Genomic DNA, 60,948 nt, shown 5'->3' on the forward strand with positions numbered 1-60,948 from the left:
ACAAGAACTGAGAATTTCCTCTTTTTGCAAGTAACGGTATCAAGTTCTCCACTCTACAATTCATGATGGCACAACGAAGACAAGTCTGAGACAGTTGGATCTGGAAATTTAAAGGTAAAACACTATTTTATATACCAGGACTTGTCCTACTTTATACAGTACATGTTATAAAGAATGACCAAATGCTTGAAATAGCTCCCTGGTGAATCACAGTTTGCAAAAGCAATTCAGAGATGACCAGTCTCTAAATTTGGCTGTGCCAGTTCATCGTTGCATTGTGCACCCGCCCACCTCTTACAGTCACCCACTACTTCCAAAGAGAAAGACTAGATTTTGGTAGCTTAGACTTAATACTTTCTGCCTCGACTTCTCATGCATTGTCTTTACTTCATGCTGGAGAACCCTCCTTTAAAAAGCTGCAATGGCCTTGTGCTTTTGGGACTTGAAACTCAGTAAGGGACACCACTTCTTACAGAAATGCCTTATCACCATGCCCAGATTAGAAGTCTCGGGGGGGGGGGGGGGGGAATTAAACCCCCCAAAATCCTCATCTGCTATAAGCTAAGAGACTTGCCAAATTCAGGAGCTAAAATACCAGAGGAGTTCATCCTTACAAATTTCCTGCAAGCTCTTTATACACAACCTGGGAGCAACTAAATTGGATCGAACTATAGCAACAAATCCCAAATTTCTCCATAATCAACGTGCCGAGTGCAACCAGGGACTGCAGTAGGATGCAGCTCCCTCTCAGGCAGCCTCACCAGCTCCAGCTACCACAGGAGGATGGAGAAAGACCTTCATTCAAATATTAACAACAGCAATTGGACACACCTTCCCCCTGCAGAAGAATAACAATTGTTATCAGTCACCAAGTTAGTTACATTAAGGAACAAAGACCTGAGCAATGATTCTGCTAGTTCTGCTGCTGCATTACATGAAGAAGACAATTTACTTTATATGCTTGGAAGAATATGCTTTAATTTAAAAATGAAAATTACTACTCTAAAAACAAAGTGGAAAACAGTAAGGTTGCAAACCTCCTTTTCACACACCACCAGTGGATGAATGTACATCGTGAGAGATTAGCAACCCAAGTCTGAGAAAGCTTACAGCCTGAAGTATTAGTCAAGCCCACTTTGAAGAGTAGGTCCTGATGTCTTAAGGTATTAAATATAGTAAGCCATATCACAGGCTTAAAGTATTGCTCACATTAACTGCCATTCGAAGTGAAGCTGTGAAAATGCAGTGTTTTCATACCCCATCTGTACCACAGTCGTCGTAGTAAGGAAGAATTTTATACTAAACATGCCCTTTTACCTTCCTCCTCTCTCTGCTCCCCATTCCCAAAAAAGGGCAGAAACAAGATGGTGCAAAGCCATTAGTAATTCAGCAACTCCTTTCACAGCTAAGCAAAATTCTTGGAAATAGAATAATTCCAGTTTCAAGCCAAAAGACTAGATCCTGAATAAATCTGTTACTGTGTGACTCTGCATCTCCCTTGCCAACTTCAGCCACTCTGAGACATTCAACAACTGTAAACCAGTAGCAAATAGAAGAAGACAGTGCAGAGGGAACAATATTCAGGACCCAAAACACAAGCGAGCCTTTTGAAGAAAATACTGTTTTCTCCACTACCTAGGTGGCATTGCATCACTTCGTAGCGCTGCCTGCGACATGGCCAATATCCTCCACGCTGGTCAGGTTCTCAGCTTTGCTACTTCTAACTTGCATTGACACCAATAAAGGCTGTAACCATGCTAAGCGAAATCCTACTTTTGAACTGTTGCCTTACTCTATTAAATACTTTAAGACAAATATGCATTTATCAGATAGCGACTCTCACATTTGATTCCTGTGGAAAATAATCCTGAGTAGCATTGCTTTAAATGCAGCCAAAACAGCTTTTCTGAAGTGAAGCTCAACCATAAAACTAACTTTCCAAAAGCAATAAATTACCAAGAGAAAAACGACTATCATCTCTATGTTTAGCAGCCTTAGCATCACATCAGGATATCAACTGCTTTCCAGACCTTCTCCTGTTAGTTTAGGATTGAGGTGCTGTAGGAACACACTGCACAGCTCTGTGCCAAGAGCTGCAGAAGGAAGCAATTCCCTGTGGTGAATTTTGAGATTTCCTGAGCTTTGACCTACACCTTCCCCATTTCAATCTACCCCCCTCACCCTGAAATGCACTAAAAGACAGCCATCATCCCATTAGTGGGTTGTATTTATACAGATCTTAAAAGCCATGTCAAATGGGAAGATAATTACAGAAAAAAAAGGGAAAAAATACAACTAGCAAATAAAATGCTTCATTGAAGATGATAAAAGCATCTCATTCCAATTCTGTTTAATGTTTAATTTGTATACAAGAACAAGGTTCTTCAGTACTTCTGAGCAGGACTATCTGCTTCATTAGATCCAGAGTAACTTGTTAAGATACAGGAAGACTCCGGGAAACCATGTTGGAAAGCCATCTGAAGTGACACTTTGACCTTTTGGGTACAACAAAATCCTGCATCATCAATTCTCTTTTCAGTTTTAGTGTTGGCTGGAAACTAACGTTCTGTCAGAGACCATCTTTCTTGGCAGCAGCTAGAGGGAAGAAACAGAACAACTGGGACTTCCTGGCAGTCATAAATTAATTACTTATTCCTGCAACTCTACAGCTAACTCTACTAGTGCAAATCTCAGCTCTAAGAACTGCCAATATCAATTCTACAAATGCATTTTATAAAGGCTCTGCCCTCTAATTCACACTCTGCTACGGAATCAAAAAATCCCATAATTAACAAAAATAATCATCAAGTAATTTATCTGACACCTCAGTCACAGGGGGCTGCTGAGACAGGTATTGTGTTCCCTTTCACTCAGAAAAGCAGCAGAGCAGTCTACTCTGCCATGCAAGAAAGTGAGAATTCAGGGAAGTGAAGATTCAAAAAATACTTCTTTCAGAATTGAATCCACTGAAGACCATATCAGAAATAAATCAAAGGAAACTGAAATGCATATATTCTTTAAAAAGCTCATTGCAGTAGCTGAAAAGAAAAATCTGAACAAATTCTTTCAAGCAGAAGAACAAAAACAGAACTAGTATGTGCATGTGGGAGGAAGGAATGATAAGGGTCTTTTCCAGACTTTTGCATCTCTTTAAATGTCTTTGTCTCCTTATTTCTTACATGCTGCAAAAGAGAATCTGTTGTGGAAGCCCTGCATTGAATTAACATTTGTTCCATGAATACAGTAGATGTGGGGGAAAAGCCATTATGAAAGAAAAAGGCACAAGTACATTTCATTAGTATTGCTTCACTGAAAATCTGTCGTCTTTTTGGGGTTGTCATAGTCTCATTCCTATCAGCTCACAGTAAGAGTGGAAGAGTAATCCTTTGCGGAAAAAATGAAGTGATAAATACGTATTGGAATTACTTGTTGCACAGCTATGTTAAAGAAGATTAAATGTGTAAAATACTACTGAATGCCCTGAATATTTTTTAGGAGTATCGGAGTCAGAATAGTTCATGAATATGAAACAAAACCAAGCTATACTCAGTCTCCTTTTGGTTAAAAATATTAAGAAATTCTTTGCTCTCCTACCCCTTACCCACACCACAGTTTCTTCAAGTACTTCACAGTGAAAAATAGAGCTAGATGAAAGCAGAACAAATCAAATACTTCACAAATGTCTCATCTGTTGCAGAGCACCTTTAGGTCCCTGTACTCCCGAGGTTTCTCATACACTGCTGGAATTAAAGGTTGCTGCTTTCCTCCTGATGCATATGTATCTTCTATGTCCCAAAACAAACTTTGTTAGGAGATACAAGATTCTTTAAGTGCTTTTAAAAGTAAAAATTAAAGTAAAAGTAAAAAACTAAAAATATTTTCCTAATAGCGATAATTCTGTTTAGCCTGTGAGAGCTCATATACTTACATGCTAACAGTACAGCAAAGCTTTCAGGACTAATTCAGGTGAACTGTTAATAATAAACTTTTTTCTGGTATCTGTCAGTTCCTAAGAAATTAATAAGGATGCTTCCATACATGTTGCAGTCCACCTGAAAGGTAGGTGTTAGCCTTTGCAAATACTTCATCAAAAGAAAAAAAAAAAAGAGAATTTTAGCAATGTGAGCATGGTAAACACATTTTCCCCTTCCAACAAAAGTGCAGCACAGTAAACGTAACATTGCGTGTCACTATGTGAGAGAATAAATTAATAGTGGCAAACACAGAAATTTAACAGTAAGTAAAGCCTTCATATATATGTTGAGGGGAAAAAATACAGATTAAAAAAATTCAAATGTGACTGAGAACTGAAAAATACATAATTAAAATAGAAGTTATGCCACAAAAAAAAAAAAAAAAAAAAAAAAAAACTTCCCCTGTGTGTTACAGGATTGTATTTTAGTGGGGTTTTTCCAAGAAGGCTCCTCATAACAGTAAACCGTCTGTAACTGATCTGGTGGTAAAAATATTATTCTGTTCTGAGTTAGCCTAAGAGACCACAGGCAAATGCTCAGGAAAAGGTGATTACAAAGACTACTTTCATTCTGAAGGCCTGAAGATTTTCTCATCTGTAAAGCTTGCCTAAGCACAGACTACATACATAGAGACGCTCACTAAAGCAGAAGTGTTCCACATCTGGAAACAAAGTCAGGGGATATCAACCTCCAAACTTTAGCCTGAAATGGAGAAAACTTGACAGTGTAAAGAGAAATGAAAAGAAAGCAAAGAACTTCCTGTGAAAAGCCATTCCTGTTCAAGCCAGCCCACTTTAGTACATTATTGAAATTGCCCCTTTTTGATGTATTTGCTTCAGTGTAAATTTAAGTACAGTTACAACCCACTCCTCAAAACAGAACAGGAAAATAAGCAGACATGCTTATTTTCAGTAACAGAATAATCTTTGAACTCCTCTACCAATCCTTTCAGCTTCAAGTAAAGCTTCTGTTCAGGAAATGTGATATAAAGTTTCTTTAAATATTAGCAGGTAAAAAGTGAACTACTGTTTAGATCCTCAGAATGCCGCTATGTCAAAAAGGAAGGTTGTAACAGAAAACAAGAAACATCCACCCTGCTGGGGTGATTCTGAAAGTGTAATGCACTTCCTGTAACATACACAGGGACCAGCTCACATGAGAAATAATTTCAATAGTAACACTGGAAATAAGCCAAACCCTGACACTTAGAGAAACCTCCAATCTAAATATATCTACAATTCCTTTACAAATATTCATCAATAAATATACTGTCTGTAAGAACAATGGCAACATGCAAAGAAACTACCTAATACAGTCAAGTAAAAGCTGTTACATTAATTTAACATTACCCTTTATTTTTCACAAGTTTTTCCAACATGTGCATTTTGGCACGGTAGACTTTGAGATAGTTTGCTTCAAGTTTCTTTAAATTACAAACAGTAGATACAGTAGGAATATTTTAAATCGATTTCCTTAAAATAAATGGCAAGTTAAGGCCCTTCGCTTTAAAAGAGAGACTGCCACAATTTCATTTTCCTGATACAAAATTCAAGTAATTTTAAGTAAGAGTAGAAAATTGTCTTTATAAAACATCCTATTATGAAAATTTACCAGCACTCTGAAAATAAACATCAAATTTCCAGTATCAATTGGGTGCAATTACACATTTAGAAAAATAACTCATTTTAAATGAAGGTCACTTGGTGAAGAAAAGTAAATTTTCAACAGGATGCATTTTTAAAACAAATGATAAACCATTTTTTCTTAGCTAAACTACTTAATCTTTGCTCCATCTCCACAAATTATTTTTTTCTTCTAAAGGTGTATATTTCACTATTGAAAATGAATTAAGAAAACAGGCTACCGAGATGTTTTCCCTTCAGTATGTACCAGCATATGGAATTATTGCTTATCCTCAACAACTGTATACAAGATTCACTTGATTTTGGTTTTATGCTTTGGTTTTTAATTGGTTGGTACCAAATATACACACCACAAAAAACTTTAGCTGTGTCACTTTACTGAATGAAAACCACAATAATTTTTGCAGATAATTTTGCATCTAGGCTTGTTTGGTTTGGGGTTTTTTTTCAACAAGAAAATAGATTCATTATAAAATGCTTTTCCATTTTCCCTTCTTACCTACTTTTTTAAGACAGCAGAATGGAAAAATAAGCAGGACATGTTTACTTTGTGACTCAAGGCTCAGAGCAGATATTGAGAAATCTTCAACAATTTTAGAACATTTTCTTTTTTTCATTCTTTTAGCCCAAAGTAACTTTGCTGTCTAGGAACAGTAACTTAAAGTTTCTTTTATCACCATCTTCAAGAAATCTATAAATAAATGTTTATGTAAGGAATCAAACACTGCTGAAGAGGGAAAAAAATAAAATTAAGGATCAATAAATGATACTGCAATGTATCTTGTGCCATTCAAGATAGGAAGTCCTTCATGTAAATGAGTAAGTCTTCCTGGGTGCATGAAACTCCATCCTTTCCTGGGAGACTCAATGGAGCAGTTGTACCTAAGAAATTTACATCCACCTCCCTGTAGCAAAAATAAAAACAAAACAAAATCCCAAACATTTACCTTGTGTTTAAATTGAGTAAGTTCCTTTTTATTTATCCAGAACTTAAAATATTTTGTTATTATTAATAGGCTGTTGACAGTAAATTTTTTTCACTATCTCTACTAACAAGGTTGTTTAAATGACACCATCTTCAGAGCAATACATAACAGATATGCATTTGCAAACAAAGATTTCCCCTTGCTTTGCTTTAGCATTCCCTGGATAACAACTCAGTCAAGCAGCAACTCTGACAAACAGACCTTCAATAACTTTACTGTAGATGACACCAGGGAGAAGCAAATCTTATTCACAGGCCTTGTTCCAGGGCCGCATCCCTATCCAGGACAGCATTTAAAAAAATCTTAAATAAATTAATCTGGCTGTTGCTTTCAAACTGAAGGTGTATTTCCTAAAGTACTAAGTTTGAGAAACACACTTAGGGGTGTTAAGTAGGACTGTGAGTAATACAGGTTTATACAGAAAACAAGTTAAGTTTCTCTACTAGTCAAAGCTGAATATTACTGCCACAGCCCTGCCTATCTCCATACTCTGGGGACTGGTTTATTTGAACCAATATCAAAGTAGAAAGTAATTTATCTCAGAAAAAAATAATCCAGGAACAACAGTTGAAAATTTTCATTCTGTGGCTTATCTAAAAAAGAATCATTTAAAAGAAGCCATTTGAGACAACTTGGGACTATTTAAAGTATTTTGAAAAATTGATTTTCACTGTACAGAAATGAAGCATTTCAGAAATGTTAAAAATGAAATGGTTAACACCTCCGAAGTTTTTCTTTAAACCCCTTATCCCCCACCATCTGAAACCATTTTGACCAGTTCTGCATCCCACAATCGAGGAAATTTAGTACTTGTCAAAAAACACCAAGGAATAACATATCTCAATTTGTGACGCACATCTTTTCCTTTTCAACATCATCTTTAAGAATATCCATTCGGGCTCTAGTTTGGAAACAATATTAGGAACTCAAAGAACAACAATTTTTAAGTCATTAAATTGTCAACTTACTTGAAAGTCCTCTCCTACTTTGTTGAGAGCAATGTTAATTGTGAATGTAGAGGAGTCATGATGGGGTCTAAGCGACCGTTGTCTGTCCGGGCTGTATTTTACAACAAAATTCAATAAAGCATAGCCCTGAAACAAAATATACAGTCAGACATCAACAAGTGAACTTATGAACAAGTCACACATGGGGTTCTTGGAGGGGTTTTTTGTTTAAAGCTGAGTTAACAACTCAACAACATTCCTCTATAACTACTGCTACATCATGTATAAACTCCCCAATCAGAATAACTAGGGTATATTCAATAAAATACTTAGAATTACTCATGCCACACAGTAATTATCTGCAAAAATTTTAAACACATACCTTGGTATAATAGCCAGCAAACACTTTTAGCGTTACTGGAGCAATGAACTCTCTTATGAAATGCAGCCATTCGTTATCCAGTCCAATTTGCTTCATATGAATATCATCAGTTGGGACATTTTCATAACCTCCAGAAATACGGCTGTCCTAATGAAAACACCATAAATAGCCTTGAAATATGGACACGGAATGCTTCTGGCACTTCTAAAAATACTTATTTGAAATCTGCAGAATCACAAAACTGCAACAAAGCAATGCTTTAGTGGGCATATGTGAGCTTGCTGTACAGTAATTTCACAGCTAACTGCTGTAAAAAAAAAAAAAAAAGCTGAGCTCTCAATGAGCAAAAATTAGAAAATTTTTAAAAAGGTGAGTCAATATTTGGATGTGTTGCCTGCAGTTAAGGGTTTCCTGGGGTAATGATTTTATTTATTGAGATGTAGATGCAACTGAAGTTATATCAGATCAAGAGAATACTGGCCTCAACTTGACAAGGTAATAAATGTTGAAATAATTTGGAGTTAAAAGTATGTTTCTGGAGGCTTCTCCCTGCAGTAAAATAATGACTGTAATTTATCGTGTTTCCAAGGTACCACATTTGTGAATATGACAAACATTCCTCCTATTTTAGCAGTAGTTAATGAATACCTTCAACTTTCTGCCGACACAAACACAAACACAACAGCTCATAACATTTGTGGGTAACTGCTTAAGGGGACAAATCTGACAAATTAGTACTTAAGAGGTAAACAAGTAGAACTTTGAACAGTTACCAACATCTATCCAAGATCAGGCTTGGATAACTGTTGGATAACTACTACAGCAACTGCGCCACTGCTACTCTCCGAATTTGCTAGTTCGAGGTTAATTGAGGAATATCTCTAAATCTACTGAACAAGCTTCATGATAGACTAAACTAAACATTTTATACCATGAAACAGATATCTTGGGTTATTGGCAATTGTTGGAATGTTTGTTTGTTGTAGTACGATGTGACTTCTGCTTATAAAGGTATTGACTCATTAAGGTCATGTTTATATTAGCTGCACTTACTTGGTGTTTTCCACCAGACCATTGTCCAAAATGTTCCATTTCTTCTACCAATTCATCACAGGCAGTGTCAGAAAATATGGGAAACCAAAACACATCGGGACATGGCTACAAAAGCAAATAAATAAAAAAATTAAACTACATTCATCTCTTCCAGTGGAGTTAAGCTTTAACAGCTATCTTTTATTTTTCAACTGCTAAAAAAGGACATCTTCACTTTTCTTAGACACTAAAGAATATCAGCTGTTCTCATCTGAGCCATAATTCAGATACATTTAAATAATTAAGTTTTGTCTTGATCCACAAGCATATTCTCACAGAACAAAGCAAAAACTACAAGCTACCTTGTAAGCCATGAGCCAGCATTAACAGCTGTCTCAGCATACCCATGTATTCTGTGCCTTGGTTGCTCTAAATAACAACCCTGATCTTCTAAATTACAAGCTATTAAGAAAAGCAGGTTAAAACTTAACATTGTTTTAAACACAAAACCAACGTATCCTGGCTTCTTAAGGAAACACAGTTCATTAAATCACTGTCCCTAATTGTCACAGGACTGATCATCCAACACTGGTACAACAATTACCTTAGAAGCGCTCTGTCTAGATCAGTTGCATGAAAGCAAGCAGCCAGGCAGATTTTGAAGGAAAAAAAATAAAAGGAAAAAAGAAAAAAAAGAAAAAAGAAAAGGAAAAAAAAAGAAAAAAGAAAAAAAGAAGCCTCTTCAGATCCAGCAAAAGGCTTTAACTTTTGTCAGACCTTCTGCTAGTGGTACTAGTTCATAAATATATCTGTATTTTGGAGACAGCAATTACTTGGACAACTACATTATTCTGAGAACTCTAGCAATTATTTTTTGGACTCCCCTCATCTAGTTTTCAGAATGGCAAAAATTCAGTTCTGATCCAAAACATCAAAAAGCTTTTCAGCTGTGGACCAAAACAGCATTTGCATGGAAATAGTTACTGTATACCAAATGATTATCAGTCAACCCCACAAATTTTAAGAAAATTACTTATACGCACCTGTTCTACTATATTATCAGTGAAGATCTTTGAGTAGTTTGGATTTATATAGGTTTCCTTCCAGTCCTAAAGTCATGATTTTAAAACATTAAAAGAGAATAAATGAATTCATAAGTTACAAAAATAATTTCTATTCATTTGCCCTACTGAAAGCTTTGGAAAGAATTAAACAATTTCTTATACCCATAAACAAACTGGCTCTCATCATGTCAAATCATGAAACCTGTAACATCAGGGCCATATATCCAACTCCTTACTCTCGTCATCATTTGGCTTGTTGATATGATACATTATCATTTGCTTAAATGAGTGGCAGAGAACACCTTTTAGTACACAACCAATTTTTAGTGTATAATAAACAAATGTTCTCCACGTAAAGTCTTTAAATCCCAAGTCCTTTACAATAAAGAAACCTTTAGAATTTTTTCAAATAAAATAACTGTTTCATCAATAATTAGATGCATACCACAGGATTTTCAAATATCTGCCAGAGGTCATTGTTGTAGTGGGAGGTATTATAATTGGCTGTAGAAATAAGTCTTCCAAATTCATGTCTGTTGGTAATGTACATGAAAACACCCTATACCAAGTAGAGAAAATGTCATTAGCAAAACTGTCCATCTTTGCAAAAATGATGTTTCAAAAAAGTCCGTTTGTTTATGCCTGCTCTTTCATAAAATATATCACACAGTTGTACATACATATTACACACATGCTGTTCATTTAGCATCTTTAATTTTCAAATGGTTGATTCTAATCAGCAACTAGTGTTCATAATTTCTTCTTTACAAGCATTTGGTTGAATTTGTTTTCTAAACACGTTATACCAAAACATATATTGTTCATAACATAAACACACATACACTTATAGAAAGGAAAAAAACAGAGAAGTGGTTGGTTGATTTGTTTTCCAGAAAACCTAAGCAGACACGCTGGAAGCACCTGTTCTCAAACTGAAAATACTCCTACAAGAAAACCATCATCTGGGGTTTAGTTTCTGATTAAAAACTGAAAGATTAAGCTAAGAATAAAAAGGCTACTGGAAGTCAGAACAAGAAACTTATTTCAGAGTATTCACTACATGATCCTCTGGTGAATTGGCCTGAAATAAAAAGATATTGGCAAATACAGCATAAAAGAATATTCAGATCAGGGTACAAAACAGCTGAGCACTGTGAAGTATGTTTGCTTAAGCAAACACTGCAAAATATGTGCAAGATATCAAGTGTGGTAAGATACAGCTTTATTATCAAGTTATTAACAGAAGATATTAACAAAACTCTCTTGATTAGAAATAGTAGCAGAAAATAGTTCTTCTTAAAGAAATGTAGGGTTTGTGGGGTTTTTTTTTCTCAGTTTACTGTTTTTCAGACTAAAACCACATTTCAAAAGTGTTTGTGGCCTTTAGATATGCAGCAGATGAAGACATTCTTATTTAGATATTTTGGTGTTTCTGTCTATGTTTCTGTCTGAAAAAGAGTTAAACTGTTAGAAAGATAATTATTATGTTAAACATGTGCCCGGTTTTGGGCACTTACCAAATCATAAAATAGCTGCAGCAGGGAGAATAAGGAGGGTCTGGGTCAACAAAAACAGCTTAAAATGACACCAATTTCACAAATGCCCTGTGTGGTCATCAAGGGGGCCTGGCTGACCCACTAGTGATTTGAACTTTCCTCCCTAGGACTGCGGAAACAATTTTGGCTACAGAAGCACAGCTTCAGCACACCTTGACATCAGAAGCATTGAGAAACCTCCCTGAGGAAACAATGAGCCCCTCTAAGATGTTTTGAGCTGGTCATGAAGAACCTGTCCCTGGCAACAACTTGAACCTTAGAAGACTAAAGAGAAAGCTAGAGCAGTATTTCATTAGAGTAAGTAGACAGAGGAGAAGTATCTTCCTGTGGTAGAATAATACTGCATGTAATAATAACTAATGAATAAAAAAAATAAAGCAACACCTTTGGGGGTCTGAGCATATGGAATGTTTCCGAAGAAGGGGAGTCTTTTTCCCTTTGTAAAGTCTAAAATGAAGGAGAATCATCACATCAGTTTTCTGATACATAATCTCTTTCTCTTTTTCCGACTACTACTAGGTTTCCACAGTTACATTAGGGAAATAGCAGCCTTTGATCTGAAGCTGATATGCCTTTACAGACAACATGCATCTCCAAGCAAAGCTCATAATACACATGTCAAAGCTGTTTCACCAGCCCCTTCTTATCTGCTGCAATACAAAACCAAGCATGTACCAGGCCATCTTACAGCCCAGACTGAGAAAGAGGAGAAGAGAAAGCAATTTTATGATGAGCCAGTCCGATTAGTTTAATGAGCACAGGGGAAGCATGAGGATGCAATAACTGATGCTGAGAAGGTTTGAATACAACAGAATTGGATGGGGATGTTCTGAAGAATCAGTACAAACAAAGGAGATCATGCCTTGTTATGAGGAAATAAAAAAATTAATACTTGCCAACTTTTCTTGTTCAATTCAGCAAAATTATTTTTCAATGCTATAGTGTCTGGAAATAGGTCTGGTTTAGGTCTTATTTGTTTCTGTGCTGAAACTAGTGTAAATATCAGTAGAAATGTGGATTTACATATTCATATTTTTACAGTACAAATAACTTTTCTCTCATTACTTACAGCTTAATGCAAGTAACAAATTTCTGACACAGTTTTAATCTATCTGGAAAAATTAGTAATTAATTCATGCTCCCTGAGAAGATTTGTACAATTTCATAAATCACTTAGGCTTTTTATATCAACACTTCCTGTCACTAGTTCAAATATGTATCTATTTAAATATAAAATTGAAAAATATTCCAACTTAGTCTGCTAGAAGTTTCACACTGTGTAAAAACATGCGTAATAGGGGTGTTTTAAATGCAGTGGTAAGTTTGAAGTCAAACACAGCAGAGGAGTTGAGCCCTCTTTGATCCTGTTGAGGTTGTGCCAACAAGAGAGGTATTTTAACCTCAATAGGAATTTTCGTGCATTTAAATAAAAACCATCATGCAGTCAGTGCACCAGTGCACTGGCCTGGCAAAAACATCTGTTCTCAACAGTTTAAAGAAATACACCTAAAATGTTCTATGTCACAAAAATTGGCCAGTACTTTGAATTAGAAGTAAAAATATAATATCCAAGATCAATCAAGTGAAGCAGTCAAGTGTAGCAGGACAAAGAAGTCTGTGTGTATTTAAAAGCAAGCTGTTATAGATACACCTTACCATTTCCCTGGCATTCCTGCAGAGAGCCATATCAGGATCCAATTTATCACGCATAAAGTAATTCTTTTCTTTCATCTCCAGTCTGAGAGTTTGTCCCTTAATTAAGTATATGTTAGCCATATAAGGAATATTCCATACTCCTCTGTTAAAAAAACAAAAAACAAACAAACAAAAAAAATAGCACAAAATGCAAATAGTTTAAAGCCTTGAAAACTAATCTGTTGCCTAGTCTGTCAAATCAGCATCTCCGTATTTGCTGAAAAGACTAAGCAAGTTTCAAGGAAATGAAGCTGAAAGGTTCCCAAGACATTTGAAAAACTACAGCTGGACAATGTGGACATCTCAAACATAGGCAGTAATTCAACTTTGATGAAGTATTATTATAAAAAAAAAAAAAAGAAAGGTCAAATTCTCTAAAGAGTTTTAACTACAAATGTACTTCATGTTTCCATAGTTAAGGCAATCAGTCAAACTCTTACAATATTATTCTACACTACCAGATGGAGAAAGTAATTCTAAAACAGATTTTTAAGTGAGTTTACAGACTTCACTGAGGCTTCACACAGCTGGTCTGACCTCCTCACACAAATACCCGCAGACCACAGCAGGCCACGTATTTATGTCAGTTGGGCCAATATCAACAAAAAAGCATTGCTGTCACAACGCTCGCTCTGCAGATTTCCTCCCTCCCAGTGCCACGAGCACATCTTTCTGTGAGACTGAAAATGAGCCAGTCCTATTCAAGCAGTCAATCTGGTTTAGACCTTTTTGTTCTTCCAGGGCAATGAAAAGGTATCACCACATGGGAAAGTCAAGCTTAGAAAAACTTAGATCACGTTCATTAAGGGGAAGGATAAACCCAAAAGGCTAAGTGACAGAACTATTTCTCAAGAGCTCCTTAGGATATACCTGACATAATATACAGGAAGAAACACATGAAGAATTATAGTTGTTCAGTTGATTAAACATTTGCCCCAAAGAGATGACGAAGTTATTTGATGAATGCAACAATCATTTCTTTTGACTGAGGTTCCTGGCATACAGTTTAGGGTTTGCTATTTGTTTGTCTTGCCATTTTTGTATTATGCACTGCTAGAGGAACCAGACACAATCAGACAGGTACTAGTAATGACTATGTCCATTACTAATACCAGCTCATCGTGTTAAACACTTTGCTTTTTTATTCAAGCTGTAAATGGGAAAACATTTCTATTCCTATGAAATAGAAAAAAACTAAACAATAAAACTAACCAAAGCTATTCAGGAATACCAGATTGCATGAAAATGTAAGAATATGTTGCTAATAAGCATACTGGGTGCCTTGACTTTAAAAATTAGCTTACAATTACTTACACTCTGTTTCCTTGGACAATATCAACATAATCTTCTGATCGAGCATAATAGCCATCTGGGCTCAAAGCACCCCAGAAATTGGACCAAAGCTTCCCATGACGAGTTACAAGCGGAGCAATTATCTTTCTGTGAAGTGACATATTGAATAGGAAAATGTGAACTGTTATACATAGACTATATGTCAAAATATACCAGCTTTCCTCAGTTTGGAGTATAGTGTAGTTACAAGACCAGTGACTGTCAAATCATGACCTATTCTGAACTTAAGCTTGAAGAACAGCAGCCAAGTACCCACTGCCCAGAAACAATATCAGTGTAACAGAAGCAAAGATTCCTATAAATCAGAGGTGGCTTGATTTTCAGTCAAGCAAAAAAATACTGCCCGTAGCATAATGACAAAAAGTATCACAAAGTCAAAGACCAAAAAAAAAAAAAAAAAAAAAAAAAAAACCAACCAAAAAAAACCCACACCACACCACAGTGGGACTTAGCTTACCCAAAACTTAACAGAGTCAAAAGGGGAAGACTAAGTTGACCAGAATAAAATTAAAATGGTACTTTGTTTCAGAGGATGCCTACTGGTAGACATATTTTGCAAAGCTTATGTTTCTTCCACCTAGTGTACCTGACTTTTAGCCTCTTTCTACAACAGCAAATATTACAAGGAATATAATGCAAAGGACCGACAGCCATATCTTTACTTAAGCTCCAACCCTTCTCACTAGTAGGTCAAAACAGACGTTGATAATTTATGTTTCTGATACACTTGAGATTCCCTGATTTATGACGAGGCAACCACCATCTACATACCTACCGTAGGAAGTTACAAATTGGCAGGAGTGAAGCACATAGCCTGCTGAAAGCTGCTGCTGCTGCTGCTAAGGTCACAGCTTTGTATAACTTAAGAGAACATACTAATACAAGGAGAGACTGGGCATTACAGCTGCTTCATCTCCAATACCTTTCCACTGTTTTATTGCATCTATGATTTAAAAAGAAAGTAATAATACTGAAATACTACAGTAATAAACTCTAGGGAGTTTTTGTTAGTTTTGTTTTGGGGGGAATGTTGGGTTTTGGGGTTGGTTTTTCATAAGATTTTGTGTGTCACCAACTTTGAAATCATTAGTCAGTGAAATCTTAATTCATTTAATAAAACCTGCTTACACCATACCATTCTCTTCAGAGGAACTTTGAAGCATTTGAAATTCACACCAGGAATTGTTGCTTGACAGGAACAAAATGCTTTGTGAATTGTTGGCCTCTGAGCCTGTTATGAGCTATGACAACCAAATACCACAGGTAAACAGAGAGGATCTAACTCTGCAAGGATGGGATCTTATTTTCTCTGGATGGGCCCCAGAGAATCCTTTCAAGTTGGAGAAAATTCTGTAAAATCAAGAGATATACCACACCTGTTCTGTTCCATCAGTATTCTTAAAGTTTTTGGGTTTGTCAGCACGACATCTGCATCTATGCTGAAGTAATATTCACATGCTTTATCCTGGCGACAAAGGTCCCTAAAAAGATGAAAAACAATGGTTAACTCACACACGTCCAGAAAAGATCCACAAACAGCAAAACAAAAAAAATGCAAAAACCCAAACCACAACGAAGTGCTCTACTTATACATTGCATTAAAAGCCCTCTGCAGTGTGGTATAGTAAAAGAAAGGTGTCTTTAGATTACAGTAGTGTGATAAAGTAAAAGAAGATTTAAAAATATGGATCAGATGCCTTATTTTTTTCTTTTAATAAACTAAGTGATGTCTAACCTTTACCAAGTTCAGTAAGAGCTACCATGCACTGTCCTAATGGAAGACGGGGCTGGGGGGAATCAAGCTACTAATTTATATAGCTGGATATCAGTACAGTCGCTTAATAGTGAAGTATGAGCTTATTAAATAAGCTTCCCTAGTAAGTAACTGCATGTGGCTGTAACACTGTCTTTGGGGAAAGATGCGGCAGATGAGATCTGCTGATCTGAACAGTAATTGAAACCTTATGGTGAGATGGAGAGTGTCAGACAAAAAGTATAAAGAAATATATATTTAAAGATCTTTTCTTAGTCTTCTTGTGACCTACAAGAATAACACAGTTGGTAAACAGAAATATAAAACAATTGCACAGACGGTGAATGGAAATTAGAAAAAGGAATTTAATTTGTCCCATACACTATTTCTATCAGAATAAATTATTTGCATAGATTTCCACACCTTCAAAACAAAGCTTCAGCCAAGCAGAAGACACATTCTACTCTAAATATGAATACAAGATACACAAACTACATTTGTATGTTTCTGGCAGGGTACACAAGCTAGATTAAGATCCCCATAGAGTGAATCCAGCTTTCCTATGCCAAGAGAATAGCAGGCAATTATAGTAAATCAAATATACTTTTAGAAGTGGAACAAGCAGTAGCTTTCTATCATGCAGGTGTTTTATTGATTTTGTCTATTTTCCCCACTATTATTGACAGAACTTGCATTAATTCCATCGTAACTGCTTGAAACATTAGAATTATTTTACTTTCTTGCTTTAAAGCATCTATAAACACTGTTTTAGTTTAAGTTCCATGCAATTTGATTCTTTGTGACTGTTTTTGCAAAGGAAAAGATCTCTGTCACTTCAGAAGATCTGATAAACGGTGGATGTGGCAGGCTACATACAAGTCAAGGCAACCGCTGGCATCGCTTCCTGCCCTCCTCCTCTGTCACCCTCCACTATCTAACACAGCACTTCACTCAGCATTTGTCTGGCTCCTGTAAGGATCACTACTTATCAACGCCTTTTGGGTCTTTTTGTTCAAACTTTCTTCTGCTCAAAGAACTTTAGAAGTTGGAATCACAGTAGAAGGTAGAGCTTTTTTATTCCATAAATTTAAGCAAACGTTCCTCTTCAAACTTGACCACTAAAGGTGTAGTAGTGATTTGAGCCACATTTTTAAAATACCAAAACAGTCTTCCCACTACTGCCACCGCGTTTGGACACACACCCATAGTTTAAATCTTTGGTCAGTCTCTGGTTTTGCTTTAACTGACATCTCCTTCACTGACAGTTTTCTATCTTATGTATACATGGGTTTATGACAGCAATTCCTTAATCAGCACTTTCTTTCATAATTACCCCTGTTGAAACCAGCAGGCTTTATTTCGGCCATAACACAGCCCAGTAATGAGATCTTTATGGCATTTTCCATTACTAGCCTGTTCTGTTCAAAGCTTCACAAATACTGAGCACAATTCACATGTAGCTTTATCATTAGAATAATTACAATTATTAATAGTAACCTTTTACATTGCTCTTGACATTAGATATTATTTTTTTTCCAAAAATATTCAGCTCCTTTATCCTCATTCTACTAATGAGGAAACTAAACCTGAGAGACCAACAGACTCGATGCCTGTCCAGGATTCCAGCCACAACACTAGCCAGCACCTCCCCAAAAGCAGCTAAACCTTTTGCTGCTAACAAAAATATGAATGGAATTGATGTTTCTAATTATGAAATGTGAAAAAACAAATGGAATAGATTTATATTTAGTTGTAGGCAAACATGACTGGAAAATTGATTACATAATTTCAAAATGTATGGTTCTGCAACTTTTGCCTTTCCCCCCCCCCCCCCCCCTTTAAATCCAGGGCCAAAGAATTCTATTAAAACTGGTCCAATGTGTTTACTGTTAAAAATCCTTCTGTTCTTCATTCGCATAGTAATCCAAAACACAAAATAATACATTATAAGTTTTGGTCTAAGTCACACTTAGTCATTCAATAATCTATTGAGAACTCTTTGAAAGCATTACTCCTTAAATAGTCTGGAAATTCAGCTGCAGCACAAATCACCCACAACGTGACACCTCTAACTTCAACCTCTGTAGCCAAGAACATGAAACATATGTATTTATATTATATATATTTTTATATGTGTGTATAGATATATATAAAAAGGCAAAAAATCAAGGCTCCTATTTGACTTTGACTCATTTTCCCCCCTGTCTTTCTATACAGCATTGAAGACTGGATCACCAAATGGCAAAACTTGATGTTTAAATCATAATTCTCCTTGCATTTCCAGATACAAGTCACCATGTCAAATGTGAAGTATAAGTTTTGCCTTTGTACCTTAAGGTCACTAACAAAATCTCCATGAAACACTTCCACTTTCAGATATACAGAAAAAGAGTTGGAAAAGTTTCTGTCAAAATTAATAAAACAAGCCTACTCTTAAGAAATTCACTTCTCTTCAGGCTTTCAGTGTTGCCAAGTAGCTTTCCCAAGGAAATAAAAGTAATCCTGGATATTCTCATGTGTTAAGGTATTATCTTCTTACAGTGTATGCTAACCTCTCCAGATGTAGAAATCCTAGATTATATGTGAAACTATTTATTACGTATATCCAGGTTACAGGAAGGAACAAGTAGAAAGTGCTATTTAGCAGTACTCATATGTATATTACTATACTACCTAATCCAAATTCAATGGCTGAAACATTTAATCGACTTACTGTATATTCCACATGCTCCTAAACTAAGACCAAATATTGAAAAGAAAGTTATATTTATGTACATAACTTAAAGCCATTTCAGTGTAACAATTAATAAAAATGTAGTAGAAGGCCAAGATTTTTGTTGGAAGTGTGAAATGAAGCTCAGCAGATCAGTTTACAGTATTTTGCAATCACAGCGATGTTTAACTTTGCTTACGAACCGCAAGTCCATCTGGAACAGTGACCTCATCTGAAAAGGGAAAGTGTCACTGCTCTTCTCTTCATCAAACTTTCCACTGAGATATTCCAAGGGGCTAGTTGTTTATAGCAGCAAGACATATATAGTCTACTCAATTTCTTTACCATTGAGTTACTTTTTTTTTTTAGACACAGTTTCTATTTGCAAATAATCAATTTGTCATTTTTATACCTCTCACAGTTTGGAAATACAATTCCAGATGTGGACTGTGAGCCTGAAGGGAGAGCACCAACACTGTTTGACAGACCACTGAAAGAGAAGATGCCCCGGATACAAGCCTGCAGCACTCACTGACAGATTGGGTGACACTGCTTGCCATTTAGGACTACATTTTGCATTTCTCCAGATAGCCACAACAGTGTAAAGAAACTCTTATTACCCATCACTAGACCCAAACAAAAGGTAGCCACAAGTAAAGCACTAGCGTTTAGTTTTGCACCTCGGGCTTAAGTATTGTTATCACAGTTATCACACCTGGAAGCTACTGAAATCAGATATGGGTGGTAAAATTGTTTTTGTTCTGCAACACTCAAAGTTCAAAATGTTCCTCCTCCATCAGAAGCTGAAACCCAAAATTGCTCAAGTGTTCAGTTCCAGAAAATCCAAGTCTCCAAAAGAAATCACTTGACATCTGGAAGACACAGATTTAATCCCTGCTCTTCCTTCAACTACAGCCAAGGTACTTGCCCTACTCACAGGACTTGAAAGGGAGTCCTCCTGCATCCATGTCATTATTTATCAATACCAATGGGAGCTCAGAGACAGACTTAATATCTTCTGACTTTCAAGAAGCACACAGGAAACCCCAAATTTAGCTCAAAATTCAACAGTGAGGTCAAACTCTCTAACTGATACTGATCTCCCTACTAGTCTTACTGAAACTTTTGAAAGCTTTCAATGTAAGCCTTCATTAAAATGTGCACATTCCCACTAAAAGTTGAGGTAAATCACATTTTTTAAAAAGTTCCGGAAAAATCCTAGCTAGTTCTATTACTAATATTATTGAGGGAGGGAAAAAAACAATCCCCCAAAAAAAGAAGCCCTAAGGTCCCTGGGGGAAAAAAAAGATTATGGAAAATAAGCTTTTTATAAATAAAACCTCAGCGAAGCAAATGAGATAAATTCCTGTATTTCCTCACTTTCTGTTATTGCTTGAACATACTTTACATTTTCTGTCATAACAAATTCTGTTACAGCTGGTTGAAATCTTATCTCCAAACAAGGCAAACCCACAAATGAGTTCTTTCTTAAAGAAAAAAGAATGAACTGTAAGAATGCTAATACATTCCCTGTAGACAAAGGCTAAAAAAAAAAAAAAAAGACATGAAAATGCTATTTTAGGGTGTCAAGGGATGTACGTGCAGAGAAAACAGACAACATGCAGCTAAACTTTCCTTCTCTTTATTCTGCTTTCTTCTCCTCCCTTCTTATTCTATTTCAACCCACAATAAGGAACGCTGTGCAATCCTGTTTGCCAATATTATTGAATTGTAACAAGCCTTTGCTCACTGCACAATTTGGAGACCTTTCCAATACCTATCCAACTTCCACAAGCACAGGAGAGGGCTTTCTATGTCAAGATGAAGCAAGAAAGTAAATGCTTCAATTATTCTTTATTATGTGAATGAGAAAAGTAGACAGAAATTTCCTGCATGACTATGGGTGAAATTTAAAAAAATGTTATTTTCTCCCACATATTGATATAAGAGATTCTCATTTACTGAGAACCTCACTGTGATTTATCACCACTTTTTACTGAGCCAAAAAGGGAAAAAAAGAGGTAAGGAGAAAACTGATCCAACCGCATTATATACTCAAAAGTATTCTGCTGAAAACAAACCAGATCTTCAATGCTTAAGTTCGCTCTCTATTTTTTATTTTTTTTATTTTTTTTTTAATTCTGTCACTAGGCACTGAATTGTATTACTTGAAGCCTTGAACTTGAAGTTCAGATAGATAGACTTTTTGTGTAAAATGTGCAAGTGAGGAGACTAAATTAATTCTAAACCTACTGGAAATTAACAGAGAGTTACTAAAATCTGCTAATTTGGAAAAAGAGAGAAAGCAAGTATTTGAGGCAGATGGAACAAAACAATCAGTCAATAATGCAGATAGAGGCAGGAAAAAACTAATCAGAAGACTGAATATATCAATCTCTGTAAATCAAGCCATTAAACAGATTTGAAGAATCACTCTTTTCAAATCATTCCCAATGCAGTATTAGTGAGAAACAAATGAGGTTATTATGTTGGAAGCCAGCTGAAGTGTTGAAAGCAAATGATTTTTTATAGTATCTGCCTTTGCCATGAACGTCCCATACTTCTGAGCTAGATTTTTTGAGGAAAAGTAAAATGCATTTGTTCCAGAGAAGTTGGTGATGTTTACGAAGGTGACCAAGCAGACCAGGAGTGCAAAGGAAGCAGCAGATGAACTGAACCTACTTCAGTCGAATTGAAAGGAGCCATCAAATTGTATCTACATTGGTCACATGAACGATCCTACTACTAATACTCATACTTTCTGGATGATACAGTATTTTGGCATGATCTCATTCCACATGCATTATACTTCACATTTTCTCTATATGCTATGTATCTCTTTAGGACAGAATCTTTATTAAAGAGGCCTATCAAAGCAGAACAACATGGCTCAAATTATATCCAGACAATGGATACACATCACAGTGTAGTGTATCCAGTGGTACACATCACAAGTATGATTATCTCCCTGCCTTACATAACAGAATTTGAAATGATTTTGTGCAAATATACATTTAAATTACTATTTTTTATCCACAGATCAAGCAAAGACCATATATCCTACTAAAAACTCTGTCACATTGTAAGTCAGTAGGTTCTATCAAAAGATAGCAGGTTTAAAGATCTTTGGGTGAGATTTAGTAAGAGTATAGAAACTGTTTACACAAAAGATTCTGCCTTATGGTGTCTATATAACAACAAAGAGGAAAAGGCAACTCCAGAAATTCCACCTCAGTTATATGTAACATATACTACTTGAAAAAGTTTGCAAACATAGTACATTTGCTTTAGAGACTATTAGAAAGAAAGAAAGAAAGAAAGAAAGAAAGAAAGAAAGAAAGAAAGAATATTTATAAACATGTGAATGGCTGCTTACCCTACCAGTGGACATTTGTAGTGTTTCCTAGAGAGGCTATGGGAGAGGCACGGACCTCAGCCAAATATCTTCCGCACAACAAAACCCCATCCAAACAAATTTCCAAGAACACCACGGAGACTCAGGATTCTTCCTTCATTCTTTCAGCTGATGCCATGAACAGCCTATACTATGCTCCTAACCCCCGAATATAAAAGAAAAGGGTCTTTTGAAAATAATTTCTCTGCTCTGACACTCATGGAAGATTTGGGAGAAAACAGAGTGGAAGAATTATGCAGGAATGAAGCCTGTTCAAGGGCCACATGAGGTCTTGGTGGAATCCTGGTCTGTAAAACTCCATAATCAGACTGACAGACATACTGGGAGAGCCATGAGCAACTCTGTGGTAGCAGCCAGTGGTGCAGCCACTAAAGAGACCCTTTGACAGGCAAGACTGACACAGGATACAAGGTTCAGATTTAGGCCTGGCAAGTGCCAGGTTTAAAAGCTAAAGGGTTGGATTCCCTAGTAAGAACAAAAGGGAAAAAGAAAAAAAGAAAAAAGCCAGACCAAGGATGAGATAGTTGCCTTTGTGAGTCTTTTTTTTTTTTTTTTTTTTCTTTCCTGAAAGCAGACACTTGTGCTAGAGCACTTCTGAAGGATATCCCTGTCTCTTTGAAACATAGGAAGAAATATAATTCTGTCACCTGTATGCCCAGGTCAAGTTGAAATCATATTTTCAAGGAGGAGGGACTATGACAACAAGAGTGCAATTGTTAAATGCAAAAGGTACTTCTATTCTGTGAAATCATTCTGTGATAAGTTAGCTTGAAAAGGGTTTCGATAGAAAATAAAACCAAATACATTTTTAGAAGATACACTGCAATTAGAATTTCTATTTACATTTGCACCTGTTTCCACCTTTTTTTTTAAATTACTGCTACATATAATTTTCTGCACACACTTTTTATTAAAGTTTTTTGTATTGTACCATCTTTTATTTCAATAGCATTCTTCTTTAAAAAAATATTTAAACTTTACAGTTTATGCTCATCATGCTTTAATATATGCCCATGTTTGAGATAACTATAATGTAAAAATAATCTGACACCTCTTATTTCTTTGTAGTCTATTGGCTATGCCTTCAATAGAAGACAAGATGACAGACTATCAAAGTAGTTCAAACCAGAGAGATATTTTCACAATGCCCAACAAGCTTTTTATATTAGACACAAAATACTCAACAGTTCATATCTTATATCTAGATCTTGTTCCTCAAAAAAAGCTCCCATATTTGTATCTTAAGATGTAAAGTTGTTAGTTGTTATGTATATAAAATACATAAAAGATGAAAAAATGTTAGCAAATGCATCATTATAACAGATTTATAAATTAGAATTTACATTCCCATGTTCCGGGCTTCTGCTTGACTCAGATCTTCTTCAGGTCCAACAATTTTTATATTTCCGATAATGTTCTTGGCTTTTTCCCAGAATTTCTTGATGTGTTTTTCATGGTAAACCTCCTGTAATCATGTTAACATTGTTTATAGTAAACGAAAAGTACAAGTTGCTGTGAAATCATAAACATAGCATCCAAGAACACACTGTATTCTATCCTAAACAAACAGATGGCAAACAGTATTTGAAGATATTCCAGTATATCTGTCATTAAAATGAAGCTATTCTGTCCAAAATTTTAGCAAAAGAATTTAACACATCAGCAATATAAATCAAAGCTGTACCTCCAGACCAATGATGCAAGATTCACAGACTGTTTCTGCAATATTTTTTCAGGATATTTATTTTATAATCTTCAAAACCAATCCTACAACCTCAGTGGCACACAGTTTTTTATGCCACTCCAGAACAGCTTTAGAGAGGGAGCTGCTACCTGTATCCAGGTGGACAGTGACACTCATTGTTTCTTTAAAATGTAGTCACAATGATTGTTTCTATAGTTTCTAATTACCCTACCTCTAATTTAAGAGACCTCAGGTGCACACAATGCTTCCAACCCGGTGCCCTCATTTGTAGCTTTGGCATATTATGGCTGACATTAGAATGACTAAAATATTGGGAAGGGTTTTCCCCCCTCTATGATAAAAAATATTCAGTCTTTTATACTCATTTCAAATACCATATGACTTCTGGCTGAAGCAAAGAAACCTATCATAGCCTACAATTCCTATGTTCATATCACATTTATACCTTTAACATCCCCTTACAAAAGCATACTGAAGACTTTAAAGATAAGCTCTACTTCTAGCTACTCAGGCCTTTTGTGCTGTGATATCAACACTAATGCATGCCAAGTGAAAAAGAGCAGAATTCCTCCCATTTCTCTTCCAGTCCAGTTTTTTCCAAAAGACTTACACACATCTGTCACCTCACTCATGAAAACAGCAATACAGAAGTCACTGGTGAACTATCAGCAAGGTCAGCGAGATCATTAGGTAATTATCAAAAAGCATTAAAAAAACATTCAAAAAAGCAACTTATCTGTACGACCATTCAAAATACACCTGGACACAACAGTCTTTCCCATGGCACCCAGCAGGAGCACCAAGAAAAACATAAATGCACTGGGGTATCAACAAGATGAAAAGTAAATCCAGTGTCAACTATTGGATAACAGTTATTAATAACATGCTATAACTTTTGGGCAGTCCTGAAGTGGTCAGGCAGTTGGCCTAGATGATCGTTGTAGGTCCCTTCCAACTGCAACTATTCTATTCTTATTCTTCTCTGTTGTTTTATGTCAATCAGTACTTGCCCCAGAAATATACACTCTACAATATTTTTCATTAGTAAAAGAGAAGGAATCTAAGCAGTTTCTTTAAATAGACTTCAGTAAGCACTGCCACAATTTCATTTAATTTGTGTAATTTTTCCACTTGTGCATACTAAATTCTGAATGATTATCTCTTCCTCTGCAGTTTAACTATGTACACATATAGAATCCATATACTCCCTCATACACTTTCATTCATACCATAATTTCCAAAAGCGAAGCTTTGCACAATAGTAACATCATACTTACATTATTATGAATGAAGATACTGAGTGCCTCCTTTGGGTAGTCCAGAGTCAACAGTCTGTCTAAAAATTTAGGTAGGAAAGGAGTGGGTTGTTCAATGAAAACACCAATTTTTACTCTTGGATATTCCTAAAAAAAATGATATTTTGACACAACCAATAAGACTTGTCTCCTTTCTAAGATTAGTTATATTAAAAAGCAACTAATGACATGCTGTAGTAACTTAGGCCACACAGCTTTCAAATAATCGAAGCCAACTAGCTCAGAAGTGCTATGCCCCTGTTTATTTTCACTGACTTCAGTAAATAAGCAAAGATAATTCATTTAATATTGCCGGAAAACTCTCTGAATTCCAATGACAAAAACTGGAAGTAGAAAATAATGTATTCTGGTTTTTAAAATTCTAACTTTAAAAAAAAAATATTAAAACAGAAAAAAAAGTATTTAAGGAAATACACCTAAAACTGCATGGCAAATTCATTTTTTGAAAGTAAGATACATATTTATGTTACATTTACAAGAAAATATAGGGAAGACCAGTTTTTAAAAAGTAATTAAAGAATAAATACCACAAAATATTTTACTCCTCTGTACTTTAAGCCAAAGACTGCAATACCTTTCCATATGCTTATGTGCATTGTTTTCCCCAATCATTATAAGTGGGCTCCTTACTCTCCAATTTTATCAAGACCTTTGATGAACTAACTAGAGCTTCTCCCCCTGCATCCAAGGATACTGAAGTTTTATCCACCTTATTCCAACGTGAATTCACATCTTTTGAACAGTGGTATTAATTCCTGGTTTGTAGGTACTTGGTATAGAGATCATGACCATTAAAACAAACCTAGACAGCACTTTGTGTATTTCTAAAATATATTATTACATTATGCAAGACAAAGAAATTTAACCTTCAAAGGCCTGGACTCCTACACAAAGAAATGCAGTGATTAAACAAAATTTTTTTCCACCTCTAGAACAGACTGTTAGTATAAACGTCTAACCTACTACAAGGCTCAGAGAGAAACCTTATATGAGTATAAAAGGCTGCAAGTTAGCTTTCCTTAAGCAAGCCAACACCCACTTGAAAAGTGTCTGGATAAGCCATCAGCGCATGTTGAGATTTTACAGTGTTGCTGTCTACATCGGAAATCCAGAAACATACTGGCAAGTGCAGCAGATCGGAAACATTAGGCACCGATGTTTACCCTGACTACCTCTTATTCACAACTTCATCTGCAAACCTAATATGTGCTCATGCAGATATCCTAATAGCTTCAAAACAGCTGATGAAGACAAGTACACTGACGTCTCTTGAAAAAAGCAACTGTGATATTCTCTGGCAACCACTCCACTGAGACTGGTGTCATGGTAACTGGTACCGCTGATTTCGAGCGATGAGGAAAGCAGCATGTGCCATCGGGCTTGCTAAGCTGAACATACACATGTGCTACCAATAATAGAACTGCTGCAATAATTTATCTTGCATATTTCTCTAATTCTGAGGCATTTTCCCCTTGTTCTCTAGGACAAAGAGAAGCAGGTTCAGGCTGGATCTGCAAAGGTTATAGGGACAATCAGGAATTACTAACACTCCTTCAGTACACTGAAGTGTGAACCGCTTGGCTCCAATGTCTACACTAAAATGTCAGAAGCGTGACCGAACCAAAACAAGTGTTTAAAAAATTCAGAATCAAGACTCCTACAAACTGCATCTCCTCAAAGCAAAGAGTTCTCTGCTGCATCTCCCATCTCTGCTGCAGCTCTGCTGCATCTCCACTAAGCAGAGAGTTAATCAATCTAGACCCTGGTTCACCATACTATAAAAAGTTGTCACTGCATAATCTGAATCTAGGTCAGAATGAACAATTTTAATACTCAGCATTTTGAGTATATCAAGTCTGAAGTTTTGGTTCTTCCCAATTATGCATCAGCAAAAACACTTAGGGAATACCCAGTCTGCACCGGAGTGTTACATTTTCTCCAACAAATTTTTCTCATCTTCACTAAGGTCATACATTTGCTTTTTAAAGTTTACTTTTTCACAGCCAGTAGGTGAGTGTACGACAATTTCTGGAAGAAATACAGGACAATGTTCTGTGTAGTCGTACAGAGACAATGTCCGTGAACCCTTGCCACAAGAGGCACCAGTGAAGCAAGAGGATGACAAGGTCACGCTTTCCAACTGCATTGGGAAGTGTCCGTACTGCTGGCTCATGAGAAGAACAAGCAAAATCCTCAGAAGGTATGAGTGCATCAATGTAGAAAGTTAAATAAAACAATATGGGAAGAATGATTAGAGGCACAGAGCTGGTATTGCTCTTTTCATTGAAGATCTCTTGGTAAGTAGCAACCAGCCAGGCCAGAACAGAAAGCACATTCAGAAAATGAAATATGGCTTGAACCAGAAATGCCTGAAGTAAACACTTCCACTGAGTCCAAAGAAAAGTCTTCTTATTTTTGCTGGCAGAGTGAGTGAGGTATTAAGTCCAAAGAACGAATTACAGTAAGGAAGACACGTTCCCAGTAGATGTACATAAACTATAGGATGCTATCCAGTAAATAATTGCAAGTTACTCCCCGTTACTGGCTTTAAGATTTAACTGCTCCGCAACCGTGTTTTAATTGCCAACACCATTAGGAAAAACTTAGACAACTTCTTTTCCTCAGGTGAACTTTGAGAGTACAAACACTTTCAGTAGAACACCATTTGAATGTTGTATTTTCAAAGCAAAATTAAAATAAAAAAATAAAATAAAAAGAATGTGAGAGTTATGACAACTCCAGCAATAACATTTTAAATTTATATTGCAGTCCATAAGCTGCTTATTGGTCAGAAATTCTTTCACTTTGTCCTTTTGTTACAAAGACAACACGTCACTATTTTTTTCATGCTATCCTCAACCTGATCTTCTAAGACCTGTTCTCATTCAGATCTTCAATGCAGAACAGAAATGAAACAGCTGCTGGAAACAGCCTGTTAAGAATAATCAGAATGTTCTTTCAAGTACAAGCCTTACATTTCCCTGTGGTACACCTTAGTATTTACTCTGCCTAAAATTTACTGAGTACAAGCCGAAATATTCGTAAAGACACTAAAGACATCATGCTTGGAGCCACAGAGCCAAAATAAGTTCCTGAATATTTGATATACACACACATGCACGTGTATGTGTCTGTTTGTCCTATTTGAACTCTGAAAACTGAACTGATATCTCAGTTACATCAAATTTATTCTACAGATACACATTTGCATATACAATACAGATATCTGTATCATCCTTTACAAGGTGAAGCAGTTTCGACTATTTCTCTGTATCTCTCAGAAAATAGCAACTGTAACCATGTTAAAGTTAACTATTAACCTCTATTTGTAACAGAAATTATTAAACTGATGCATATTCAAGTTTTTTGTAGGCCTGCAGTTAAAAATTTGAAATATCTAAAGAGTTTTTCTACCTCCCAAAAATTCTAATTATTCACTTGAATCTTGCATGATTCAAAAATGATTCATTCACCCTCAGTGAACAGATGTAAGGATCTGGAGGGTTTTGGGGGATGGGATCACCTTCAGTAATATTGAAAAAACCTGTATTAAAATGCATACATAGAAACATTTCTAAAAGTATTGATACTTCCAGTAAATTAAAATTCCATCATTACAGTTTCATATACCAGAAATGCCATATATCCTGAGATATCTACAGAACATAATATTACATACTGAAGCCATTTTGCCTCAGAAACCACTATATACCTATCAAATGCATTCAAAAGGGTTTTGTTCTTGTGAAAAGTATTCTTACCGTTAAAGCTGACAGGTCTAGTAAGTCTAAATCACAAATACTGCAACCAGTTTCCCGTGTCCAAGCATTGGGGATATAATTTCCCAAATAATTCAAGTGAATCTGGTAAATAAATGAACAATTCAGTTTAATGAAACATGCATACAAATGGTGATTTGTACCTTTTAAAGACTTCAGGCTTACTTATCTAATCCCTTATATCTAAAGGCAACTGACTGTCTTTTTTTTTTATTTAAGATTAAGCCACAAAACCAAACATACAAAAATAGTTGGTAAAAGCTTTTTCTTCTTCTTTTCATTTACAAACCAGAGATGATATTCTCATAGCATCTACATTTATTGCTTCAGTTAAACCCCAAAGTTGTTGCAAGCATAACAACTACCAACTAAATGATTGTATGACTTCCAAGACTATAGATCATTCAGCTCTCAAAAGCTGCTAGGTGTGATTTCAAGGGAAAAAAAATATTATAGTTTAATTCTTTTCCCAAATCTGAGAATCATCAACACTTTACACAAAACACAAAGAGTGACCATATGAAAAACACACAGAAAATGTAGAGATAAGTGCCCAGAAAATGTATTTTTGACAATCTATGCCAAGATTCAGAAGCCAGTCAGTGGGATATAATTTAAAGCAGCACCTAACTTCTTAACACATTTTTGAATTGGCACTGAACAAAATATGTACTACTTCTGTTGATGGGCTGCCTGGGCTGCCTTGTCCTCCTGGATTCCACAGGAAGTTTGTGCAGAACTTCACTCTTCTCTACTGCCATTTGCAATGGTTAAGGGATCTCTTGTGCCAGGGAAAATCTGTCTGAGGGAAGGCTGCTACTCATTCCTGCTCTACTGCCCTCATCAAAAACTGGAAGGCTAGAATACAATTTTGCCTAGAAAACACGCTCCAGCTCAATACTCAATCTGCATTTTATCACATCTTGGGCATTTGTTTATGCATATTGAAAAAGCATTCTAGACAAATTATAAATAGATCACAGAATGGTTTGGGTTGGAAGACAATCTAGTTCCAATCCCCCTTGCCATGGGCAGGGACAGCCTCCACTAGACCAGGTTGCCCAAAGTCCCATCCAACCTGGTCTTAAACACTTCCAGGGATGGGGCATCCACAGCCTCTCTGGGCAACTTGTTCCAGTGCCTCACCACTCTCACAAGGAAGAATTTCTTCCTAATATCTAATCTAAATCTACCCTCTTCCAGAATTGCTTGAACTTAGTTTCAGAGATGTACAAAATGAAATACAAAAATGAATATTTCACAAAAAAGCCATTGTACTTGAGGAAAAAAAAAAATTTACATGTTCAGATGTCAAGATAATTTAGTATTCATTTCAAAGAAGTGTCTCTTACCAATGCTAAATAAATACAGTAAAATAAGTACCTTTCTTTTCATTGGCAAAGTGCCAGCAAAGCCAGTGATAATAGATAGCTTGAGGAATTGAGGCAAAAATAGCTGTAGCAACATGCAAGAAATTGGTCATATATTCCACCACTACTGAGTGGTTATAAGCCAAACATAATGGCATCATTACATTCAAAAAATCATTACTAATTCAAAAAATGAAATACAGTGGAAAAACTAAGAAGCAATCATTGGGATATTAATGGGTTTCAAGCTTTATTTCATTCTCCTGGGAGGCATTTTTTTTTGAAAATAAGGAGCTACAGTAAGGAACATGTGTTCAGAAGAAGTTAGAAAGCAGCCATGCCCAATCCTTCAGCCAACAAAGGTTATTAGAAATGATACACCTTTAAGCTTCTTTGCCATATAACAAAAAATGCAACTGCCATTTCTCCCAGAGAAACTGTGCCAGTGAATCCTTTACATACAGACAAAAGCTGCCAAAACAGCTGTTTCACAGGGCAGGCAGTGCTCTGCCATGAACCCAAAGTTCATGAGCCACAGGTACATTGCAGGCAGTGATCAATGACACTGAAGATGTAACAACAAAAGCCAGTCCTGTGTGTGTATAAATGTATATACACACATACCTATACATATATTTTTTTCTGCCTATATGCAATATATTTTTTATATATGTGTATACAAACACACACCAAGGTCTGCAGTAGGATCAGACATGTTACTGTTTTGTATCGCAGCCTGTGACACTTGGCTAGATTTTTCTCCCCCTGAAAACCTATTCTTCTGATTACCATTTAATAACCAGATAGACATTCTTCACTAGCTTCAAGAATTGTTTTGGAATAGTGAACAAATTAACATAAACTTACTTCTAATATCCCATGCTACAACGAATTTGGGAGCAGAATGAGTTGTTTCAGCAGCAATACCAAGTTACAGTGACAGCAGAATAACATGATGGAGAGAGCTATTAGAATGTTTCTTTTTATCCTTGCAATTCTTATTAACTTTAATTGGAAATGAGCAGTGGTGGTGTCCTGTGACTGTTTCAGACTCTTCCACCATTGTTTTTGCTTCTAGGAAAACTGCAGTCTTTGCACAAAAATAAAAAGAAACTCACTTTAGTTGGACCATTTCCATGAATAGTGATCGGTAATGTGTCATACACTGAATTCCTTGCTCTTACTTTTCCCTCTTCAAATTTCAAAAGGACTTCATCTGCAAATCAACAGAGATCATACAGTAATAACAGTTTATAAATAAAAGCTAAAATGTCAGAGTTCTTTAAGTTCTTGCTGATACAATATATATACCTTGCTCTTGCTATCAGTGTCAATGTTACTTATTTGGAAGCTTTCATTCATTTCTTTTTAACTAGATGTTGAATTCTAAAAGCTCTTTATGCTAAATAAGGTTACATCAAACTTCAGAGTTTGCCATCAGCAGCCTTCACTATTTGAATAAAATCTGCTTTAAAAATAAAACTAACTTTGTGCAAATACTATTTATAGAGAAATCATAGCTATTTCAGATATGATCTGACTATAAGAAGTTGTTCCATAATTGCAGGTTAAAGGCAAGAAAAGAAGTTTGCACAGATGCCATTTTTCAATTTAAATTCATGACAGTTGAATAAAGCAAACTCTACATTATTCCACATTGCATTTCGTTATGAATAGCCATTTGCTTAAGAACACCTAAAATGCAATTTTAGTTACTAATCTCACTCCTGTAACTAAGTTTGTGAAAGGCAGATGGAAAAATGGTTCTTAACTTTGTATTTAATGTTAACTCCACTTATTGAAAACTATTTTTTCTATTTTAAATCAAAATATTTTAACAATGGGAGAAATCAATTAATAACAAACCCAAAAGACCTGTAACTCCTCTGACAATCAGGTTTACCTATCCAAATACTTCTTTAAAACAAGCATATGTTTAGGGAACGATATTCATGGTTAAGCAAAGAAACAGTTAATAAAATACACAATGCGCAAATCATACACTTACCAACAGCCCCATTTAGGGTTTGGAAAATTGTACATTTATGATCCAAAGTAATGTTAATGCGTTCCTGAAATAAAAGTAGTGAAGATGTTGAGGCATTCTAAAAGCCAATGTTTTTACGGTGATGTTACAGGTGTACTGCAGTGACAGCAAGCAATCAGGCAGAACTACTTTACGTATTCAGCTCTTAGATATAATTCTTCATTTTATACTGCTATATTTTTCTATATTTCTGAGTTGTGCAGCTGTATAGCAATCAGTTTTATATAGACAAAAACTTCATCCAAACTTGAAGGACAAAGGTCATAACTCTCCGAAGAAACTACAATTTGGCAGCATAAGCCAAAGAAAAATTGTGTCTTATCTTAAAAAAAGATTAACAAGCCTTGGCCAAGTAACAAAACATACTGCGTTTCACAGTCTTAAAAATACAAAAGCCAAATTTAAGTATCATGTCAGAACAGAAAACACCAGTGGTTTTAAACCATGTTCCTAATATTGTGTTATTAATTCTACCTAGATTTTTGTTTACAGTACTTTTTTTTGAAGTTTTAACATGTTGATCAAAATATATAACCTTTAAAAAAACACTTAAAAACCCTTATACATTTAACATACTCTGTTTCGGTGTTCCAAGATTTTGTTACATATTCTACAGCATTAGACACTACCATGCAGAGGACTAGTGCTAATGTATTGTACAGTATCCCAAGCTAAGCACCATGGAGGCATTTTAAATCACAGTGCAGTAGTGCACTGTGCAGAGGTACATATTTTTTGTCTAGAAGACAATCTGTTTAGACAGCAGAGTCAGCTTTAATGTGTCTACACCCTGTCCTTTCAATTGCCTATCTAGCATCTGATTTAACTTGCATAAAATCAATTCAAACATTAAGGGCTGGAAGGCATGTCCTATGACAAGTGGCTGAGGACTCTGGGTTTGTCTAGTTTGGAGAGAAGGAGGCTGAGGGGCGACCTCATGGCTCTCTACAGCTTCCTGAGGAGAGGAAGTGGAGAGGGAGGTGCTGAGCTCTTCTCCCTCAGATCCAGCAATAGGACACATGCGAATGGTTCAAAGCTGCACCATGGGAGGTTTAGACCGGACATTAGGAAGCATTTCTTTACCGAGAGGGTGGTCAAACTCTGGAACAGGCTTCCTAGAGAGGTGGTCGATGCCCCAATCCTGTCAGTGCTTAACAGGCATTTGGACAATGCCCTTAATAACATGCTTTAGCTTGGTCAGCTGTGAACTGGTCAGGCAGTTGGACAGATGACCATTGCAGGTCCCTTCCAACTGAAATATTCTACTTCTTTACCTGTATCTACACATGCCTGATGTTTCAGGCATAACTTAATGGAAAAACATAAGTATTTCAGAAACTCCACATCTGCATAAGCATACAAATGCTCAAAACCAACCTCAAAATTCTGCAGTATCGGCTTCTAAAAGTCTTTTTGCATCAATACATTGCTAACTTTCCTTAGCCCTCTTTGTCAGCATCAGGGCCATGCCTCTGACATCTATCATGCTTTAATGCTGCTAGACAGCAGAGAACTTTGTTAAGCTAGGGCACAGAGAGGTCTTCACCAAAAATTTACGATGCAGCCTTATTGAGCGTATCTGCACAAAAAGCTGAAGAGTCAGAGGCAGCTGCAGGCAGGATCTGAAATGGCAGTACGCCAAAATATAAAACACTGGATCAGCAAGTAGTTCAGTGACACCCTGGAAAAATGCCACATTCTCCAGCCATCAAACTGCCGAGTACATGGGACCCTCATTGAGATGAATGTGTCCAATCATATACCTCAGAGCTATTATTTCTAACAAGGAAGCACAACCTGCCTGGATCTGCAGACAGTCTGAAATAATATATCAAGTCATGACCCTCTGGAAACCTGTTCATCACTCCAACAGTAGGAGCCTCCGGAGAACAAACACAACCATCAACATGGCACTCAGGAATAAAGAGACAGCATTCCTTTTATTTTTATCTACTGATGTTTTGTGAGGAGCAGCATGTTATTTCAAGCAGAAAGAAATGAGAAAGCCAGTCACTACCTACCCTTGCCAATGGGTCAACATAGATTTTGGTGTAAAACAGCTGGTCATCATCATTATCCTGCAAATTCCATTGCTGCACAATACGATTTATATACGGAGCATAACCAATAAATCCTGCAATATCACACACACATAAGTTATTTCCATAAAAAGCACTACTTTGCCAATACTGTTCACCAGTCAGGGACTTCATTCTGACTGTTTGGTGCCAGCAAAGTATGAAACTCATACAACTTGGCTCAAAATCCAGTTTTCTTTCTGTGATATGTACCAGTTCTTTTTTAAAGAGTTCATAATTAAGGGTTATTTTTATACTAATGCTATTCTAAGGGAAAACATAGGAAACAAAGATCTGTCCTGAGAACTCCAAAGCATGAGATTAGACTACTACCATTCCCAAGAAGCCCATCTGTAGAAAATGTTTCATTTTCATCAATCACTTCTTGCTGGCAGAGAAGCCTGAATGTAATAGTGCCAGCACTACACAGAGAATTCAATTCAAACCCAATATACGTTATGCTTAAACCAAACCAAAAATGACAGGGCAGACAGGTGAGGTGAAGAAGGGAGGGAAAGGAATGGGGTCACTCCTAGATCTGCACACTGCCCGGCACCATGCACCTAGAAGTCACATACTGTGCTCTGTAGCAGTTAAACAATATCAGTGCGAGTGCATGCATTAATCAACTGCAAAATTATGACCAAAGCTGGCATTTAAAGGAGAAGGCACTCCAGAATTAACACATTACTGAGATTAACAGGAGTAACTCATGCTTCTCTTGGAATGAACTGCCTAAGCCATGCTGGCAGAGCAGGCAGAGCTACCAGCATATCTACACTATATGCAGAGATCCTCAAGAAAAATGTAGCCAAGTCAGGAAATTCTGTGACCCAGCTAAAATGTGCCTATAAATAGCATGTACTGCTTTGACTGGGTTTGTACACTAGATCGTTTCTGAAGTCATCCCTGCACAGCATTTCATTGCAAGACACAGTTGTTTGCTAGGCTGCTACTTTATTTACCTGCTTTTTACAAATTATTGCCAACAAATATTATGTAAGTTTGAACAAAAACTATTCTTGAGCACAGAAGAGGAGCTATTCAAGCAGGGAGGGAGAAGGGAAGAGGAGGACAGCAAATCCAGTCCTCGATTTTGTACTTGGGGAATTCAGGAATAGTTCCACATACAAATACATAAAACAGATAACAAAAGTGAGTCATGTTCAAGTTCAAGAGTTTAATGTGTTCAAGAATCACACTTGCCTCCTGAGTTCAGGAATCGTCTTCCACTCCGGACAACAGGATACTTGTCAGCTAGCCTTTTATCTGGCCAAATTAGTCCATCTGCTGCAAACACCACTTTATGATTAGCTTCCTGAAATTTCTTTAGCAGTTCTTCAGGTCCCCCCGCAAAGATAACATCATAGCTGAAAATAAAGAAAAGATATCCATTAGATTAGTTTAATTTTAATGCTTCTGTGTTCAAAACAACAAGTGGTTGGACATTTCAACTTCTAAAGTCATACAGACCGCCCTTTTATTCTGAAAAATTACTTCATGTTTTACCACCATGTAAAAATTCTATACCTTTCTAGAAGAAAAATTTCAATCAATACTATTTATGCAATACAGTCCCCCCGTCTATTTACATTCTTTTTTTTCTTTTTTTTTTTTAATTAAACCTTCCACATTTTGGACATTCTTTTTCCTTCAATTGGTTTTCACATTTCATGTATTTTGAGTAAAAATATATCTTTCCCTTCAGAAAACTGTTTATGTGCTTAAGAACAACAGCAGCAAAAAAAAAAAATATCAAAACTTAGCAGTTGAAATAAAGTAGGACTGAAAGATGATTTAGATGACTCTCACTGGGAAACTCTAGATGATCTTGGTCCAAAACACAATGGCATTGACTTTCTTCTGAAAAGCCTTATCAAGAAGGTACTTAGATATTTCTCAATAAGTCTAGCTCATAAACTTAAACCATATTGCATCCTGACAATATAGAAATTTCTGCTTCAACCTCTTCAATGTGTTGAAGACTTCAGAAGGCTCTAAACTTTACAACATCTATTTATGAAAAACTTCACCTGCCTTTATGTGTTCATCAGATTTGACTCCCAACTCCCATTGAGGATAGAGACCTAAGGGTGGAGGGCTCATCTCTAAAAATAATAGTTACCCACAGCCAAAGGTCAGCGCTACTCCAAAACAGAAAGAAACATGCACAGGTTTGGCAAAGGTCACGTAAGAATGCATTATCACAAGCCTAGTGGTTTCTTGTTGAACCATATCTAAATCAACGCCTCTGGGAAAAAAAAAAAAAAAAAATCCAAAAAACACACAAAACCTCAAAATATGTATAAATGATTAATTTATTCGGAGTATAAGGTTCCTTCGTTTGTACTTGAGATCTACATATAAAAGTATTAATGTGCAAACCAATTCAAGGTTCATTTTACACAGCATGAAACTGTGACACAGTAATACTGGAATCATGTCATAGATGAATCTCTGGCTGAAGAAGCAGAATATTTGGATTTAATGGCAGCATCTCAGCCTCACAGCCTCCTTATCTGAATGCAGGTATATTCTTATTCCACACATCTACCTTAGCAACTGACAATCATCAGCCGTGATATAGGGCAAAGGAATGGTACAGCTACCAAAAATCAAAAGTCTAACCTTTTGTTCTTGCAAAGTCTTTTAGCTGGGCTAAGAACAGCAGTACCTCCACCTGCAGGATACAGAACTTTTTGCATTGCAATGTATTACACAGCAGTAGTGCCAAGAGATCAACCATTGCTGACTTCTGCTAATTCTTTACTAGAGTTCTGATGTTATTTAAAAAGTCCTTTCTTCAAAGCGGATTTCAGGCAATTGGCCTAAGAGAACTGAACAACGGCTGGCTTACAAATGCAAAAGAGAAGATATCCACTGCAGAGCAAAGCATGAACCGTGGAGAGGAAGCGTGTTATGTAGTCTATATAAAGTAAGCGGGTTTCTGAAAACTCTCACTGTTTTGTTTTTCTGTAACTTTGGCAGAAGAAGGAACAAAAAATATTGTACATTTTGGAGCTTCCCCAGTTTTGCAAAAACTGCATGTTTCTGCCCAAATATACAGAAATATACTTCCCTCCCTTTTCCATTCAATTGGTGTAGCCTGATTCAAAGCCAGAATGAGCCTGAAGAACAAGCAAGAAACAGGAGACAAGTTGAAGACAGACAAAACCAGAGGTTTGTCTGATGCTTTAACTTAACAGCTTATGGCAGGCTGTGCTTCTCCTCTTTGATCAGGTTAGTGCTGCTGCTGCAATGACTTACAGCTGCGAGAAGGAATGAAACACCCCTGGAACATTACTTCCAAGGACTGTCATTCTCGAAAGGAAAGCCAAAGTTGAGCAACATGCTGGACTAGCCACAGGCCCTGCTTGTGAAAAGGATATGCTACTTAATACAGCAGAGTTTATAATAAAAAGCACAGTACAGAGTTCCATTCAGAGCTGCAAAACTGCATTAGCAATTGTTGTAAACTTTACACACTGATGGATATTACACAGGAGTATGAAACCAGCACGGACCTATGTTTTCCACTAATTTTCACAGCCCTCTGTTTTGTCAAGAGGTGACTTACTGCCACCATGCCTCCTCCTGGGCAGGACCTCCACCAGCCTTCCAGCCCTCACTGCCAGTCTCCCCATCAGCTCCTGCTTTTCTCTCCAGGCAACAGAAAAACTGCTAGAGTCAGACTAAAACCTATAAATCCATTATTTGCCATGCTTACCTGCTATGTCAGATTATGTTCAGTCTATCCAGTACTCAATTTCTACTGTAAGGGAGGATTCACCTCAGATCTACACCACCAAGATCATCACAAAACAGGTCCCAGGGCTATCCTTGACAGTTTATACTGTTATTATGGGTGATGCACATGACTGACTTTGAACAGGGCTTCAAAATTTGACGGGGAGAAAAAGCGTGGAAATATCCAGGAAAAGGCAGGCTGCCTTGGCAAGCTGGAAAAGCTCAGATACTCTTTTATTTATTCTTCATAAATCCTTCCAATTAAGTAGAAAGCAGGGGGAGGGGGGAGGGAAAGAAAGTTTCCACAACTCCAATCCCATTTCCTGAAGCTCCCAGATGGCAGATGCTTGGGCTGAAATCCACTCATCCCTCCTCCTCTTTGGCAGCAGCACAGCACCCCAGCTACACATCCAGTGCTCCCAGCAACACAAGGAAATGGTGACGGTGGCTTGGGTCCTCTAGAACTGAACATGCAACTTTTGCATCCACAACTTTTATAACAACAAGGAGATGTTACTATTGGAGCTGCGGGTTAAGAGCTCAAAACACAAACAAGAGAGGACTTACTAGTAACCAGCAATTCAGGCCCCTCATTTCATTCTATGTAACTGTTCAGCCATACAGCCATTTTGTCATTTACACTGTATCCCCACTGGGATCACACTTTAACTATTTTGAGATATGTAGAAAATGTAATTATCCCTTACTTTCTGAAAAATATTTAAAAAAACAAACAAAACCAGAACAAACAAAAAACCTGAGAGGCTTCAAAAGTCTTCCATGATACAAATAGATGGCTGTGGGAGTTCTGGATGAACAGCCACAGCATCAACCATTTTATCCAGTCTGCACTGGCCATTAGCCAGTTCAATCTGAAATGGTCCAAAGTAAACTAGAGGTTAGCTCTCACAAAAACAAGCCTAATTTAAATAGTGTTTCATCTGCAGGCAAATCATTTTGCTATCTGCACCTAGATACAAGCTGCCCACAGAAGAAGTTCAAACTATTTCCAGAATTGTGAGCCATATTAAAAAAATGCTAAAAAAAAAAAAAGGCAAGAAACTCAGTTTAAGTAAACAGTTCACTAGAAGTGATTTGCCTAGTTACAGTAAGTAAACCAGACATTTTCTTTCCCCCCACCCCCAAGATTAATATTCCAAATGTTTCACAATGAGTATAACGGTGAGTATAATGGAAAACACTTCAAAAAAGAAAGTTCACTATATTTGTCTTTTTCAAACTTACTGCTACACTGATTAACATTTGAATTTGCAAACCAGGATTCCTGGAAATGAAAAAGTTCATTAAACTTAAAGCATAATGCTAGAATCAGCAAACTATTTTTTCTCCTATTTGGAATCAGTTCTACTGGCTTTAAATCAAAATGTACTTTATGGAATTATGGACCTCAAGAACTTGGGAGGCCTTAAATCCTGTGATTTTTCATGACAAGAAAGATTATGGCATCTCCACTTCAACACACATGGTCCTCTGTACTCTCTCATCTATGCCAGCAGACAGCCTGCCCCTCAAGATAATAAATTATATTGGAGAAGAATTTGAGCCATACCCAAATCTGATAACAAATTTGCATATTTTAAAATATAGGAGGAAAATAGTGATGAATCAGGATAATAAATCTGAAAACAAAGAAATTCAATGCAAATAGAAAATATCTGGGAAACATTTGATTCGTCTGGGCATTTAGTAAAGAAAAAATAATCTCCCAGATTAATGCATGACCAGTAGAACAACACTATGAACAAAAATGTAATATATTTACTTTTAGAAAGATACTTTTTCCACTTACCAAATGCAAAACTGATCAAGTCAATAAGAAAAAAAAATCAAAAACTGAATGTGTACCTCCAAACTTTGTTACTTTTACCGTCAATCAAGTGTAAAAAGAAAATGTACAGTGTAATAAGTTTCCCTTATAAAGCTTGTTCATAATTGGTTAAGACAATTTAGACATTGGCTTTCTAGCTCTATCTTCTACTTATCACAAGAGGTAAAATTAAAACCCAAAACTGAGTAGCATCTTTAAATTTTCTACCAGTTTAGCAGGCTACTCCAACTTGCCTAAACTCTTAACTTATGCAGAACAACAAACAAGCTTTCCAGTAAATACCACTATCAGACTACTTTCTCTCTTGTGATGTCTGCTCTACAAATCCTGCAAATCTCTAACTTGCAAAAGGTTCCCTAAAATTCTTCAGCTATCAAATTTTAGAAAATAAATTTTAAAAGCAGGTTAAAAGATGAAAGAAAATTCCAGAATGGACATTCCAACACAACTCAGTAACAGCAGCATGAACCTATGCACAAACCTCTCCAAGCCAGCACTCAGCTACCTCCTCCTCAAGGCTGCCTGTCTGCAATTGGGGCTTCATGTCCCCCATTCAGGACTTGGTTCCGTACCTTCCTTGCAGGGATTCTTTTAGAATTAGATTCTTTTAGAGCCTGCTCTGGTTAATGCTAGCGTGGAAGAGCTTGGCGGCTGCTGTGAGCTAGATTCTTAGCTGCTCTGATCATGCTCTTGTCACAGGAGCAAACGAACAGGAGGAGGGGGGAAAAAAATAAAAAAAAAAAAAAAAAAAAACAAAAAGGAAGCAACAGGAAAAGCAGGATTTGAAGATGCCTGAGCTCCCTGTTCTCTGTGACAGGGAGAAACCTATCTGGCCTCCAGTGAGGACGTTCAAGCATAGCTGTGCTATGAGCTATAATCTGGCACTTGCAGCAGCACTGTCTCTCCATCCTTCCATCACACAGACAGCACAGGCACCAGGGGTATGTCTGGCACAAAGTCTCTTGTTTCAGTTCTCTAACATGTAAAAGAAGTTCTGTTAAGTGCTTTCCTCAGGGATCCATTTTCCAGCTTCTTCCGTATCACTGTTACTTCATGGGACAAGACCACCCTCTGGTCCCTACTGGCCACTTTATTTCTGGAGCTGCTTTTGCTCCCCCTGCCCCATTCCACACTCCAGCCCACAGCCACGTCCTGCCCTCACCGCAGCTGAACAGGGAGAGGATGAATGCTTGCCTAAAAGCCTGTCAGCTCCCAACAACATTTTTTTACCCCCTCGAGGCAGCAGAAATATGAACAACTCTTACATCTGTAAATCCATTAAAAAAAGTAATGATTGCTCCAAGAGCAATTTACTATTTTTATGAATGGAGAAAAATGGAAGCAAACTCTCTCAAATAAACAGCGAGGGGGGAAAGCAGCATGCAACTTTCAGCATGTCACAGCAGCTACTTTTGCATGCCTACCCAGACTAAAATGTAAAGGCAACAAGCCAGGTTTGCTCACCATTCAACAAACATTACAACCAAGTCCTCTTGATCAGCATAGCTTTCTATGCCTTCCTTCAATAGTCGAACTTTCTGCCCTCCACCAATAGAGTTAGGCAGCTCACCACCTTTCCACTCTTCACCTTTTCCAAGCACCTGGAATAAGAAAAAAGTACTTTTTGCTAGTACCCCAAAACAAGATGCTTTTTAAAACAGACCCTTATTGAAAACAGATGTTAAAGCAGAAGCAACACATTAAAGCATAGCAAGCTAGCATTTCCAGCATTGTAAGTTTTCCATGTCTGAAGCAGCATTCAGCACAATGACATCACTGCAAAAACATGAGACACACATTTCTTAACCAAATAAGAACCAAGCAATTGCCTGCTACCACCATTTATTCGAATGTGTCTCCTGCAGGGGAAAAAAAAAAAAAAAGAAAGAAAAAAAAAAAGAAGCTAATAATTGTTTCAAAACTTGTATGAGAAAAACATTCTGAATAAGACCTTTAAAAGTCAATATAATCACTTTAGGAACAGGAAGTGTAAGAGACCTTGGTGGATAAGGGTGTTACTAATAAAAATTGCAAGCTCCAGTCTTTCTGAAATCCCTCCAGAACATTTTTACACAAGGAAAGGATAGGTTCCCCAATACATCAGCTAAACAAAACTCCTCCCTAGCCAAGCACTACAGTGAATTACATCTCAAAAAAAGAAAAAAACCCTTGAACTTTTTGTGGGTTTTGAACATAATGTTTTTGGAACTTATGAAACCTGGAAGAGCTACATTGCATGATGTTTTGGACAAATCTGCAAAGCTAATAGATGTATCCAGAGCTCAGGCTCCTCGAGTGCCTTAGTACAGTATTATCATTTAGGAAAGGTTCTCTCAGTCTTCCAAGTTCAGTGGTAGAAGTCAAACTTCAGAAACCCAAATAATTTCCTATTTATAGTGTAGGCACAGTGGTAAGCAAGCAGAAGCATTTCATAACGCCATCTGAATTCCTGGATTTTCTCTTGCAGAACCAATTTGTGGGCAAAGTTTAGAAGAAGGTTAGTGCCCTCCCTTTTTCCCAAGGTCATGTGGCGGCCAACCTCAGTGTGTGACATACGGAGACATGGAGCAAGGCAGAAAAGGCTGGCAAGAAGGATAGAAATATTTTGTCCTCTCAGAGAATTACAGGTTCCTGGGAAACACAGTGAAACTTTCAGTTGTGACCCTCCCTCCTTCCCCACAGCAGGGATGCAGTTTTGTTTAAGAAAGGAGACATCCAAAGCCCTCTTGAGCGCCACACAGATTCCAGAAGTATTCATGCAAACAAAATCAGCTCCACTGAAAAGCAAGGGTATATGATAAATCATGACAGAACCTGTAAGTGACTGAGGACACTGATCTCAATAGCTATGAATCCGTAAAACAGTTCCTAAGGCAGTGGAAGAAGCACCCTCCCATGCTTGTTCAGAGGAGAACCAGCAGGTAAGCAACAGGGACAGCAGTAGGGATAGCAGTAGAGCCACATGCAAGTGCCCTACCTACCCCTGAGCTGCGTAATTGTTTTATTTTGCTCCAGCATGCAAGGAAGCTAATACAGCTTCAGTTACTATTACACTGTTTCTGTCTTAAAGGCTATATAGTATAAATATTTGGTATGAAAATATACAATACCTTTACTGTGTAGTTGAAGTGCTTTGCAGTTTGCATGAAACGGTGAAAGCCATCGGTTTCTTTAGTTGCTACAGTAAAAACTAGTAGTTTATCTGAGGGAGAAAAAGAAGGAACATGTATTAATATGTTTTAAGGCCAGAGTTTATAACAAAAAAAAAAAAAATGCACTGAACAGCACTGGATCAGGGGGCTTTATGACTTGCCTGCATGTCATTCAAAGAGAGGAGGCAAACACACTGTCATATTATAGGCATGACACATTATCAAACAAGAACTGCTATGGACAAGGGTGTTGTATTTAAAATTATCCTCAGGAAAAGGAAGCAAAGAAATCTATCTACTGTGTAAACAGCTAGCTCAAGACATGAAAACAAAGCTAGCATGACTACTGGACAGGAAGGAATCTTCAGAACAAAAATAACTTACCACGTTTCAGTCTGAGCTAATCCTGTGACCTCTTATCACAGGACTGAACAGAGAAATTCACCCAACCTCGGTAACTCCCCTGAAAGCAAGTGGTTCATATTCTTCGTGAAAACAGGGCAAAAAAAAAAAAAAAAAAAAAAAAAGCAACCATGGAAACCAGTCCCCCAACAGGCACCATTTAGTGCTTTTAAGTCCTTGGGCAGAGACAAAAAGTTTGGGGTTTTTTTTATTCACAGCCTCTATAAATTATAGCAGTGCTAGTTTTGCCCTCTTACTGCATCCAGGCAAATGACTGTGCAACCAATTTCCTTTTCATATCCCAAAACTTTTGACATAGTTCAAATGAAGCCATGAATTCCCACTGAACAGCTTCCCAATTAAACTACTGAACAACATTCAGCACCCTATGCAACATGCTGCATAATCAAGGTACATAATTCAAAGCTATGAGAAAGACAGTACTCCTATCCAGCATCCAGTATTTAATCAGACCAGCCTGGATCCCAGAGCATGTTGCAGTTCCCCAATTTGGTCTGAGTTCAAGCAACAGCTGCCCTCTAAACAGAGCCCATGAGATCAATCCTTACAGGAAAGTAAAATTAATCGCCTCTAATGAGCATTCCAAACACAGTTCCTGTTGTTGCTTCACTTTCCCAAAAAACATCCTCTGGGTTTATCTTCACCAACACAGTAACGTGGTAGAAGTGGCTTCTGCAAAAAACATTCCTATTAACCCTTCAGCCTTGTCCACCACCACAGACTTAGCAGCCCTCAGACACCCGAGATGTCATCCTGAGCATGTTCAAATCAATCACTGCTTGCCATTTTGTTTTATTTGACACCAGCAAAATTAACACACAAGATGATTATCTGCTTCCCACCTTGTAGAAGAAATGCACCTTGCTAGTTACTCATGCGATGCTCTGCAGCCAAGTAGCAGCCAAGTAGCCAGTCAAGCAAAAATACCTGTAGGAGTACAGGCATAGTTTGCAGAGGAACACAAAAAACAGATGTTCTAATGAAATTCAAGTCTGTCTAAAATAGACACAGCAGGCAAACTATGGGGACTAGTCTCAGGAGCCACTGACATTTTTTCCGCTGAAATAAGGCTTAGATTCAGCACTAGTCAACAGGTCACTTCCAAGAACACTCCTACCAAGTCAGACAGTGGTCTGGCTAGTCCATCCTCAACAGCAGCTGTATCAGTGTACATGAGGAAGAGCAAGCATAAGACAAGCAAGTATGATGCTTTCTCTGCTTTTTCTACCAGTCTCAGTGTATAGGTTTACTGGCCTGGATGGGGTTTCTGTATATTCTGAAACACTGGGTTCACTTCATGATGTTGCTCTCACCTAGTCACGTGTTGAACTGATGTAACATTTAAGCAGAGACAGCACCACCTGCCCAGTACCTACTCTAGGAAAAACAATCTTCAGTGCCTTGAGCAGGGATCCTACAATTTTTACCTCACACAGCACAAGTTCTTCAACTACAGACAACATTTCTACCTGCCCTCCCCACCACGCACAATTTTGCGGATTTCTCACATCCTGCCACAGTTTTGGTTTTTTGTTTGTGTTTTTTTTTTGCGGGGGGGAGGGGGGGAGGTCCCTTTGCTCAACAGTCCTAGTGAAGATTTTAACTGCTAGCTCTACTGAACCAGACTGACACTACTGCAATACAATACACAGCAAAGCAGAAACTCAAAATACTTTAAATGCCTCAATCAACTCAACCTGAACACCCAAAAATTTTGAGGACAGTTTTAGAAGATCAATTGCTCCATCTTTTTGTGACTTAAGTGCTAGCAGTCTTTTGAAGGCAAGAATCAGAAGAAAATCCCATGAGCACATCTCAGAAGGGCAGGAGAACCTCCACAGAGGATTCCAGTGCAATGTGTTCACAGACCACTGACTCACCAATAGACATAAACACAGCAATAACGGTTCAATACCTTCAAAATCATTTATTCTAAAGGTCATGCAATCTAATGTAATTCTACAGGAGTCACCACAGAATGAATAAAGAACACAATACCTTAGACTATGACTAAAACAGAACTGAAGACAGAGGATAGGATTTTTCTCTATGGAATAAATTAAGTTATGATTAACTTTTTGTTCAAGCACTGCATCTTCAAATTAGAGGGAACTGGAAAAATCTGATCACACCAGACTGCATTGCCAAGCCAAGTGAATCCATTATTGAGAGTTTCCTAGGCGACCAGTCAAGCACTGACAATAACCGTGGAATTTGGTTTGGGGTAGACATCTCTTACACCTACCCCCTCCTGAGGAATGCTAACACCAAGGATTTCAAAACTCTGTACTTGACAACATGATGTAAGTAACAAGACGTGGGTTGCATCAGATTCCTCCCACAGTCACTAAGTCAAAGAAAGTAGTAAATCTATGTAGAAATACAGTTTGCCACACAAAAATGATCTACTGTTCTTTATGGGATATTGTTACTCTCTTTTAATGGAACCCATGGTAATTCTACCTACACACCGCTCATGTATTTCAAGATTCACTATGGAGCCTGGTATGTTGCTTAAGCGTTGTGGAACAGAAGGAAAGAGAATGATGCACCAAATCATAAGGGATTTCAACCTGAGCTATGTAAAATGGACAAAGCTGAGGAGACAAACAATGCAGTTTACATTGACGTGAAACTGAAAGGCAATCTGTATTATACTCAGAGCAAATGAAGCAATCTAGTGTAGACTGCCTGAGTCAGGTTTACAGTCACAGAACAAACAGGAAACTATTTTTATAAAGGTATTATTCACACTGGAAAAGTTTTCTTTCTAGCATGCTTGCCAATGGTCAATTTTTTAAAATTACAGATGAAGAGGTTTAAAAGGCTTTATTTCAATGTCTCTTGCTGCACCACAGGATTTTAGGTGCATGTGGTACTTAAATAATTTTTAAGTGCAGCAGAAGTGTAATTATAGTATTTTAAAGTCCATTTAGAATTGGAGTTTCTTTATAGACTATTTAGTCTTTGTTGGGGTTTTTTTTGGGGGGTGGTGGGTTTTTTTGGTTTGTTTGGGTTTGTTTGGTGCGGTTTTTTTAAAGTAATCTATGTCTGACCAAAAAGCAGAGAAACATGCTTTTATTCTGTCTATAGTGTGTATGAAGAGACAACGCAAAGTGCATTAAATAAGTTACCTTGGCACATTATAGAAGGTATTATTAACCAAATGAGAAAACCAGCACCATTCTCTTCTAGCTAGTAAGAAGTTACAAAAATATAAATGTAATTCCTGTATGCTCCTATGACCTTATTTAGATGTAAATGACAACTTGCACTAGTTTTACTGGCAGAATTCTACTAAGCATAGTATGGGAGATACTTGTTTCTTCCTGTGGAAGTGAGTGAAGAGAATGCTTCTGACCACCAAATACTTCTGCTAATTTATTTTTAACCTTTTAACTTCATTCACTTTGAAAAATTTATTCCTTGTTTGCTACATTTAGGTACAACAACCCCTTAGAACACCTGTCCCATTTGTTTCTAGTAACACAAACGCAAAGTGACTTTCATGAATGCACAAGAGTGTAAATGTGCAAGTACAACATAGATCCTAGGGGAGTAAGCTTATCCAAGTGCTGTTTCAATTTCAGGATGTGCTCGGCTACATCTATTCTAGCTGCAGCCACCCACAGGGTCCTTGCTGTGCAGAGCAAGTTTGGTCCCACGAAGAGTCCTGCCAGTGCAGAGGTTCAGTGCAGCACCAGAGCCCTTACCGCTGGCCGAGTCACACACAAATGTCACACTGAGAGGTTGAGTGCCTGGCCGTGAGTCCCCGGCAGCATCGCTGTGTCGGTTCCAGGGCTCCAGCTGTGCAATGAAGACCTAGGCATAGCAGCAGAAAGCTGTCTGCAATTACTCAGACCCTAAGTTGCCACTGTGGCCCGGTTCTCCCCAGTGAGCGAGCCACAAAATTCTCAGTCTTCGCAAAAACCCCACGATGAATTCTAGCTGCAGCAAAACTGTTCCTGCTTCACCATCCGCTTTGGCACAAATCCCTGCCCTGCTGTCCCCCCAGGTGTCTACCCTAAGGAGCTCTGCTGTATGGTCTCACATATAGACTTGAGCTGTCCAGTTTCCTAAGTCTGACTATCCCCCTCACACAAGGGGACAAATACACACTCAGTAACAGCATTCTCAAAATGCAAACGTATATGAAACGAAGAACACAGCAGGCGGTCACAGCCCTACACACTTGCAGGGTACTGGGACACCGCAGTGGGTACAGGCTGCCCAGCAGAGCTGGGTTCCCCCAGCACACAGCCTGCCAGAGGCATCTTGGCAGTCACTGGAGGGAATTACCAAGCCTGGCATTTATTTCCACAAGTAAAATCAGTTTGTGTAAAATGAAATGCAAACCCTATACTGAAGTTCAACAGGAAGGCATGAAAAAAAAATCTCTGAAGAGCTTCATGCCAGGTATGAGGGTGCTGAAGTTACTAGAGTGCAATTATTCCAGACAGCATTCTGATAGTTACATTCACAAAACAGCTGTTCTGTTTTGAAAACAAGCCTGAGAGAGCACGCATTTGGCCAAGAAAAGTATATCCAGTGACAAACAGAATTCATTTTTACATGCAAATCAGGAAACCCTTTAGCACTCCAGTTGTGAAAGATAACACGGCATATAGAGCACACGGAACGTATTAGGAAATCCAATGAAGGTTTATCAAAACATCTCACTCTTTTACTCAATCTTTTGTGCTTCTACCATCAGGGATCTGACTGCATCATAAATATTTAATTTCCACAAATAAGAACTATAAGCCAGAGCCTTTGTCTTCAGTGAATTGCCTGGCAAGGTCTCAGCCAGGAATTGCCATGGCAAGACTGCTTTAAGTAGCAGTGACCTCTCTCCATGTACCTTGGCAAAGAAGCACGCAAAGAACTGCAGTCGTTCCTCGCACACCCACATGGTTCTTACTTATCTTGAAGAAATACTGACAGAGATTACTACATAATTTCTACCAGGGGTTGCGGGCACTAGTACAGTAGCTTCAGAGCAGCCAAAACTGAGGATATTGCTCACAGCCACACTGGAGGTGACATTTAGTCCTTGGATTCAAGTACTGTCAATTTCTCTGGAGTAGGAGCAAGCTGTAAGATCAAAGGACATGTGTGCATGGTACCACATTATGCCATTAAAATCAACTCTAGCTTTAAAACTAGTGGCTTATAATGGTAAACAAATTATGTTTGGTTCCTGGAATAGCTTTATCCACATTCTAGTGTCTACATAAACCAGCCTACTTCCCTGTTTGTAGGTAAGATCCCACCCACAACTGCTCATCAGAGTAACAACTGTACATCAACCTCTCCATTACACCATGTAGGAGCATGCTTCTCCATCACTGGAGAGACACACTAAAGCACAACACAACTGAAAGTTTTTCAGCCTGGATTGTTCCCATCACACTTTAATAGCACAGTAATGGGGACTGTTCAAAAGTAAGTTGAACTGAGAAGTAGCTGTCAGAGTGACATTAAACAGCCCCAACTAACTGCAGAATTCCAATTGCATTTCCGCTATTATTGTTTCCAAAGAAAGAAAGAAAATAAATGGGGGAAAAAAGCTTGTTTGTTTTTGGATTAAAGTTTTCAGTGTGCCTCCTCATTACCAAGGCAGGCAACCTACCCCATGTATTATCATTCAAATTTATGAATCCTGACTTGGCCATGCCACTTTCCCTTCCAATGTCTGCACTTAGCCAGTATCAAGAAGGTAAACTAGAGGAATTGTCCTCAAGTTCTATTTTCCTTCCTTACACACCTCACCTAAAGCACATACTCCATCAACAAAATCCACGTTCAGAGACTTTTACAGTAGTCTGAGTCAGAAACAAAACGTAATTAGCAGTTTCCTTGACCTTCCTATCCACTCTGCTCCCCAAAAAGGGGAATATTTCTGTGCTTGGAGGAGAAATCAGAGTCCCCAGCTCTGCCCTCAGAGTAGCCACTTACACACCAGAAGCTCCTGGTGGGTGCTTTCCAGCATGTCACCAGCCCTGTTTGGAGAACATGCCATTTTAATATCATTGCCCTGCAACACATTTGAGTTACCAAATCAAAGGATAATAGTGCACGTTGAGCTGTGTGCTGGTCAGCTTACAGTGCGTGAAGGCGTAAATGGGATTCAAGATCTAGAGTTTCTCATAACTTCATGATAAAACTGGTAAATTTTGGAAGACTAAAACTTTAAACACCATCTAGGTATGCAGTTTCACTATACAACTAACCTCCGGTAATTTCTCTAACAGATGAGTTATATTTCTGGAAGATATCCTGGAAAATGTAAAATACTCTACAATACCTTCTGAACAAGACAAAAGCTACTGATATCCAAAAAAATGGCTGACATATAGCCTGTTGGAAAATATCTGATTAATAGGCTCAATTGCTGTTTCCTCCATAAAACTGAATAACATAACAGTCTGAGTTCCCAACTAATTGCAAAACTGTAAAAGAGCTTTTAAAGAGAAAGCAGCACGAGGTTTAAGCCCACAGTAGTAAAGAAAGCGTTCAAAAAACTGAAATGGATCATTGGGCTACACATTAGTGTACAGACTCAATACAGTCAAGATAACCAATTCTCTTCCCACGCAGTTTTGATGACTTTATTAAAACCAATTCTTCCATACACTTCCAAGCCATGTTGAAACTCTGCAGATAGCTAGTATGCCACTGATGGTGTCAACAGCATCTTCCATTCCCTGTTTATGTGGACTTGGACTGTATGTTCAAAACCCAACTGTTAAACCAACTAAAAAGTTGAAATATCAAAGAGCACTTTCAAAAATCCAGATTTTTTTCACAACAGAATCTTCCACTTACCATTCAAGAAGGCAACATCAGACTTCTCAAGAGGAAAAATAGTATTTTCCCCTATAAATAGAGGTTACAGCCTAAACTTAAGATTCTACATCAAATAAAACTTTTGAAAATCCACATACTCAGAAAAGATGTCCAACAGCTGGAAAGAGGAGGAACCTATCATAGGCGATGTACAATGATTATAAATTATATCTACATACATATACTCAGTTAATGTAATCCAGCAGCAAATAAAGAAGATCTTAAGTACACGACATGAAAAACACAAACTTTAAACATATATGTGTACCCAGTGTCAGTTTATATGACGTAAATATGGTCAAATAAAGTCGTAAGCCAACAGAAGAATTTCTGGTCAAATAAAACTTTTGGCTTAAAGAGGGAGAAGACAAAGCCATCCGCAGCTGTTTATCTTCCCCCAGGATTCTTTAGAAACATGACAATGTGCTGAAAGAGCAAACATGGTCATCTTCTTTTCTCAGGAAAAATGTGCATCACACTCCAGGAGGGGGAAAGATGACTGGTGCATAAACAATACTACTTCATATTTGGGAGCTCTGGGGTTTTTTTTAATCTGATATTTATATTATACAGTCAACTTCTGTTCTGCACAGAACGCTTTGCTGCATGCCTACACTCATCCCACAGCTTACTGCGTCCTGGAGAGGCAGCGTGACTTCGAAGTCCCATTAACTGCAGCCATGTTCACCTTGTAAGATTGGATCCTCTACAATTTAATAGTATGGTTGGATTACTGTTAAAAAATATCCTTGGAGGGCAGATAAAATATGCTTGAAAAACTCATGAAAGATTGGAAAGCAATAAGATTTAAAATAAAAGATTAAATTAGAGTTAACAGATAGCAAGTTAAGAACAGTCATGGGTACATACTGATTTTCTATACGAATACACATTCTTGTGTGAGCGAGAGATTTCTAAGAACCAACGCTTCAAATAAATCTTAAAGGCCAGATTTTGAAGAAGCAGACCTTCCTGTACAGACCTCTTCTGAAAGTTTGGTCTGGTTTCCTCTGTATCACACAATCCTGTTAATTACTGCACTTCAATAATACATGTCTAACTGCAAAATACAAAGAGCAGCACAAACATTGTTTCTGTAATTTCCAAAATAGTACGAGATTCTTCTTAGCTAGCTATCAGCAGACTTGTACCTTCTCTACTTTAAACCAGACAAATTTAAGCAAAGTAAACAGAGGTCTGTCTTTTGATGGTATAAGCATAATTATTGCAGAACTAATGTAGGTACACAGGTATCACCTCTGCTACCACCTCAAAATGGTTCAACCTGCAGAAGAAAAACGTACTACTCAATGCATAGGCTGTCCATGGATAATCGTTCCTGTGCTCCTGGTTATTTGTAGACCTTGCTGAAGTTACAGAGCAATAGCTATTGGTATCAAAACTCCCGACACTATCCCCAGCCAGGGAATGGAACTAGCAAAGACAGGAAGTTTTCAGAAGCTGTCTAGGGAAAGAAATATAGCATGTATAATTTCCCAGTTTCAGTTACTTTTGAATTGCTAGAAGTTGCGATAGTGTTGCAATTTCCTCAGGGACAGTAAATGTTGCCTTGTTGCTGGGTTCTCCCTCTTACGTGTTTTAAAAGAACAAAGAAGCTGGGTTAGCAGAAATGCATGCTTACATTAAGCAAGAGCTGCTCTGAATTTTCTTATAATATAGAATTTATGCTAGATTAGCACTTGCTAACGCACAGTCCCTGGACAGAACATTAAAATTTTCTTTCTCTTTTTTTCCTTTTTTCTTTTTTTTCCTTTTTTTTTTTTTCTACTACCTGAATCCAAACTGAAGTCTTCCAAGACTTAGAAAGAGACTTATCATTTAAGAGTCCCATTACTGTTAAACACCATCTGCAATCTAAATCCATTTTTGAAGAGGTGAACTGTGTTGTAGCAACTGCATATTTCAGAATCTAAAATTTGTTATGAAAGTACTGAAGATTTCTGAAGAAGTTCTCTCATGCTTTAATTCACAGCCCACAGGGATGCAAACAGGCATTTCCTTCTTCCACGCGTACTGACTCAAACAGCAAGCCTGCTGAGCTGCTGCTTACTGCCTGTCTTTTATCACATCATTTCTGATGTCACATAGATACAGCGTCTAAAGTGTTTGCATGGAAATGATCAACTGTTGAATAAAGCCAGTTCTAAAAAAAAAAATAAAACCTCACCACCTACAGATTATATCTCTAACTATTTTTCTGTATATGCATATATACATACGCACAGTTTCAGACAAAGATTAGCAGTTACTCCCAATATTAATACACAACTGATTTCAGAAAACATTCGAAAGCTGATTCCGTCTCAGCTCTTAATTTACTTTCTTTTAATTTAGTGGTATTGAATATACAGTCAACAAGAGCTCATTAAGACCTGTGTGTGCACTCATCAATCACCCGCATCAAGTCCCGGGTGCTGCACTGGCTGGTGCTCAGGCCCGCACTCATTCTAACACAAGATTTCCTCATTTTGATAGCTGAGCAAAACCAGATACAAGCAGCAGCAGTCAAGAGTTTTTACATCAGCTTCAGTGGACTTGGATGAGACCCCATTTACTGAATCAGTTATTCTGTAGTAAAGCAAAGATAAGACATGTTCCTTAGTTCCCAGATGATAAGAAAAAAATGAACATCAACTGTTTGTAAATGACATCATTGCCATGCATGAAGCAACTCCTCCAACAAGATCTGCCTAACTTCCTGACAAGCAGGGAACAGATCAGGTTACGACTGTTTATTAGTGCCCAGATAGCAATCAAACCACAAAAATCTTCTGGAGTGGGAGTGGATGGAGTCATGGCACAGGCTGGGTCTTGCTTGAACGTGCCGATTGGATGGCCCTGCTATAAACTGTCATCGGGGCTGTGCAGCTGAGAGCAGGACACAATTAACATCAGCTGTCTAAGTGAGAAAGTTTACTCAGCTTCTGCCTTTCCATAGCCTTGCCCTCTCTGTGTCTCTCATAAATATGTATCTAGAGAAGAGCACGCTGCTTAAGCTGTTGCTTTGCAAATCCAGCTGTTTAAACAGAAGCAGTCGCACACAGCACCAGCCGTTGTTGAAGTCCGTTTTCTGACAGCTAATCAATTCATCAATGAAACTCAGCAGTTAAGATTTGCAGTAACAGTTTCTCATTAGACTAGTCAAAGAGAAATTGGATCTGCAACTGGAGCCGTCCTGAAGACACGTAACTGTCCTTCATGCCTCCCTGTGGTTCATGTTGTCAGCAGATGCTACCACCCCGATTAGTTGGTTCATTTGAAAAAGCTGCCCTAGAGCTTCACATCTGGCCCTGTGTCCAGATACTGGACATGTAAAATTCTCCAGACACAGGCCACGCAACCCTGGAAACAGAAGAAAACATACTTTTCAAAGATGGTTTTTCTGTGGGCAACTTAAACTCCACACTTGTGAGATACCCTGCCTTGAACAACTCAGTCCTTCAAATCATAAAAAAGCACAAAAACTTCTGTCCTACTTCTGACACATAACACCATGACACATCATGTATGACATATATTTAAAGATGCTTTTAACATCAATCACTTGACCTAGCAACTTCAGTTATTAAGTTTATTGTCCTGGTTCTGATCTACATGCATACAATTCTTATCCAGCAATGTAAAACAGAATTAGTAAACTGCTTACAAGGATAGCCTAAAGAAACACTTTGCTGTACTAAAATTTCACGTGAACTACAAAACTAGAGGTAAACTACCCATTTTTACTTTTTTTGCAAGTAAAAAAAAAACCAAAACCAATTCTATCAGATATTGATTTTCTGCACAGCTGATTTCAGCAAGAACCCCTAATTTGCTCATTCAGTAGATTAACACTTCTGTGAGAGTTAATTCTGTACTCTCAGGGGAATGGCACTTAAATGCCAAACCTATTTTTGTTTAGCACTTTTCTGTCTTTTTTCCCTTACAGTTTGTTTGCATTAATTACAAACACTGCATAGGTCAGTCGCATTGCAAGAATCAGTACCACCATCAAAAAAGGAGTCCACACCCTGCCTTTTTTTTTCCCGTGTCTATTTTCTAAGAAAATCCACAGTGGATCAATAGATTTGCAACTTGTCGAAGAAGGAACCCTGGAATACTTTCAAAGGGCAGACCATAAGAGCTGGTGAGCCAGCCCCAAAAATAAAGAAGGTTTCTTCAGAATTGTCCTATAAATTTGAATGTAATGTTTTAAGCCAAGACAGAGTTCTACTGTTTAGCCTTAAACTATTAAGGAAATTGGTCTGTAATTACTTTGTACTCCATTACAAAAATAGTCATATGTTTTAAAAGAAATTATACAGTAATCCACAGTATCTAATATTTCAACAATTAGTAGGCACGTGTATTTCTCCAGTCTCAGTGCTCAGTTAGAACAAATATCATTAAAATATTTTATTTTTTAAAAAGCACACAGGCAGGCACAGACACTGAGAACATTACGAAGCTAAATTACTCTGATCATCAAATAAAAGATTTACTTTGTTTCTTTAGTGGACTTGTCATTTGTTCAGTTTTCCTTCTACTACAAATTGTAAAAGGAATTCTAGCTCCTGAGGAAAGATATCTGGGATGAAACAGTGACTTTACATATTTAGTGTCCTCATGACCGGTATAATCCATATTTTGAAAATTGAATTCACCTTAAGGAAATACACGAGAAGCAGATCTATTAAACCACTTAAAGCCACTCATGGTGTCAGACTGTGTTTGCAAGCACGTATTCCTTGATGATAAAGTGTCATTTATCCTCTAGAGCTACATTCCCACACATACAGACACATTCCTGCTACTGATCTGTTTGGTCAAGTTGTGTTTTGTGCTGGAGAGAACCACGCTTGAATGTTTACATTAAGAGGGAGCAAAAATATTCTTCACTTTCAAACTTGTTTGCCTTGTAACTGTTCCCTAAAATACTATAAAAAAAAAAATCATAAATGAAAACAAAAATGTCCTTATTGTGACCATACTTACTCTTCATGACAAGGGAATTCACTTAAGCAATATGCCAAGTAATTTGGATTTCAGACTAGCAGCTCTACACAAATGGAAAGATACTGCTTTTGATTACACAATGTAATAGTGCTAATTCAACAGACAAACTATAAACACTTCCCCATGAAGAGACTGAGCCATTTTTGCTTAAGTAAGCAGCACTGAGGGTAAAAGCCAAGAACTCGGACATAAATCATGACTTTCCAGTATATGCCACCAACATAAAGAAAACTTTTGAGAAATAATCTCTTAGTTTAGATCCTCAACAGGAACACGTTTCACACAAACCCTCTTTGGCTCAGATAACCATGGCTGTCATTCCACTGTACCTTTACACTGCAATTTACAGCATCAAATGCTGATGATAAAGGTCATAACTGTTTTACTTTTTCTTGTTTTAATTAGAAATGCATTTTACAGTCAAAGTTGCAGTGATCTTATCCAACCCCACTGCACACTGCAGAAAGAAGCAATGTCACATCCACCACTGTGGTCTACCTCCACAGCCTAATTATGCCCTCCACCTAAGGAAAAAAAGAAAAGCCTGGCCAGAAAACCTCTAAATTTTTATTATTTTTGCAACAGAGACTGGTATTGTGCAGCCTCTAAACTACGTGCTATGAAGAACCCAGACTGACAACATTGGGTATCTTCAAGGATGCATATTTTCAAGGGAAAAATACATAAGGGAAGAGCAACTTTGCTGCTTTACACCTCCACAGCCATGTTCACTTACTTTTAACTAATTTCCAAACACACACACACACAGCCCTCCACACACTGTTTCATTTGTTATTCACCATTTATTGCAAAGCTGGAGCCTAAAGCTCCACAAGTGATCATTACCCATCTGAAGTGGTGCGCACTGATGCCACACACATTCCTAAATGCTCTCCAGGGAATGGAGATGATGGTGCCCTGGGACACGGGTAACCCAAACGCTCTCTCCTGCTGGGTCAGATCCTGGGTACATCACTCCCTGCCTTTAACCTTCACCTGTGAGAGGCGGGTGGCAGCTTTTTTGTAGTCCTCACAAAAAGGGCACAAAACTCCCAAGAGATCTAGAGGAGGTTTTTTCCCCAATACAGGTTTATGTAGCAGGTTTAGATACTGCGGTGACAAGATGGGATAAAAAAGTAGCATCAGCAGAGAAGAAAGAAACAGAAAACTGGGCAGAAAGACGGAGCCACGTGTAGACTGCTGTACTTAGGACCGCTCCTCCACCAAGCGGGCCGAGTCCTTTCAGTACTTCTAATATGACAAGATGGCTGAATGACCAAACTGCCTCGGCTGTGCACCACAGGTGCCTCAGAAGGAAAGGCCTATCAATCGCTCATCGTCACTCACAGCAACCATTTTGGCCGAGCCCAAAAAAGTCAACAGAAATGGCAAAAGTACATGCTGTATTTCCACACGAGTCCTTGCACAGCCAGACCAGCCAGCAATTACTGCTTGAAGGATTTGTGAGCAGTGTTTGACGGACGCTGGGGTGGAGGAAAGCCTGCTGGCTCGGAGCGCTCCCACAGCCAGCCAGGCTGGCTCTGAAAACCCACCCACACAGCCAGATCCGCTCTGTGACAGACCCCCTCCAGACCCACCCCTCGCTTTTCAGGAGGGCATACCAAGAGCAATGAACCACAAGGCCCACCTCAAAACCCGATGTCTGCCACCGTTACAACCTGCGGCCCCAACGCCTCAGCGGAGGCGTGCTTCAGCCGGCCAAGTCCCCATAGCCACTCTGGGGAACAGCCTCAAAGGCGGCAAAGCCATTTCCTATGCAAACAGCTGATTAATAAAACATTTTAGGTGGGAACATCATTTCCATCGGTTACCAAGAGCTTCTAGCGCAATGACAAATGTCTTTTCCACTCGCTCTCTGCACGTCCTGGACTGCGTTACATGATAAGCAACACGCATACAGCAAGCACGGTGCAACGGAAATACTTTAACGCTGCTGTTTTAACACAGAAACTTTTGTATCTTCACCATACAGGAGTCAGTGTTTCAGAGCTCAACAGTGCTCTTCTCTGTGATTGCTTGAAACAGAAAGCTGAGGCAAAGGAGGCCAGGAGGGATGTCTGCAAACATGGCTTGCCACAGGGCCTCGCTGGCTGCTCATGGCTCCAGTAACCGCTGCTGTGCAACAGGCACTTCTCTTGCTAGAACTTTTCCAAGCCTTTCCAAGTAAAGCAGTAAAGTCTTAGTAAGAAACAAAGATGCAGCTTGGCAGTCAGTTTTAGACACTCTTGTTACAGCTTACTTCTGAAGCAAACAACACTAATGGACCCCTTTAAAACCTGACAGCGTGTCTTTGCGTGCTGCTTTACACCAAGTTGTACAAAGTGTCAAGAGACTAGAAATTAAAAACCAGATTTCTAGATCTGGAGGCACGCTAAGGTCTGCCCCTCTTCAAGTAATACAGCACAGACTCAGGGAAACCAGTTAAGGGTTAAAACTGGAATAAAAACAAGTAACACAGCAGGCAGTGTGTCTGGGGTCACAAAACTACTCAAGGAGTTGTTTCAACTCAGCAGAGCCTGCTATAATTCAGGCTACAAATGCTTAAATTGAAGAGAATTCATTTCTCCTGTGTGAGCATCTATAGATAGATGTATCAGTGCTTTCTAGCACTATAATTTGCGTAGCATTATTTTTATTATTTATATAGCTGTAGCAGTCTATTTTTGGTTTGCTGAATCATACAGTGCTGTCTGGACTACACTCTCTTAGCTTTTCACACTTTTGAAAGGATTAAAGAAAAATCCTTACCAGTTATCAGCTTTTATCAGCTTGAGATCCCACAACTCAGGTACATAGTTAAAAAAAAAGCATTATTTGAATACAAACATTTGAGAAAAGATAACTGTGATTGCAACACCTGATTTCCAAGGGAGCTGGACTAGCAATCTCACTGCCCCAAAGACAGGCATAGGAGCTCCATTTTTGACTGAAAACATGCCCCTGGGACAGCGAAGGCTGAACAGCAACGCTCACACACCCCTGACAGACTGCAAACTACAGTGCACACCACAACCTTCAGGGAAATCCTCTGAATGACTAAAAGCAGCAATGCATTAAGAAAACTGGAAATGCAAAGCTCAATGAGTAGAGTGTGGTATGCATCAACACCTCTTTTTTTTTTTTTTTTTTACACTAGTTATCAACCAAGTCAGCAGTTCTCTTATCAAAATTAGAACTTGCTGACAAAACTTGCTTCTCAAAAAAAAAAAAAAAAAAAAAAAAGGAGCTTCCTTCTGCATGCCAGAAGAAAATTAAGCTAGATATTAAAAATAACTTGATTACACTCTTGAGTAAACAAGCCAAGAAATGAAACTATTTTGGATTTCATGTGGTAATAATCTAGTGGGATGGAATACCTTTGCATGCCTAGAATAGAAATCAGAAGTACAGATTCTAAAACAGTATTAGAGCAAGAAATATGTTTTGGCATATAGCTGGACATACATTTACTTGGACACCTCTCTCTGAGGGAGTTTCCTGTATACATTCTTTTATTTTACATGCTGAAGATAAAATTTCTTTCTGTCTTCTAGCTCCTTGAAGCTAAAGCAACTGCAGAACGCAAGGAGCAAAAAAGCAAGCGAGCCTCTGCGGGACGGGAAGGGGCACTCCAGTCTCCAGCTGACTCCTGCATGAAGTAGGAAACTTCTTCAGCGGTTGCTACAGTTTAAAGCGATTGACGCTATGCTTTTCCTAGCCTTGGAAAAACATGTTCATCAGCACCTTGTCTCAGGAAAAGGGAAGGGGGCGGGGGGAAGGAGAGAGTCAGGGAGACTAATTTCCCATTAAGGATTTTTTTTTCTTTTTTCCAAGGGGCATTATGCATCCATGACCCACGCCGGCGGGTTAAAGCCCCTTCCTCTGGAGAGCAACCCCAGGAGCCCTGCCCCGGCCGGCGCCGCAGCCCCTTCCCGCACCGCCGAAGCCGGCTCTAGCGCAGACGGCGGCGTTTTAAAGTAGGGAGCGGAGGAGGGGGATGGGGAAAAAAACCTGAATAAACCAGGAAAGCGGCGGTTCCCAGCCTCCGCACCCGAGACGGGAGAGTATTTCCTTCCTGGCGGATGTTACCGAGCCGGGAGGCACAAAGCCGCCGGTACCGCATCCCCACCGCCGCGCTCAAACACAGCTCCCACAGCCGGCGGGACCGCGCCGCGGGGCTCCGCCATCCCACCCCCAACCGCCGCACCGCGCCGCACCTCACCTGCGGGGCCCGGCCCGGGTCGCCGCTCCGCCGCCGCCGGCAGCGCCAGGGCCAGCAGCAGCGGCAGGAGGAGGCGCGGCGGCCGGGCGCCGCTCCACGCCATCTTCCCCCTCCGCCGGCCTGCCGCCGCTCCCCGCGCCGCCAGCCCCCGAGAGCGGGGGGGAAAGGGGGCGGGGGTGGAAAACGAGAGGAAAACCCGGTGCCTGGGGAGCCGCCGCGCCCGGGGTGCCGCTCCTCCTGCGCTGCGGGCAGGAGCGAAGGGCGCTGCCGCCCGCCTCAGGCTTTATACGGCGGTGGGAGGACCCGGGCAGCGAGGGCGCCCGGCGGAGCAACAGGAGCCGCTTGTGGCCGCCGCAGCCGGGTGCACGCTGCTGCTGCCGCCCGCCGCCGCCGCCGCCGCCGGGGGAGGGCCGGGCGGCCAAGCCCCGCCTCGGCCCGGGCCGCCGCCGTAGGTGCGCAGCGCTGCAGACGCCCGCCCGCCGCCGCGTGGATGGAGCGGGCCGGACCGGGCGGCGCGTTCGGGAGTGCGGACCCACCACCAGGTCGAGTCTGGCTCGGCCCAGCGCCGTGCCTCCGCTCTCGGTACCTGCCTGGGAGTGGGGCCGAGCTGGCGTTAGCGACCTGCTCCTGGAAACGCTCTCGACGGCGCTGGCCGCGTCCCCATGTTATCCCCATGGCTTATACTCACCTCCTCTCAAAACATTTTCTCTGTGGTTTGGTTGGCCACCATTACGTCCCGATAAACATATTCCTGGAAATTCAGTGTTGTTCGGGAGATTGTGAACAACTGGAGCCGTTGCTCCATGAGCCAACAAAAACCAATCTAACCCTTTCACTTCTGGGGGTAGCACTGCTGGTATGGGGACCACGCTGCACATCCGC

At 38.5% G+C, this 60,948-nt stretch overlaps 1 protein-coding gene across 2 annotated transcripts; it reads right to left on the reverse strand.

The window, feature by feature from the left end:
- Nucleotides 1-5,308: 5,308 nt before the first annotated feature.
- Nucleotides 5,309-60,348, reverse strand: PLOD2 (procollagen-lysine,2-oxoglutarate 5-dioxygenase 2). Of its 2 annotated transcripts, XM_075761154.1 has the most exons (20): nt 60,067-60,348; nt 43,515-43,606; nt 41,869-42,005; nt 36,015-36,178; nt 34,752-34,864; nt 32,692-32,755; nt 31,802-31,899; nt 29,296-29,397; nt 25,496-25,621; nt 23,857-23,978; nt 16,009-16,113; nt 14,594-14,719; nt 13,241-13,382; nt 11,969-12,031; nt 10,474-10,587; nt 10,008-10,073; nt 8,986-9,090; nt 7,933-8,079; nt 7,572-7,697; nt 5,309-6,522 (listed from the first exon to the last, which is right to left on the reverse strand). In XM_075761154.1, exons 1-20 carry the CDS (start codon nt 60,167-60,169, stop codon nt 6,367-6,369), a joined length of 2,271 nt encoding a protein of 756 aa, XP_075617269.1. In that variant the 5' UTR covers nt 60,170-60,348; the 3' UTR covers nt 5,309-6,366. The 2 variants fall into 2 exon arrangements, with proteins under 2 accessions (XP_075617269.1, XP_075617268.1); XM_075761153.1 differs by lacking the exon at nt 11,969-12,031 and having other exon boundaries at nt 60,067-60,310.
- Between the last annotated feature and the right edge of the window lie 600 nt (nt 60,349-60,948).

Source organism: Balearica regulorum, chromosome 9 (assembly GCF_011004875.1).
Source record: "Balearica regulorum gibbericeps isolate bBalReg1 chromosome 9, bBalReg1.pri, whole genome shotgun sequence".
Taxonomy (NCBI): Eukaryota; Metazoa; Chordata; class Aves; order Gruiformes; family Gruidae; genus Balearica; species Balearica regulorum.

Bases quoted from the DNA above. Each gene is read 5' to 3' on its own strand.
- PLOD2 (XM_075761154.1), bottom strand. From the start codon at position 60,169: ATGGCGTGGAGCGGCGCCCGGCCGCCGCGCCTCCTCCTGCCGCTGCTG. The intron at 42,006-43,514 runs GTATTGTATATT...TTCTTATTCCAG, and splicing joins ACTTCAACTACACAGTAAAG to GTGCTTGGAAAAGGTGAAGA. The intron at 8,080-8,985 runs GTAAGTGCAGCT...TGTTTTCATTAG, and splicing joins GGTCTGGTGGAAAACACCAA to GACAGCCGTATTTCTGGAGG.